At 32.9% G+C, this 72,089-nt stretch overlaps 2 protein-coding genes and 1 long non-coding RNA gene across 3 annotated transcripts in view; all 3 read right to left on the bottom strand.

The window, feature by feature from the left end:
• LOC127739016 (uncharacterized) overlaps positions 1–4,837 on the bottom strand; it is a 6,368-nt gene extending 1,531 nt beyond the window's left edge. Inside the window, exon 1 of the long non-coding RNA XR_008000242.1 lies at positions 4,694–4,837. This is a non-coding gene — a long non-coding RNA (uncharacterized LOC127739016). The remainder of the gene's footprint in view (positions 1–4,693) is intronic.
• Positions 4,838–8,947: 4,110 nt separating this feature from the next.
• On the bottom strand, positions 8,948–17,556 carry LOC127737029 (protein amnionless-like). The gene is made up of 11 exons (XM_052247574.1): positions 17,402–17,556; positions 16,770–16,872; positions 16,146–16,363; positions 15,590–15,745; positions 14,851–14,947; positions 14,175–14,393; positions 12,226–12,321; positions 11,556–11,661; positions 10,695–10,878; positions 9,942–10,052; positions 8,948–9,088 (listed from the first exon to the last, which is right to left on the bottom strand). Exons 1-11 carry the CDS (start codon positions 17,429–17,431, stop codon positions 9,011–9,013), a joined length of 1,398 nt encoding a protein of 465 aa, XP_052103534.1. The 5' UTR covers positions 17,432–17,556; the 3' UTR covers positions 8,948–9,010.
• Positions 17,557–24,023: 6,467 nt separating this feature from the next.
• On the bottom strand, positions 24,024–71,744 carry LOC127737178 (uncharacterized). Its single transcript, XM_052247709.1, has 4 exons — positions 71,520–71,744; positions 25,654–25,722; positions 24,673–24,762; positions 24,024–24,107 (listed from the first exon to the last, which is right to left on the bottom strand). The coding sequence occupies exons 1-4, from the start codon at positions 71,742–71,744 to the stop codon at positions 24,057–24,059; spliced, it is 435 nt and encodes a 144-aa protein (XP_052103669.1). The 3' UTR covers positions 24,024–24,056.
• Positions 71,745–72,089: the final 345 nt, after the last annotated feature.

Below are 72,089 nucleotides of genomic sequence, written 5' to 3'. Positions count from 1 at the left end.
ACTGGTTTCCCGTATAAACAAACTGTTAATTTTCATTACCCTTCGGAAACTTTACAAAAAAATAGAATCAAAGGGTTCATTTACTATTTTTTTTTTCGAATGTTTTTCTTTGTGTGTTTGTAAATCCATCGATCATAATGAAAACTAAAGGCTTTAAAAAACCTGTATCGCTCACCTGTATCTTCAACAATGGCCACTTTTTAGTAAAACAATATAATTAAAATATAGAACTCGGACTCGTATGTAGTATAACGAAATCCGAGTTCTATATTTTAATTAGATTGTTAGTAAAAATCATTATTAAAGAGTTATAAATCTATTAAGAGTAAAATGACAATTTCCGTCATGTTCATGTATTTGAAGATCTTATCCTGCTGATAATTTTTTTTCTTTTTTATTTAACTTCTATAATCAATTATCAGTAAAGGGCAATAAGTCTAAACACGAGTCGACTGAAAATTTCGTCCATTATGGCTTATTTGTGGATCTTGTCTCGCTGATCACTTGTGCTTTTTACAGTTTCTATCTATCTATTACAGTTTTCAAGATAATAGGAACAAATGTGAAAAAAACGTCAATAAAGGGCAATTACTTTAATTAGGAGTCGACTAAAAATTTCGGTCGTGTTGACTAATTAGTTTTATAACCTGTCCTAATAGTTATCAAAGGTACCAGGATTATAATTTAATACGCCAGACGCGCGTTTCGTCTACATAAGACTCATCAGTGACGCTCAGATCAAAATAGTTATAAAGCCAAACAAGTAAAAAGTTGAAGAGCATTGAGGACGCAAAAATTCCAGAAAGTTGTGCCAAATACGGCTAAGGTAATCTATGCCTTGGATAAAAAGTCCTTAGTTTTTCGAAAAAATCAAAGTTTTGTAAACAGGAAATTTAAAAAAAAAATGACAATATAATTGATATTCATGTCAACACCGAAGTGCTGACTACTGGGCTGGTGATACCCTCGGGGACGAAACGTCCACCAGAAGTGGCATCGACCCAGTGGTGTAAATAGTTATCAAAGGTACCAGGATTATAATTTAATACGCCAGACACGCGTTTCGTCTACTTAGACTCATCAGTGACGCTCAGATCAAAATAGTTATAAAGCCAAACAAGTCAAAAGTTGAAGAGCATTGAGGACCCAAAATTCCCAAAAGTTGTGCCAAATACGGCTAAGGTAATATATGCCTTGGATAAGAAAATCCTTAGTTTTTCGAAAAAATCAAAGTTTTGTAAACAGGAAATTTAGAAAAAAAATTACCATATAATTGATATTCATGTCAACCTAAGTCAGGAACCTGTTGTTCAGTGGTTGTCGTTTGTTGATACGGTTCATAAGTGTTTCTCGTTTCTCAATTTTTATATAGATGAGTCCGTTGGTTTTCCTGTTTGAATGGTTTTACACTAGTCATTTTCAGGGCCCTTTATAGCTTGCTGTTCGGTGTGAGCCAAGGCTCCGTGTTGAAGGCCGTACTTTGACCTATAATGGTTTACTTTTTACAAATTGTGACTAGGATGGAGAGTTGTCTCATTGGCACTCATACCACATTTTCTTATATCTAATTAGTAGATCTTATCTTTCTGATCATTTTTGCTATTTGAAAAAAATTGAAAACAACACGTTTAATAATTTCATGCGTCCGAAGCGCTTTTCTGGATTTACCTTCATGAGGAATGCTCAAAGCCAAACATTTGAAATCCGAGGGATGTATAAGTACCGAAACAGTTGAAGAGCTATATGACAAAAATACCTAAAACAAATAGCCAAATTCATCTAAGGTCAACTTTGCCTGAGGGAGTTGAAACCTTAGTTTCTTTATAATTTCAAAATTTAACAACGGACAATTTTAGAAAGGTTTGTTATAAATCATGTCAGTACCGAAGTACTGACTACTGAGCTGATGATACCCTCGGGGACTGATAGTCCACCAGCAGAGGTATCGACCCAGTGATGTAAAAAATTGAAAATAACAAGTTTAATAATTTCATGCGTCCGAAGCGCTTTTCTGGATATACCTTCATCAGGAACGCTCAAAGCCAAACATTTGAAATCCGAGGGATGTATAAGTACCGAAGTTTCTATCTATCTAATATAGTTCTTAAGATATTTAATAGGCAAAAACGCAAAAATAAAATGATAAAAATCGTTATTATAGGACTCCTGCCGGCCCATTATAACAAAAAATATCTCCAAGGTAAATTATAAAAAAGGGAACTCCATAATAATTGACAAAATGAAACGTTAGTTTTATCGACCAACGGAATGAATGGAAAACGTCATATTCCTGACTTCGTACAGACATTTTCTGAAGGAAATGGTGGCTTAAACCTGGTGTTATAGGTAGCTAAACCTCCCACTTGTATGACAGTTGTTCATAGTTCCGTTATATTGATAAAATTGGATAAGCAACCAAAACAGACATATATAATATGTCAACAACTGGTCATTTCCTGACACACTTTCGCAAACTTTAAAGTTGAAAAAGGGTATTTAAATTGTAAATGAATGAAATATAGCCACTGGACACTAACCGAACAATCGATAAATCAGCAATGAATTTGAGATAATTCATCTGAAAATGAACGTGTTCTATATGTATATTTGACTGACTAATGTTAACGTATTGTTTTTTTTTTTTTTTTTTTTTTTTTTTGTGGGGGGGGGGGGGGGGGGGATAAACATTTATTTTCAAAGAAAACTCCAGTTTCACACATTACATTTGTCAAGTTGCATTTCGGATATCATATAAATTAACTTTAGTCAGTCAAATATACATACAGAACACGTTCATTTTCAGATGAATTATCTCAAATTCATTGCTGATTTATCGATTGTTCGGTTAGTGTCCAGTGGCTATATTTCATTCATTTTCAGGCGAGAACAAATTAACAATAAATCCAAAAGATAGGTCCTGCAAAAGTGGGTCGACCTGGATGATATGCGGGAAATTTGGAATGCCACTAAAAATAGAGGGTATATTGGACAGAATATACCAACTAACGTAACGAGCCCTTCCAAGAGTTGTTGCACGTACAGTGAGTGTATGAAAATATTGATAGCAAAATCAACATTTGATTGGTTGACTCGGAGTGTCCCATGTGACTCATATTCCCCCTCCCCCTCTGAACATCGGGATTTCCTCGTGCGACGTTACGGGCTAATGCTGTGAACTTTTTTTTAGACAGCGATAGTATAGTCATTATAGTGTTTATCTAAGGATTGACTGTAATATTTTTTCTCTCTATGAAGAAATAACATAAAAAATGTGGTACACACTGAATATCCCGTGTGCACCACATTTTTTATGTTATTTCGAACAGACAGAAAAAGTGTTACAGTCAATCCTTATACATGTAATCAAATGACAAAATTATGTCAGGCTATGAGCTGATAGACCAAAAACTTTCAGCCAATCAGAAGACATGTTACATCCAAAATTAAATTGTTATTTAAGACGGTAAAATAAAATAGAAAAAAACAACAGCATCAACTTTTGATCGGTACTGTTTATCAATGTTTATTTCGTGTTTACGTTATAATAACAAGTGGCTCTTAGGAAAATTCTGTTGTAGGGTTAACAAAGTGGAAAATACGCCGTTAAAAGGTTTGTAACTTTTAAATTATTAACTTTTTGATATTCAGGCTTCCTCCTTAATTGTTACAATATTTGGGGAATTGATATCTAATGGCAGAGCTTTTATTGTTACTGTTTGATTTATTCACAATCTTTAAAAATTTCGTGACGATTAAGAACTTGACATATTGTGTAGACACCTATTTATTGTTTAAAACTATATGTGGTCTCTAAATTTGCTTATGTTATTTTTGTCGTTTGATTGCTGTCTTATTGACATATAACCAACAAATCCTACAGTTTAAGTTCCGCTTGATGTGCTTTTGAAAGTTTTGTGACAAATCATAACTGAAAGGACTCAATAACCCTGGATATTGAGTATATTAGATTAATTGCTTTTATTTCCCTCAAGAATATGCTTTGATTAAGATGAATCGAGGAGAGATGTACCTAAATTCATAGTACACAGTTTTCAATTTTTAACCCCCCCTATTTTTCAACCAGATCAATTTTGAAGACATGTCGAATCTAAACGAAGTCTGATTGATCTGCAACATATATGTTTTCCTGTTATGGCACATACTTGAATATGAACTTCATTAAATTCGATCCCAAAATAGTCACTAAAAAGGAATAAATACTTTTAAAGAAACATCGAATTAAGATTTACATTTTACCTATGTCAAAAAATGTTCCAAGTAAAGATTTAGCATGTTTTAGCATTAAATCGTCAAATATAAATTTAGACTCGTTTCACTCGGCGGTATTTCTTCTATTTTATTGAATTACGCCCCTTTTGAAAAATCCTGGATCCGCTTCTAAAGGTTCTTTTGAACTCTGCAATATACATGACACATCTGAGGTAGTTATTGCACACCTTATCTGTGCATTATGCAGATTATAGCAAGGTAAAAACACAGAGATTTTTGCCTATCTCATGTGTTAAGGACTGTTTCTAGAGTATTATCTCAGTGGTCAAGGTTGTCATGCCAGAGAATGGTCTGTGCTCAGTCTGGTGGTTAGGCGGTAACACCTGATTATACATTCTAATTTTGGAATAAAAAATTCATTGCCTCGGACAATTGAATTATTTTAACAATGTTACATTCTTACCATGTACATTTCAACAGAAAGGAATTCCCACAGGGAAGTAAAATGTCTTATATCAGGTGTACATACGTAAAGAATTATTGATTCAAATTTAAATACTTGTCTGAACAATGAAGAAGAACATTGACGAAGCGTCACTTTTTGTGTATCTTTTAATTACACAGATTTGATATGCCTTGTGGCTTGATTTAAATGTATATGAACTTGAACTTAAAGACACAAATCTTTGAAGAATCGTATACTTTTGTATTGAAACAAATTAGATGTAACTTTTCTTTAAAATCAACAAATACTTTTTCGTCACGTTTATTGGAAAATACGAACAGATTATCATGACAATTGAACAGATTCAATTGGTTGCTAAATATTTTTTTTGGTTTTTATCTACGTATAAGATTTGGATCAATGATTAATTGTTGGTGTTTAACGCCACGTTCAGCACACTTGACTTTATCATTGAGGCTAGGTTTTTTGTTATTGGTGGAGGAAGCCGAAATACCACCGACCTTCGGCAGGAAAAATGGCAATCCTTGTCAATTAAGATTGGAATTGATGCACCTGTCACGACAGGGTTTGAACTAACAACCCGAACTCGGCCATCGGGGCCAGTGCATGTAGGAAGTCTGATGTGAAATAACTTATGAGTTTTAGATTCAGCTGTCATTGATTTCTGTAGATTTTTGTGACTATCTTTCACCAACTTTTAGTTAGATTTTCCCTGCTTAGTTTATTCAAAGGTGGTGGGAACGGGTGGCAATATAGGAGCTTCAGTAGGGTACTCCTCCTCCTTAGGACACAAGGTCACTTTAAATTATTACCTCAGGTCACCAGGTCACGTTTAAGCAAATTTTACAGATTTATGTTGAAGAATTTACCTGTGTTATAGGTCACAAGTCCTTTAAAATGAAGCGTCAGGTCGCAAGCTCATCTGCCAAACCCCTAAAGGTCGTAAGTCGTAGGTCGGATGTAACTATGTTGGAGCCACATATAGCAAGACCACACTCTCGAAAATTTAGACAGCGAAAAAATATGTCAAAATCTCTAAAGGAATTAAATGAGACCACGTCTAGTGAGTGAGGTGGAAGCGTTTGCTACGTGTTGAACGCAACAATGTGACTTTCAGATGAACAACAACACTAAATCCTTGTTTTCGTATGGATTTGGTCGTGTTAAGTGCGTGTTGGGATTATCTGTCATGAACAATTACACCACGAAAGTCGAAAGTCGTACATGCATGTGTCGTTAGTAAAAGACATTTGAAGTATTTATTCGGAATATAATATCAAAATACCTGTCGGGAATTAAGACTGAAATAAGCTTTACCTCTCTCGGTCTTGTTCTCTTTTTGGTGTTTGGCTCTGAATATTTCACTGAAGGTTCAGACTTTCAATTTTTCGATTTCGTGCGCTCTTAAAAGCGACAAAGAATATGGAAACACGTCATCTTTATCGGCTTGTTTACTTAATTGTTTTGGTCTTACGGAAAACTTGAACTGTAGTCAACCTTTTCAACTAAATTGGTTATAATCCATTTCAAGCCAAGCTTATTTTCAAGTAAGAATAACAATTTGTATACAGTTTGCCAAACTGATGTCCTGCAAAAGCCGCGAATTTCACTTCTACAATGACGTCACGTCATTCCGCGAAATTATTTTCAGACTCAATCAACAAATGGAGTCTGATGTGAAGAATGGACGGATTACTAAGTACCTAACTATATGTCTTTTGTCAGCAGCAGTTGTCGGAGTGACGATTTACATCTATTGCTGGTCTCGAAGACGGGAGTCCGACGAAACAGACGATAAGGTAATTGTCATATGAGTTTTTTTTCGCTGCTTCTACCTTATAAACAATGACAACTTCTTTTTCTTAGGTGTTCAGTTATCCATCAGATTATGATTACTAACTGCTGTAACATGATGAGATTAAACATGTTATATCTTAAAAATATTTTTTTTTTGTTAGTTCAGTTTGGTTCTTCGATTCTTTTAAAAAAAGGCACATGACCAATTCCGAAACACTGCATGGATTAGTCCAATCAAATATAACTTTTTCACAGCGTTATGTAGTTTTGCATCCTGCTTTTGGTTATGGCATCTAATATTCAAAAGAAAGGACTAAAAAGACGTCAATTAAAATGTCGGCTTCAATTGCAATCCACTTCTTCCGATACCTAACCATAACCCTAACCTAGAACCTTTCCTAATCTAACCATAACCATAAATGAACAATAACCCTAAAGTATGTGACCCCCTAAAGTAAAAGAAGGCCCTTTTTGGTTTGTTTTTCTATTTTGCATTCCTTCTATTTTGCATTCCTATGATAAGATTTAGTTATTATCTTCTATCTATCTTTGTATTTCCTCACTCAGTCTCAACTTTGACTAGTACGTGCCGTTGCATGCTACATGTACTAGGCTTATGTACAATTTAAAAGAAATAAATTTTTCAGTAATATTACGTTACATTGGTGAACAGAAAAAAACATAAATTACAGTGATTTATTTAATTTAAAAAAAAAAATTTTGATGGATTGTTTTTTTTCTTGGTAAACTATTTACATGTTGTGCGGTGTTTAAAATATTTGTGAAAAAGCAGATATATAAATCTGCTCTTTGAAGCCGTCAACTTTTGTACAAAGGGTTACTGATGTTGGAAGTAGATTCCATTGTACTATTGTGTGCGGATAAAATAAGAATTTTAAGAATCTTTAGTGGTTTGAATTTGTTTAGTCTAATAACTAGATGAGAACTTTAAGAAATCGTCGCCGTTTCTCTCCCGGTTTTATAACGGGTTCATTTCTATATTATTTGTGTACATGTTCACTGCTGCAATAAATATGGTTAAATAGAGTTTTTAGGTTAAGTGAATTAGACAGCAACACATTACCAAATGACATCTTTGATTCATCTTCAGGACAGCGTACAGTACGTCCACAACAAAAGAAAATGAAGCCCATTGAAATAGTCACGAGTCGAAAACAGTTGTGAATGAATTTAAGAGATCAAATTCATATTTTCATCTTTCTTAATTTTAATGTATAACAACGAAATCCTTAAAGGCGGTTTTCTTATCTCAAAAGAGTGTAAAAAAACGTTTTTAATACGCGCTTATTCACAAACCTTACCAAAAGAGCATGTTTAGATCTACATAAACTGTTCTGAAGTCGCCTATTTTGAAATCATATTTTTTTTCATCATAAATGTGCTATGCAATTACAAAGTCGGACCCCACACTATACATCATGCCACTTGCTTTATATAGGCAGTGATACAGTTTGTCACACGTACCGGTTGGAGTCGTGTCTCTTTTAAAACTATTCTAAAATTGTAAGCAAACTACGTAATTGGAAATGGACGATATGGATAATGAATAATAAACAAGTATGATACAAATTTGAAAAGATTTAGTTTCGATGCACATTTGACTTCTTGTAAGTGATCATTCAAATCTATATATAGTTTTATATATATTAAAAAAAAATCTATTTTTAAATAGGTTGACAGCTGTAGCGTCAGTGATCAAAGTATTTCTGAATCATCGGAATATGACATTTCGTCTATAACAGAGAGTTTATGTGACGATGAAGACATTTGTACTGTCGTCCCTGAATTTCAATGTGCCGGGAAAGAAGAAAAAGAATCAACAGAGTCGGACCCTTACATTTCGGCTTCATCAGTCCTATCGAGTTCAACCAGCTCTACTGAAACTTTCTCGTCAGAGATATCACTGACAGAATCAACATCATCTACAATAGACACAGAATACAGCAATAAAAGAACAATATGTGGGGTAGAACTTGAAGACGATATCAACTCAAATCATGCAACACCACAGACATTCGAAGCTCAACTGAACTCGCCTATTATAGTTCCCCATGCTGGAACTAGATTTTCGTCCTCATTGTTCAACACAGATCATCACAACTTGGAAAGTAAGGTCGTAGCAAAAACCGTCTCTGAATATTCGGACTCCCTAACGACGATTCAGCGGAACATGGATCAGTACAGGATGATAATTAAACCAAATAGCCCATCTACTGTTCAATATATTATGTAAACATAGAACTATATATGAAAACTTTGACAATCATGTAATACAATTGTTACCACATAAAATAAGTATTCAATGAATTATACCTCAAGCGAATTTATGTTTTATTTACAATGGCAACCACGCTAACATGTCGTGGGTAAATAAAGCAAATACACTTTGTGCGTGTAAAACTAAAAATTTCAGATATTCTCTATAAATCATTGTCAAGAATTTCATTTATTGTCTCTTTAAGATATAAAGGACAGTTATGAGTGTTCAATATATTTTTAGTCTTCCGGTAATCCCGATTTTTCTTTGCTTGTTTCTTCGATTTCAACAGTCGCAGCATCGCTGAATAGTGATTCCTGAAATAATTCATACTATTTCAATATCGATTATCGTAAATAAGACAGCAATCCAACAATTAACAGAGCAAAAATAATCCGTGCATCTTGAGGTTAAAATAAGATCCCAAAAATGAACAGAAATAAAATTACTTAATGTGACGAGTCTTGATATCTAAATCTAATAGAGATGACATAATTATTGAAATCGATATTCAATTAACAAAAACGGACAATCTTAAAATCCGCCGACAAGGTTAATCATATCAAATGAGCTAACAGTTTATCGAATGACAATTATCTATCTTTCGATGTGTTGTTGTCCAACACTTGCGTGTAACATAAAGTCGTGTTGGATTATGATTTGTTTCGTTTCGTTTTGTTTTGTACTCAAATTGGTGGCAACTAAGTAGATCCCCTCCTTTTTCAAATCGCTTGTCCTTCTTCTTTTTAAAAATCTGTAAATACACCATATACGGAGCCATTGCATGCAAAGATTGGTACAATAATTTTACCCGAACGTTATGGAATATACAGATGACGACGGATAAGTTCTAATTGTCGTAACCACAATCACGCCCTCTTTTCCTCGAATGTAACCTACCGAATTAGACTTACCATGGGTTTGTACTTACATGAGTAACACGACGGGTGCCACATGTTCAGCCTACTCTTCCGGAGCACCTGAGATCAACCCGGTTGTTTGGTGGTGTTCGTGTTGCTCAGTCTTTGATTTTCTTTATTGTGTTTTGTATACTGTTGTTTGTCTTTTGATGTCTTTTGATCGTTTTTGTTTTTTGTGCCATAAAATTGTCAGTTTATGTTTGACTAACGAGTTTGAATGTCCCTTTGGTATTTTTCGTCTCTCTTTTACCTGAACGTATGTATCGTAAAGAGGATTATCAAACCCGGATGTGTCAAATGTAGGTTGCTCTTCACTTTCCAATGGAGGTGGCATCAGTTCCAAATCCATTGGCTTATCTCCCTGAAATGCATATAAAAACTATTTTGTACATGTTAAGATCACAGTATTTACTTTCTCCCTCGAGTTTCCGGGACGACATTTTATTAAAATAAAGAAAAGAGTCATTCAAAGGTAGGCGGATGTCTATGAATAAGATGAGCAGAAATATCTATGTAGTACTAGTGGTATAATTCGACTTTTCAGAATCAAAAGGACTATGGGTAATCTCATTGTTCGTACACCAAAATGAAAATAACTCAACGTCATTGGTTGAATTCAATTGTTCAGGACATTTCAACCAATCACAACGTTTTGGTGTACGCTTTTGAAAATATTACCCAGAATGCATTAGATTCTGAACCGATGAATTGGAAACCCACAAATTTACTCGGATAAAAAAATCAAAATTACAGATGAACAATTTCATGTCCTGCAGAAAAACCTGTGCAAATTTGGTAGAATTTTGTTAAGCTTTTTATGAGTTGCGGATTAAGTGTGAGATAACGATGATGCATGCGACGACGCATGACGACATAAGTGATTCCTTTGTGTTGCCCGATCTGGATATTAACAAATCAAAACCATATTTCTAAAAATCAACAAAGTCAATATATCACATTAGCATTAGTAAATTTCCTAAGATCAACAAATCGAAATACTTACGCCGAGAGGAGAATTTCCGAATATTGGATTTTCAAAGCCTTGATGAGATGGTCCGACATTTTCCACTTGCTCAGATCTAAACGAAAATCGTAAGAATGGGGGTACCTCAACGTGTGGTCTCTTTACTTTCGGTCGTCGGAAAGAAATTCTGTCAAATACTTTGAATCTAGAAATTTCTGGAATACTACAACATAACATACATGTTATTATATGATAATATATCAAGTGTAATTAATACATCTGTTACATATGTAAGTATGCGTGTGTTTGTGTCTGTGGGTGTTTGTCACAGTGTTGGAGAAGGGATTTGAAAGTATCTAAATTGAAAAACAAAACAAAGATTTACAGGGCTAAAATTAGAAAAAAGAACTTTTTCACAAAATCTCTCAAAAATAAGTTACAAAAATATGTTTGGTCGTTTACAAAAGAAACAGCAGACAAATTTGTTTTCAGTAAGAGTTGGTGCCTACATTCGACCTGTAGCTTAAATTTGGGGATGATGTCGGTAAACTTTTTTGAACGCTAAAGCCACAAAATTTTAAGATACAAGTAAGGATACAAATTTCAAGATTTTTTTACTGACATATATTTTTCCCTGAAGCATATTTATCAGAGCTTCATAATTAAATCAATTTGGCTTATGAATTTTTTTTAAGGGTTGTCAAAAAACACAAAATTACCATAATATCAATTTTGAGCCCTTTGTTTCTCGAAAATAAGCACGGCTACCCTTTGTTTTATTCTACTTTATTTTTTAGAACCGTTCATCATTTCTAGCTCAAAATCGCAAAAAATTACACTACATATAAAAAAAAGTATTGACCCCCCTTTTAAATAGGGGCCTTTGTGGCCACGTAGTACCTTCTCCTTCTGTGCAGAAAGAAAAGCCCGGCAAATACAATACCAATAAAAGCCAATATACCAATCACTATACCAGCAGTTTCTCCTCCATTTCCTCCGCTGCCACCTAAAAATGCACAAAAACGGTATTTATTATTAAACTCAAAAAGAGCTGTGACAACATCGTACAAGAATTTGAAGTAAGTATTTTAAAATACTTATAAGCACCCATCAACGTGCGTACAAACATTGAGCCTCGTGTTTCATTACGCTACTGCTAGAATTTAATGTTACTGCGGAACCGTAATTTTAATGGTACTTGTGATGTTTTCTGATATAGCTATTGTCCGTACATATTGGAATTCCACAAAGAACCAAAGAGATTTGGTTCTGCAGTTAGGTCTGAAGCAGAGTTAGATAAATACCAAAAAGACCTCTAGATTACCACATAAAAACCTTCCAACCCAGTACCCTACACAATTTTTGAAATGAACGTTAAAAGCGTAAAAAAAACATGAAAGAGTTCTGGGTTATACGAGGATGCTATAATCCATGCATTCATTTCAAGACCTCTCTTTTTATGAAACTATAATATTGTGCACTTTAGTAACACGAGGCGCGGCGTCTGGAGCTGTGCATGAAACGCAGCTCATTATTCCGATCTTCAAATGTACAGGTATTATGTGAGTACCTGTTCGTGCACCTGCACTAGGAGTATGAATTGCGGGTCCTGATTGCTCAATTGCTATTTTGCGAAGACTGTACTTAAATCCACCGGACAAAATATCTATAAAAACAAGAACATATCATTGTAAAACATATATTTAGAAGTGAAAATCGCACATAGGAGTTACATATACAATATATGAACATTGGAAAATATAAAATTTATTTATCCAGCTTTGAAAATAGAGAAAAGCGAGGCTCTTTTCTCCTGTTTTCGTTTACTCAATATATGAGTAATAGGAGATCGACTTTATTTGTATAAGCACAAATAAAGCAAAACATTATTTGTGTACCTGATATTTGTACAATAGTTGGCTGATTGCAGGATAAATATTGATTTCAACTTAAAGCTTTTTGTCAAGGGTACACATCTGAGATTTTTACATCAAACGAAACTGCCTCGACGGGCTTGTTGTAGTGTGCTCGGCTCGAGTGAGGTTGTTGGTTAAGATTCCCGACTGCGTCCTATAAAAGAATTTGTTTAATACTAGTGTTGGTATTTACTGCTTCTTCGCCAAGCACACAGGATTTAGGAGTAAGAGGAAGATCCGCTCGGAGCCAGAAGAATATACGTATCCGATTAGGGAAGTATTCTTCCATCGGATTTTATCTTGTGATAGATCACACTACAAATCCGAAATGAGTGTGCCAGTCTAGTACAAAGTAAGGTATATTTATATGTCATTTACATGTTATCGTCCTGAATATGCATATAATTACATTACATTTTGTACATATATGTTTGATCAGAACCCGTCATTTTGATTGGCTGACAACAATCACGAGGTACTCCAATGTCATATTTTATTTCAGTATAAAAGATACAACAGCTATGACTGCACGTGCTATCCGTGGCAATATTAAAAAAAATGCATAGGAAAACAAACGAAAAACTTCATATAATTCTTAATTTTATAGTTGCAGCATAATTTTGTAACTATAAGAATTGAATGCTCCTTTTTATAATTTTACAGGGTTGTGAAAGCGTTGATCATGCGCACGTTTTTAGTATGAAGAGCGCTTTATACAAAATGTGCTTCGGTCAACGTTTTTACAACCCAACAAAATTATGGTTTTGTCAAAGAACGTCTCGTCCTGTTTCTAAAAAAGTTCATTGGAAGATACCAAGACCTTGTCAACTTCACAAATAATACAGGATGGTCTTGAAGTATACATTCTAGGTACTGACGTTGTTTATCATCTTAATTACGTCTTAAAGTTCCTCCTTTTTTTTCGTCAATGTATATTTTTAACCTTTACTGTTTATCCATTTTTGATTATATACTTATGACGTGGACTTATACATCTCGCTATTGTGTTATTGTGCTATGGTCAATTTTGTCTTTCATTTTTGCTTATGTACTTTGTCTATATGCCATTTTGTGTTTCTTTGTTGAAACAGTTATTTGTTTTTATAGTGATTAAGATTATATTACAATGTTGACTGCTGTACCTCAATTTTTGACGTTTTTACCTGTTGTGTCTGTTTGTTTTGCTCACACATTGTTGTCAATATAATGGAATTCTATGCGACTGTTATACAAGTGAGAGGTATATCTAGCTATAAAACCAGGTTTGATACACCATTTTCTACATACGGAAATGCCTGTACCAAGTCAGGAATATGACAGTTGTTTGCCATTCGTTAGTTGTGTTTGAGCTTTTGGTTTCGCCATTTTATAAAGGACTTTCCGTTTTGAATTTCACTTGGAGTTCGGTATTATTGTTATTTTACTTTTTATAAAAAGAAGCATTCAATTCTTAAAAATTTCTAAGCAAAAATGTTCAAGAGGAAAACATGTTTCTTGATATAACCAAATTAAATTAGTTCTGGCGTCTAGTCTTTCAAAGATAAAAGAATTTGTATTTAAAAACAGTCCTGAATAAAAATATACGAAATGTTCAGCATCAAACCTTGATCAATATCTGCCTTCATCAGTGTTGCAACATGTATACTCTGTAGACCACCATGCTTGTCTGTCAGAGATATTTGTATTTTATCATTCGATGTCCGTGAAATGACAAATTTTACATCTTTAAAGTCCTCCTTTCCATCGAGTTGATTCCTCTGTAGACCGTTTCTTAACGTGTCAAACTTGAAACCAGTACCATATTCAGCCGTCAGTTTAGCGCCTGTTGTAAATGTTAAATTTTTATTACAAATGATTACACGATTTAAGCGTTCAGGCTAATTATCCAGTGGTTGTCAGTTTGCTGCCTCATGATCGTATAACCCACATGATCTTTAACTCCAATTTCTTTTCCTTTTTCCTTTAGCAGATAATGCACGTTCTTAACAAATCCCGAAAACCACAGGAACAGTGCTAATCTTTTCAAAGTCACATAAGAATTTAAACCTGAGCAAAAGCTCACAAACCACAGTGGCAGTTAATTCAAGATGGAACCTAGCACTTTCAACATGTGTCTATTCTTTTTATGTGTCTGTGTGTGTGTGTTTTATGGTTGTCTCATTGACTTATTTCATTCCTGTTAGTCTCATAGTTTTCACATTTTTTTATTTTTTAAGAAACGTTAACTTTCTGAGTAATAATCAAAGATTCCCAAATAAAAACAAGATCGACTAACTTACCACATATTTCACAGCATCCACCTGTAAGGATAATTGGATGTTTACAGGCTTGCTTTGCACAATAAGGTTTCTGTATACTGCATATTCTTTGTAAAATCTGTTGAAATAAGTAGACAAATGAAATCGTTTACTTGTGCGTAAACAGGCAAATTGCAGAGAGGTATGAGAAAGGTTTGTTTCCTGCTAACGACGCAAGTGGAGAGTATGATTATATTGTACAGACCACCAATCAGTTCATAAACTTGCTTTAAAAATTGGTACTACATGCCATATGGATAATTCGCCCAAATTTGGTTGAAATTAGTTCAGTAGTTTCAGAGATCTTTGAAAAGGGTTTACGACGAACGATGGACACTGGACGTCGGACACCTGAAGACGGACACAGGACAACTGACAACGGACGACAACGAACATCAAGTTATGGCTTAGTCTCCCATGGGTTTTTGTGCTAGGCGAGCAAGAAATCAGTACGACGACATGTACAATATACAAAATATAAAGCTTCCCTTGATTGAAAGGCAGTGTAGACAATACATTACGACAATAATTTGAAACATTTTTTTCCTTCTAACTGATCAGGGAATCCGATTTCTTTTTTTAGAAAAAAAAACATACCTCCACCCTCGGCCAAGTTAAATGGTCGTTCCTTTATACATTTCTGCAGGCAATATTTTAGACGAAACGTTTTTAGTAGACGTATAGGTTTTAAGTAATTTGTGAAAAAGGTTCATTTTCTTACCTCAGGTATGTCGTTTCCACAAGTACACCCTAGTGGGTTATTACACGGTCGTCTTGAAATTTTGATCTTTGATCTTTCTCCAGTGTGGGGCTTTGGAAACATCCGTGAACCCATATCAGTCTTTATGAACGAAGAGAAAGTGTTTGTACTTAAAGCCTAAAAGAAAGAAAAAATAAGATAGATGATTTATATAATAAGCAAATATTAAGCATGAGTATTTTTTTCCAATTTACCACACTAGCCTGTCTTAATTAATGACACCAAATCTCAACATGTCCTGGGAAAACCTGAAGCAAAGAAGCAGCACTTTTGTTTCTATTTTTCATCTGATTGATTTTATTGATTAGTTGTGTTTAACGCCACTGTCAGCACTCTTTGCTATATTATGGCAGTCATTTTTTTTTTGGCTAGCTAGTAACTCGAATACTGTCAGTCGTTATATTCCGCCGATCTCCGACTTATAATCTCCGATTGCTACATTGACATGTCGATAGGTTATAGACCGTTAGAGGGCGCAGAACTATTCGAATTAGCTAAATAGATACTTAGCTGTTACCTTTCCAGATATTTTCAGAGTGTTAACCACTATCTCCATCTCAGCTTCTACGTTTACAAAAAAAGAACTGTCTTTTGGGAAGATCACATTATCATACGAGCAAGGAACCATTTCCGATTCCAGGACCATATCCGTACAGTTTCCTGTCTCTGTAGTAGATGTACACCAGTTCTTGGGATCAAACCAGTCAGATGGATAAGTCTTGTTAAAATGGACCTCTGTAAAAGGTTTTTGTTTCACATTTTATCTATCAAATTTTAAACTTTGAGTATGAATAGAAAAAATAATTGGATATACGTCAATGACACAGCAACAAAACGACACAGATAACTGAACGACATCCATGATCCAGAGGTTATTCCACCGTTTTCAACAAGAGCCATATGTTAATATTCGTTTACATTTTTCATCGAAAATTTTTCTTATTTAGTCAAATCTACATAACAGTTCATTACCGTTATTCATTGAAATAAACTATTATACCAAGAAAGGTAATAAACTGTGTTTATAATAATGAAACAATGTTCGTATATTTTGCCCAGTATTGATATGTTTTCCATTGTCTAAAGCAAAGTAAAGATATGAATTTACTTATTGGCTGAAACCGATCTGAATGCCGCTTACCTTGTCCGTTACTGAGACAGCTTGGGTTGTTGTCAGGGACATCTGTAAATCCAAGAACGAAGTCGTTGTCCAGTATGAGAGTTATGTCAGTCGATGGTAATCTCTGTGAAAAACAGGCTTGTGACATGTAAAGTAATGTAGAATACACATCTAAATATCTATTTGATTAGGTCAAACTCTATTCCTCACGATTTTGTTCCATAAAGTAACGAGAAAAAAAAAATAATAATATTTAAAGCTGTGAAACCTAAGATGATTTGTTTTATGTATTTGCGTATGTTGTCATCAATTTGAGAAGAGATTGTATACATTTCTGTAGCGTTAAATAAAGACTTATCATATATAGTAGAAAACAGACACTTCATTGTGTTGATATTACTCCATGGCTTTGTTCTTTAATTCACCGTTGTGGCGTGATCGTCAGTCTGCATAGAATTCCGCTCAAACCGGTGCCTGTGGCTGTCTTAAACTTGCAGTGAGATGAGAGTTTTTACTCTGTGTTGAAGGTCTCATTGTGACTTTGAGATGAAGAACAGTGCGCTGTTCCTTTGCTTTTTATGTTTTTGTTGTGCATGTACTGATTTTGTGTCATGGATGGATACCCCATATCTTTCTTTTCTATAAAGTCTTACCAGTTCTTTTAGAGTTGTGTTCATCTGCATGTACACAGATGGACTGTCATCACTAAACACAGCTATGGTGTCGCCACAAGGGGGTTTCCCGGAATCCCAATTGTACGCATAATCAAAATTAGTATTTGGAATCCAGCGTTTGTAATTCCCTTCTGCTTGTACTATTGAAATAAACATATTACTATAGTCTGTTTCATACCTAAATTTGTTGATTTGCCATTATAAATACATTCTGGCCATCGATGTACACGATCTTTTGACACCTAAAAATATCTTGCCATACCGGAGTACCTGAGTTCACCCGTTTTTATTGGTTTCTTGTTGCTCACTCTTTTAATTTTTTATTAAGTGTTTTGTGACCTTTTATTTGTTTTTTCATCGTGTTTCATTTGGCCATGGTGTTGTCTGTTATGATTTGCATCCTTGGTATCTGTCATCCTCTTGATTCTAATTCCTCTGTTTAGTGTTATTTGAGATAATCGTTCAAGTTGTTTGTTTTTATTTTTCGTCTTTTTGGAAATAGACTAGTTTATAGCTTGCTGTTCGGTGTGAGCCAAGGCTCTGTGTTGAAGGCCGTACTTTGACCTATAATGGTTTACTTTTACAAATTGTGACTTGGATGGAGAGTTTTCTCATTGGCACTCATACCACATCTTCTTATATCTAGTTTAGTTTTTTTTTGTATGTTGCTGTCTCCTTGCATGCAGAACTAGGAGTAATTAAAACAAACATGACAAGTGGTGATACGTTGTGTGAAGAACATTATTGAACAAAGGGGCAAAAGATACGAAATGCACAAAACAAAATCAATCGGCTTGAAATAAAGATCTGTGCCAGCGCTTCACTTACAAGGATCTAACAACGCTCCGTTCTGTTTTAGTTTTTATAGACCTTTCGGGATCCTCTGTTTTTTCGTAATGATACACACATTCAAAAATTTGGAGGCTGAAATTTGATTGGCTGATACAAAAAATTACCAAAAAAAAAAAAAGAAATTAGAACAGAGTGGTTTCAGATCCTTGAAAACGAAGCGTATGTACAGGTTCTGTATTTCAGTCAGATTGAATAAAAATAAATCATACGTCGAAAAAAATCATGACCAAAAACAAAAATTACTAAAAGACAACAACAGACTATAAAACTCTTGAAAGAAAACTAGACTAAACAACAGGAAATCCAGAAACAGGGTGATCTCAGGTGTTTCGCGAAAGGGTAAGCAATCCTGTTCCATTAGTGGCATCCATCGTGTTGCTCATGGCAAGGAAATATTCGGTGATAATTCGCATTGGGTAGTTTCGCAATCAATGAAAAGAGGACGAGATTGTGACTAGGACAATTGGAACATATCAATGGTCGTCTGTGAAACAGATATTCCATAATGGTCATCCGAAAGATGATGGCGTCCGTAAAACCTTTCAAGGGATGGCTAACTTTATTGTTTTGAACCCTTGGTTCAATAGCTTTTTTGTAAGCAACTAAAGAGAGGCGAAAAATACCCCCAATCAAGAAAATCATGATTATCATAGGGAATGCAAGTTCTCGAATATGGTATCAACTGGAAGATATAAACTCCATATACAAGCTTAAATTTCTAAAGTCCCCCTCATAGATTAAGAAATTATTAAGAAATAAGGTTCCAACTACCTCCGGGAAAGTTTACCTTAGATAAATTTGGCTAGTCTTTTAATTTTTGTGTCCTTGTAGGACATACAGCGCTAACTTTTCTACGTTTCTACGTATTTATACATCCTTTGCTATCAAATGTTTGGGTTTGAGATTCGGTGAGCATAGAGTATTTGTCATTTACTACTTAAAAGATTATCATATATAAACTGTTCACCTGGTCAATCTCTCGCTCTCTTTTATTAGTAATTGGCTGGCCGTTGTTACGGCATGCTCCACCGAATCTCTTAAAATCCTATCTAATTAGAATTCAAATCTATCGTATTTCAAATTTGCGTCGAAGATCTAAGACGGATGCATACTTGCATCACTTTTGTGACTTTTTGTGACGTAACATATGGGGATAACGAAATCAGAGATCCATATTTTAATTCAAAATCGAGCTGATATGTCAATCGTTTAAGGACAATCGCCGTTTAAGGACAATTCGCCGTTTCAGAATTCAAAAGTGTTTGGACATTTTGTATTGTGCATTATCCAAAATCAAAATAATAACATTGAGAATGGAAATGGGAAATGTGTCAAAGAGACAACAACCCGACCATAGAGCAGACTTTACACTTAAGAGATAACTGTATTGTATTTGAAGTTTGCGGACGTCTATCGGTAGTTTTACTGTCGCTAATTTAGTTTACCTGGCGACGCGTATTCAAATACAATACAGTTATCTCTATTCTAATGCAAAACAAGTACATAATTCAACTTTAATCATTATTTCAGTGTAAAATTTTCATTAAAGAAAATTCCGCGAAAAGAGTTATCTTCTTTGACCCCTAAACTAGGTGACGTCATAGGTATACTTCCGGCGTCAAACGTTTCTGGCTTATTTACCGCTTCAAAATGTAATAAAATTTGATAAAAAGAAGATTTCTAGGTGCAACATGTGAGTTTTTGGCTTATTATTGTAGAAATTACATGTCATATACATTCCGCAATTCAAAATGTCGGCTTCCTTAGTTACATACAAGGAGATAGAGAATTTTACGCTTACTGTCATCCCATCAGAACCATTGATACAAAATAATTGCATTTGAATAATTGTTTATGGTGTTGTAACCAATACAAACGTTGTTGGTGTACACTTTGGAATATAAATATATATACATAAAATGCTTTGGAGTATGAAATGGCGAAAACTGGCCCAAAATCATTGTTGGAAAAATGGCACGAAAATCCGTTATTAATTTGTAATTGTATTATTAGATGCAATGTAATCGCCCTTACTCCAATATAAAAGTAAGAAGATATGGAATGATCGAAACTTTTTTTGACTTGTACAGCACGGTGTATTTTGTTTCTATATTCGTGTTACTATACATAAATGACTGGCTAGTACTTGTATGTTAACTTTTAATATTCGTCTCTAATAGCTCTTGCATTGACAGTGTTGTTTTATGTAACATTTTTGGCTATTTCAAGTTTCGGAAAATTCAAATCAAAACCACAGCCTCTTGTTGAATGGTCCGACCCGCCTTTTTTCTATATATTTTATTTTGGTAAATATTCTTTTATATTTTAATCTATTTTCACTTATTTAATGTGTTCGTGTTCTTATCCATACGATAGTATATGATACCCCCTCTCCTGGAAAATAAGAATATTTCTAAAGCAAAATAAAAAAAATAAATATATTCAGAAAAAAGGGAGTACATTCCTCAATCGGGTGGAAAATAAGAATAGGTTGGTATCATATATAGACTGCTGTTATCTTAATACCGTATGAACACATTGAATAGGTGCAAATAGGTTAAATTACTAAAGTATATTTCTAAGAAATTTAAAATTAAAATCTAGAAAAAAGGGGGAGAGGTTTATTCCCAAAGCGCCTGTATTAATAAAACGAAGAAAATATCATTCCTGATAACTATAAATCATAAAAAAATTTATTATAAATGAAAAGGAATTTTATTATATAAGGAAATAAACACTAGAGTAGTAACAGTACCGGTATTATTATTTGTTAATTTAGATCTATTAAGAAATTGATAAATACACTATACAAAAAATTAAACCTCTGCCCTGAAAAATCAGTTTTCTGTAAAAGGCATGATTCTATATAAAGAAATCTGCAGTAAGCATTTAAAATTCGAATGAAGAGAAAAACAATGAGTCTTTTTCAATGATTAGACACATTTTAGCAAGTACTTACTCAAAATGACGAGAAATATCAACAAACTGAGAACATCCATATTGGAGGGCGTATTTATCTCTATGTATTGAATTCTATAATGAGATGCATTTATGATCAAGCATGGATAAGATAAGTATAGTATATCATAATTCAAAATGGTACGTGTTGGGAGAAGGTCAATAGCCTATTAATTAATTTGTATAAATAAATTTATTATATCATTACTGTAGCGAAGAAAAAAGAATTCATATAAATAAGATTAAGATTAAAGGAAATTTATTGTTATGATAACTTGATATGCTAGTAAATGCAATATAAAAATAACATTATATAAACCATATAGATAAATTTTAACTAATTATTAATGCTGAAACAAAACAGATTACCAACAAATTAGGCTCCTTTTTAAAAAAGTCACTAAAACTGGGGGCAAGGAGTCCTTGAAAATATTGAATCTCTCTCTCTATGTATATACGTATAAAAAACAAATGATTATTGATTGTAAGATGTATTTCACTATATGTATAAAATGTTGTTTATTTTCATTGTTTGTTATATATCTACATGACATTTTATGTTTGTAAGTCAGTGGCCTTTATGGGTATAAAGTGCTTTTTCAATAAAGAATTACAATTTGATTGATCGAAATTGCAGTTAGTTTGTGGGTGTGATTATCGCTTTTGAAACAGCTAGACTTCAAGTCAACAACCAAACCGTCTCCATGTTCGACATGTAGTCTAGAATCATGTGAGCAAGGCAAAATACATCAGACTCTGTAAATTCATAAGTATATGTGGTGTTGCGGAAAATAGAAGTTTTGTGCGCGCGTTTACCAAATCACATTTTATGCCTGCGTATCTGGAACCTGTGTTGTCCGTTGTTCTTTTTATTTATCTGATTGCTGTGATTGGTGGGGCCTGTTTGTTATGCCTTATATTTATGCGGATTAATGTATTATTGAGTATGAAATCCTGTTATAAACAATATAATGAAATAGACCTTGATTTAGAGCCAAATTTAATCTGATCAAAATCCGGTGTCGTTCTGTAACTGGCATCTTTGTTAAAAATATGCTGTACATGTATTTTGTTCTACATAACATCGTAAGAAGTAGTTTCGCTTACAGGGATCTGACAACTCTCCGTTCTCTTTCTGTTCTGGTAAGTTTTCAATCAGCAAATGGAATTCCAGCGTCCAAAATTTTGAATGTGTGTATCAAAACGACAAAACCAGAGGGTCCCGAAAGGTCTTCAAAACAGTAAGGAAAACGGAGCGTTGTCATGCAGATCCTTGTGATCGAAGCGTGGACAATGGTCTTGTATCTTAATCAGATTGAGGCCGAAATTCAATATCAACCTGCAACAGCTGTTCTTGACTTTAAGTTAGTTTTGAATCATATGTGATGTAAGAACTTCTTTGTCATTAACTTTTAAAAACGCTTTCGATTATTTCATTTCATGTTCCTTTTGAGTGGCTATATTTGTTAAACGATGGAAATGACTGACCGTAATGTTGCTATAACAGTGCCTAGTTTTTCCTACTAGCTACAATTAAATTTTGAACAACATACCGCAGATTTTGAATTTAGATGCATGTTGAAGGATTGATTTATTTCAAAGTTGATTGATTATCGTCCAATGGCAAATATTTCATGCATATTCAGGATGAAAACAATTAATATTTAATACAATAAGCATGTTCTTCACATGTAGGACGACCGGATGATTTGAGTAGACGTGTAGAGAGCATGGTTCTCTTCTTACAGGGGTCATCGAAATAAGCGTCCACAATCCAATCGAACGTGGCTTCGTATTTATACATAATGTACAGCTAAACAGACATCCCTCTTAACTTAAGCCATATTTTTTTCTGCCGGACGGGAGACGTTTAATGATGACCATGTTTATTTATTCTAGTCAACCCTAAGCTTAGGATCAGTTTAAGGAAAAAATGATTTCTGCTAAAGAAACACCCCTAATATATATAAGAAGATGTATTTATAATATGGTTACAGATATGTACTATGTACAAGGCAATATCCATATATAAAAGATGCATGTTGACTGTCTAAAGATCAAGATTTGGACCGGTGATTTGACATGGCTCAAGCAACAGACTCATAAGGCTAGTCCACATTCGATAGTTTGATACGACCCTGCACAGAAGTACCTATTATGTTTATTTCATTGAAATGACACATTATTTGATACAAAATTTATTGTATATGTTTTACGTGGCCGGATCTTTATTCGTTATTCTGGGGTAACTAATTAGCGGAACTGGAATTGTGTAACCTTCCCAAGCGTCTGATGAGTTAACTCGGTTTTTGTTGGGTTTCTTATTCATCGACTCATGATTTTTATTGCCCACGTGATATTTTCGTATTTTTTAACACACATAACCAACTGTGTTACATAGCTTCTAAATCCAGAGGTTTGACAATACATGAGCGAAAAAAAAAAATCACAAAATATAAAGTAACGAGACAACGAAAGACGAATACAAAAAAGCGGAAACAAAAGTCTGAAACATTGGGCAATGCGAACTCTGTCAAAATTCGAATGTACCGAAAAGTTACGCATAGTACTGTTGTTTCCGAAATTACAGCTGTGCTTATGTTTTATGTTAATTTTTTTGTTTTTGTCACGAATTGCCTGTTTAGTGGTGTTTTTTTTTTGGGCGGGGTGGGGTTGGGGGAGGGGGGGTTGTTAGTGTCATTATTGAAACTTTATTCAGAAGAGCAATCATACATATTAAAATATAATGTAAAAGGAAAACATTTTGATATTTACAAACAAGAGATATAGACGATTTTGATGTCGGAGTTATTATCTCAAACAGCTATCTGAACTGCAACAACAGGAAGAAGTAGGTCAAATACAAGCCAGCTAACTGAAAGAGAAAAATAAAACATAATGTATTATGGGTAATAACAATTATTTACTCGGTTTCGTGACAACCGTCAAAATATCAGGGAAGCCTGGGAGGGGAACATTCCTACCGCTATCCTGATATCACTGGAATATCTAACATAAAGAATGGTGAATTTGCAAAGTTCGAGATATAAAGTCCGTACTAGAAAAAAATATATGTATGAAAACGTTCAAGCCAATGAAAAGATAAATGGTACACGTTCCTTGCGATTGTTTTACTTTTAACGTTAGTTCTAAAAATAAAATGACACCAGTCAAAGATACTTGTTTCAAAATGTTTTATGTCTATAAAATACAGTTGCAGCGACAGTTGCGACAATTGTACCCCGAATCCTCCTTTTAACACGTTTTCTCTTACTAAACCATAAGACTAGACATGACATTTAGGCCATACCAATTTAGTTTCATATGTATTATGTTTGTCTAAAATTTCAGAAGGAACCCAAAGCCAAATATGCGACAAGAGTTTGTAATCAAAATTTGAATTTAGATAAATTTGTGGGACGGAACTAAATGTTACTTACAGTTAGAAGGAGTTCTTTTGTGATGGTGACCAAACCAAACGCTGTTAAACCTACGGATGAACTCGTTAATTTGGACAGGAATAAATACAGCTAAAAAATAACAATAGATAACATAGAATGAAAATGTGTGCGATATAATTAGTTGATCTGTTAATGGTTACTTCACATGCTGCGGCAAATAAGACATACATATTTAGAATAAGAACATATTAATGAAATAATAATGTATACTGCTCTGAACAAGACTGACACGCTGAGTTAGATCTGCATCGTGCTTGCTTACATTGTATAACAGCCCACTGGCATACATGTCACCCTTTGACTCAAACCAGAAAAGTTATTCTGATTCCGATCCGATCCGATCCGTCATTACTCTTACTCTTAAATGGTGCATGCTTGACGGAGACGTAGCAAATACTATAGCTTTAATTTTAAAGTTTTGGGTTTGACCTGTTTGATTGTAGAGGGGAGAGCACTATACCACGAGGCGACATGGGCAGTTCAGCTGATACACCCTCGGGGACGAATAAAAAAAAAACATCCACCATCAGTGTTATTGACCCATTTGTTATAAAAAAATAAGCAAATATACCAGGCTTCTAATTTTGAACGCCATACGCGCGTTTCGTCTGCATACGACTCATTACATAGTGCCGCTCGAATTAAAACATGTGGAGGTCCAAATGAAATACGACGTTGTAGAGCTTTCAAAAACGATAATTCCGAAAAAAAAATCCCAAATAAGGCAATCTGTTCCTGGGGGTAAACATACCTTGTTGTTTCGAATAATTCAGCATCAAAGTTTATACACAGTAAATTAATTTTATAGAAAATCAATATATAAATGATATTTCTGGTCAGCACAAAAGATCTATCTTCTTGGCTGGTGTGTAATACTGTTATTCCCCCTCCCCAACTGTATTTTTCATGTCATAATCATTTAATATATCACGGTATTTCATTACAACCAACGTATCATACCTGAGGCTGATCTTCCGGTTTAACGTCATTAATGTCTATGTCGTAAAGGTACTCTAATGGTGCATGAGCCTGCAAGAAAAACAAAGGAAAAGATTGTTGATCAATACTACAAAACAGTATCCTCACTTTATCGTAAAAAACGGAATCAAGCATGCCAATATAAAATTAAAGAGATACGATATGATTACTAAGGAGAGAACTATTCATCAAGATCAAAAGATCAAAGATGTGAACAATTTGAGTCTAGGTACGACCTTCAACAATGAGCAAAACTGTTACCGTACAGTAAATTATAAAAAGCAACGGTAAAAACTATGACAAAATGAGAAACAATTCAAAAGAGAAAAAACTAACAGCCCGACTCATACAACAATGAATGAAAAACAAATATGTCAGACGGCGATCAACAAATTTACTGCAACCACTGAATTACAGTTTCCTGGTTTGGGACAGGCACATACAGAATGTGATGGGGTTAATCATATTTATGTGAGCACCTAATCCCTCCCCTAACCCGAGACTGGTGTATCAACAAAAGAACGAACTGTAAAAATCAATTGAAAAGGTTTGACTCATCCGATCAGTACAAAGCACAAAAACGAATGACAAAATGAAAAAAAAAAAACACACAAAAATACCGATCTATGAGTACTCGCAGTTACTGAAAGGTATAATACCTGGATATACACATGTATTGCAATGCATGTTTAGTTTTCTAGTATAATTTTAGAAATAAAATCAATGTTAGTATTGATAAATAAAATATTCGTATTACAGTGCTAAACTGATAACCTTAATGAATGAGTTTATGCAAAGGAATAATGAGGTGGTTAGATCGTTTCTTTATTAACTAGCTCTTTTAACAACACCACCGTAAAAATTATCATGTAATATCCCATTTCTTTTCAGATTTCTACAGGTGCAACCAAACTTCCAAACTAATCGAGTTCACCACAGATGAAACAATGAAATATGTTCGTGGCTTTACTGATATTTTCGATAGAATTTGATAATATTTAAGCTTAATGTTCTTCATTGAACATGTTTACGATCATACCAACACAATTTAAAAAGTCAAGGAGTTCACACTTTCAAAAACATGGTAAGGGAGCTTTGACAGGATGACAATTTATGTAAAAAAAAGTCAGGATAAACTAATAAAAAAAAAGGCAGGACCGAATAGAGTGAAAAATAAAAAGGCAGGACAGAAATTACAACTAAAAAAAAAATGCAGGACACAATTTTTCATCCTAGCCCATCCCCCTCCCCCCTATGATTCTATGAATTGGTAATTTGAGATTTGATGATTTTAAGACAAATTTCAGAACGTTTTTATAGTCGATTTAATGACACTTCTATACAAATTTTCACCTATTTCAAAGGAATTCATTCAGTGACATTTTAGAAAGTAAAAGAAATAAATGTAAATGCTTTTTTTTCCCGATTATCAGTGAAAGTTCTATATGCCAAATTTGTATGCCAAATTTTACAAAAATCTCAGACAAAGCCCATTTATTATACCTCGACCTTATAGCATATTTTTTTGTTGTTAATTTTGATTCGTCTATAATCACACTATTTTGATAAAAGAGTTTATGTCCCTTTTCATCATATATTTCTTTGTGTAATTTTAAATTCGTTGTTTCAGACTCGGCTCCAGTCTTTGTTGGAAAGAAGGATTGCGTTTTAAAACAAGTTACTTACAACATGTTTAATTAATTGTTGAAAATTTCCAGTTTGTGTATTGGCTTGAATTCAGAATTTTTTTTACCTGTATCACGGTTTCTGAACACGCACCGTGAACTTTCAAACGTATTGCATCACCAGACTTCTATCAACTACAAGGCGACCGGAGAACCTTTTTCAGCCTATATATAAACTTTATCTCCGTTATGGATTAAATGAAAAAAGCTGATTGTTGCAAAGAAATTATGTCTTATTGTTGATTATTTCCCAACCGTTTCTTTCTCGTTTTAGGAGGCAAAGCATGCAGGTTGATAAAAGACAAAATTTCACAAAATAGTGATTATGGTAGGTGCAAATACATTTAGATCTTTTTTATGCATAGCATAAATTCCAAAGAAAAATTCATTAGAAAAATAGATAAAAGATAAACAAAAGATTGATCTTTTCAAACAATTAATTTGCATCTCTGCTCCCAGCAACCGTTTTTAGGGGAAAATCCTAACAAATAGGAATATTCTTATCGAAAATAGAAAGTAGGTACATCTTTTTATATTCAGGCGTATTTGGGTTGACTGTTTTGTCCTTAAAACACAAACATATTTGATACATCATCTCGCTTCAGATTCCATTATTTGTATATGCTTAGGCTTCATGCTGATATTCATACGAATAAAAATTTACAGTACCAAAAATATAAAATATATTGGTCAAGTGAAATACCTTTCTAAACAGTCATTACAACAGAGTAGGTCTGTTCGAATAAAAAGAAATAAAGCTTCGTGCGACTACAAAAGATAAAACCTGAGGTGTAATTTCTTATTTATATTTTTTTTCTTTTTTCGTTCACTCATTTGTTTCAATCGAAATTCAAGCATATCTATTAGTCTATTCATGAAATGTTAAAAATAAAAGAAAAAAAACAGACACAGCGTTAACTAATATCCCCCTTAAATGTTTACAAAAGCCGTTGACAGAAGGCTTTACTTGTGGATCTTACAAATGCATATCTTCATTTTGAGTTATCTATGGTAATTAGTCTTCAACCCCTGAATTTTTTTTTTAGTCTGCCCATACTTTTTTTGAGGTTTTTAACCCCTACCCCCCACAAAAAAAAAAAAAAAAAAAAAAAAAAATCCACCTGACAACCAATCAGACAATATTTTCGAGTTGACAAACGACATAAAAGTAAATCAAATATACATTATATCAAGAAGATATATTATTCTTTTAAAATACAACTGTCATGTAAGGATCGTACTGATGCCGTGTGGATAAATGTATTGGTTTTCAAGAGCTAAATTGACATGGTGTCATCCCTACAATAGCTTCCATTTTCACGATTGAAAAAACTAGGTGGCGTAATGGGGAGATATTTTTTGACGAAGTAGAATCCTGACTGCATGGTTCACAAGTACATTGTCATTGATTTAGGTGATTCAGTTTTTGAGTACAGATACAGAATACAGATATTCAAGCTTTGGTTGTCTAACTAGTGAACGGCTACCACTGAAAATTAGACATGGGTATTTTAGTAATAATTAATTTTGCAATGCTATCATTCACGTTGGATCCACTGATAATTTGGCTATAACAATTAAATAATTTAAGATTAATATTAATTTGAATTTAAAAGAAATAAGGGGCGTTAACTTTTCTTTTAGATTATTTCCATCATTAAAATAACCTGGACGAGTAAATTTTAATCATCATGACAGCTAAGTGCGTAAATTCAATTCACAACTTATTGACTTTCCTAGAACATGATTGATAAAGCTACGTTCTTGAATGCTTGTAAGTCTCATTATAATAGATTTAATACACACATTTCACCTTTATTTAAGGTGGTACCAAACACCTTCACTAAAATTAATTTGGCTCGTTTAATTTTCTCAAATTTTGACAAAATATTTACTTTGACCCTTTGACAAAAATATATAAAATTCAAAAAACTTGAACCACACACTTAATCGGAAAAATTTCATTGGATATATATCAGTTTGACAAACACTAATTTTTATCATTGAGAAGCTTAATATTTCCCTAACAAGAGAACGTGATTAAAACGTTCAGCTGATTTTTACAGAGTTGTCTCCCTGTCGTGTTATGTACCACATTGATATTACAAACTGATTTGAACCATGCTGCTGTTAAACATTTTTTCTCCTTTTATGGCTAATATGTTGATTCGTTTAAATTCAAAGGCCAGTCTTAACATGAAGGCTACGTTAAATTTTAACATCTGATCTCGTTTTATATCATGATAAGGGTTTCATAGCAGATTTTTCTTTTAGTTTTTCAAAGGACTGACATTACCAGATCCATAATTATATCCTTTATGGACACTAAAGAGGCTTATTTGTGAGTTGACATACGGTTTAGCATTTTGATTTATTATATTTTTTAGAATTTCTATCTAGGTAATTCTTAGAATTGTTTATTTATTCATTACGTGAACTATTATGTAGTGTGATTCCATATTATTAGTCTAATGAAATGTTGTTTTAATTATATCTGCTTAAAAAAATATATATATTCACTCGTCCACCTCGGATGGAAGTGTTCAATTTGAAAAATTATTTTGTTACGACACGAAAGACATAATCATATATATAAATAGTGCCTTTATGGCTGAATTGATGTCTTTGTTAGTACATTCTTAACTTTATACCTTTACAGCTGTCCAGATATTCAGCACCGTCATTTTATGGAGTTTGGTTTCAAGATTTATTCTATAGTCTGATAAGTAAAATAACTCATCGTAGATACCAGGATTTTTTTGTTCGCCAGACGCGCGTTCCGTTTACAAAAGACTCATCATTGACGTTCGAATCAAATAAGTTGAATAGGCCAAATGAAATACAAAACTGAAGAGCATTTAAGACCCGCCGAAATTCCAAAAGGTTTTGCCAAATACAGCTAAAGTAATCTATTCCTGGGATAGAAAATCCTTAATGTTTCGGACTCATCATATATATCAGGATTAGATTTTTTTTTCGCCAGATGCGAGTTTCGTCTACAAAAGACTAATCAGTGACGCTAAAACAAACAATTTAAAAGCCAAATAAAGTTGAAGAGCATTGAGGAAATCTCCACCAGCAGTGGCATATGTCATCGTTATTTCAGCTGGACATTTTATCATTTCTTTTGGGTATTTTAGGCAGAAAAAAAAGAAATTTGTAATGTACGTAATGTAAAGCTTTAAATTTTTTTTTATATTTCTGTTATCTACTTAGTCTACATTATCATTAATTGTACAACTCCTTTTCTCCAAAGAATGACTTATCGCTTGTGAAATCTTAGATTACCTGGCCCAAGAACACAGTTATTTTGTAGTGCATTTTAACAAGTCTTTAAACTTTAACTCAAAATTGTATTTTAAGGGGTCTATAATCCAGTTCGACAGCTTCAAACATACTATTTGTTTTAACCTTTTTTACCTGGACCAAATCACTACTTTACCTAAAATATCATGGCCTAATTTGTTTTACGAGTAATTTCAACCCCTTGCTTACTTTTTTATGTAAGGTAAATGAAATTTTTTGACAAGTTCTACACTGTTCACACAAGGAACTATATTTGTAGACAACGAAGATCAAAGGACGATAACTGTGTCCCGCACCACCTTGTTTAGTCAATAGATTGCAACAATAACCCTTTGTTAGCGAAGGACTTATTCTTTGTGTTGTGCATAAACAGTTAGTCAAACTAACTACCTTTTTATGACAGCTTCCGTCCCCAACATCCTGATATGACAAATATAATTCCGATCCCATTCTCTTCCTAAGGAAGTATTGACGAATAGTATTATCAATCAGTTGAAGGAACGTTTTATTGCATAATACACAATAAAAATATAGCTTTCAATCAGATAATAGAATATTAGCATTTGAAATTTGTCAAATACTCATTCGATGCAATTGCTTTTGATTGTATGAAATGATCGAAAAAGTTTAACACACATCTTAATATTGAAATAGAATCCATGAGCAATCAGTCAATTTTTATCTGTTATAATTCAAATAGAATAAAACTCTTCCTTTATTAGAAACTTTATAACTATTATGTAACTCTGAAATTAACATTAGAAATGACTTGCATATATCATAGTTTCTTATAACTATGCCAAGAAGATTGATCTCAAAAACACAAAGAACGTTTTGACGTCACGCAAAATGGCGTAGACAATTCAGTGGGAAAACCTTATACATACTTTTCAAGGGTAGTACACAAGATTCATGTTATTTGCAAGAATATATTATGATTTTTTTTTAAATCGGCTTGATTGATTTTTATTTAAGTGTCAAAACATTTCTTTAAAAAAAGTTCACCTCAAACAAAAACCGGTTAACAAAAAAAATAGTTTGACATCATCCTTTTGTCTGTTTAGATGCTACAAACGAAAAAGGCGATTATTTGTCACACTATCATTGATTTTACATCAAACGTCAACAATATATGATAACATCATGAGCACCCGTCGTCTGTGAGACAAAAAAAAGCTCCATGATGTGTTTTCATATGTCTCGTCAACGTGTCTGGTTTTTGTGTAAAACAAATTTCTCCGTTCATTATCATCGATATTAAATTACCTTCTCATGGAGTATGGCGGCTGTGACAGAGCTGACGCCTATATAAACACAACTGGAAATGAGCCAAAACACCAGCATTGTTGTACCAAACATGTCATATGAACTTTTGAGGAGTACAAATGCTATAAAACAGCCATTTGTAATGTTCAGCACAAACCAAGTAAACAAAAGCCAACTGAAAGAGCTATCTAGTCTGTTGATAGTTTTACATAGTTCTAAGTGTGCTAATCGTAGCTGAGTAAGGTCTTTTCCTATTTTTCCACTGCTATCCTTAGTTTGCTTGTAGAGAAAGCTGTTGTATGTCTCTAAGTCATCTTTTAGAGTAGAACAGAGAAGAACAAAAAATATTACTGGAAATATCCAAGCTATTGTGTCAATAATATTTATTGCATAAACAAACACTTTAACGGTCATTCTCATTTCAAACGGCGTTACAAAAACGAGCGAGAACGAATCATATGCTGTTCCAAGCCCTGCAAACATTATTGTGCCGACCGAAACAACGTTAAAGAATAGTAATATGAATGCTGTTATCAGATATGCTGTTACTTTTAACTGGATTGTTGTTTTCTTTGTAATTATTCTAAAATTTGAAAATGCTAATTCTCGGCTTTTATTCCACTGATAGAAGAAAGCACGTAATCCTTCTGATTTGTAAGAAATGTATAAAAGGGACGCCATGTTAACAAAACATAGAATTACCCATGTAACATTTACCAGTTTAAAGTTTCGAGTTTCATCTAAAACGTCTCCTACGAAAATACCAACTGTAGCTCTGACACAATTTATTCCTAGTAAAAGAGCAAGGATACAACAAAATCCGAAATGTATATTTCTACATGGTGGTAATTTACGTTTCGTCAATGATTTTTCATTTCGACCGTCTTTTGAAATGTTGATGGAATAAAACATGCCAAACCATGACATTGCTGTGATGTACAAATACATAGTTAACAAAATATCATCTTTGTTCTGAGTGTTTTCGATGGTCCAGGCAATTTTTGAAGACGACTTTTCGGACATTGTTCTCCTTTTTGTCAATGAAGACATGTTGTCTTCAAATCACTTGTAGAAAAGAAATTAAACTGTTAGAACACTGACTTCCTGAATATCTTATGTGACTCAAATGCGTATGAGGAAAACTTGAAATGCTTTTAATTAAAAACTTCAAAATGACAGTTAATGAAATTAGAGAAATGGAAGCATTGTTTAAATTGTATGCAAATAGTCTAACGCAATCGTTAATCGTTGTAACTTCAATTATTGAATCATCGTGTCATTAGTAACCAGAATTGGTATTGATCTTCTTTACATGTTAATTACTTAAATACATATATTTTTTATTTATTTTTTACTCTGGCATTGATGAATATTTACTTGCACTATGATATTATTTTTATTATCGAAACTTTATTTTTAGCCAGTTTTCTGCTGGAATGCAAAATGAATACTCGCCTCGTCTACTAGACCTAAACACTGCTAGAACCAAGAAACTGTTCTTGTTTTTTTTAAGGTTTTCTCCCTATTTATATAAAGTTAAATAAAGAAAAAGATTAGACTATGTTTCTTTTTGAAAATTAATGGACAGGGAGTTTTGTCTTGTGGTATTTTATATTTATGTTCATAACGATCAGTTTTTCGTGTCAGGATCCCCTTTTTCCAAATTTTGCGTGTCAACCTTGAAAGGGTTCACATTGGCCCTCAGGAACCCCTATCTTTAATTGGTTTTAGGAAACGGCCGAAATGTTTAAGTATTGGTTCGCTCAGATAATGGGTTTACATCAATTCTAGCTAAGATGGTTCACAAAACACGAAGCTTTTTTTCAAGATTTACCGTTCCTGTCATATTTAACTGTTTCTTTACACATCAACACTATTGAAGTTACTGGATAACAAACAGTTTAATTAATATGAGTTTAATACTCTTAAGGAAAAAAGGGTGTGGTAAAAATAGAAGATGGCAAATGATTTTTACTTCTTACTTCCTCTTTCCGATCAAACAAACAATTTGCACATAAAATCATTTTTCAATGGATTCAGGTTTTTCGTTGATATACAATGAGTTTAAAAATATCAATGAAAGGTCTTTTTTGGTTAGAAATTGTGGGCTTGACCATTTGTGTTCACGGTAGGATTAAAGGTATATCTTTTGTCTATTATTTGCTGACATGAAATCTCTAACTGTAAATAATTTACTCAAACTCCTTAAATCTCATTATGAAATGACGAACTTGTTATTTGATAATGAACTTTGGTTGATATGTTTCTACAATTACTTTTCCTTTAAGTAAATCACCAAGGAGCAGTCTTTAGGTTGCAATTCTGTAAATATAGACAATGCAATTTCCCATAGGAACTCCCTTTGCGGCTAAAACTGTGACACTTTTACTATGAAGTTTCGTGAAAAATAATATCCCAGAACGGAAAGTTTATATGCACTACTATTTTATTCAAAGGTCAAAATATAGGGCTGTGCGGCATATTTTCAACATTTATATGCCCTGAACTTCTAAGAGTTTAAACTTATACTAAAATTCTATACTACCCTTACCTTGATATTTGGACTTCCTAAGAATTAAAATTTAGGCGCTACCATGTTTTTCTATACTGGTTACATTTCCAAGTGATATCTCTATGAGATGAAACACCGAGATCAGAAATGGGAACCAGTACATTAACAAATTAACATATCTATGAATATTATATATCTCCCCAAAAGAGGCGTGGTTTGAGAAACAGCTGTATTTACAAAGTGCAACCTATAAGGCTTTTTTTCTACTATGTTTAATACATGTTGATCTGCATCTATACTGAAGCTTAAACGTCTGATATCGGCTGTTTCGTGTTAAGTTTACATTGTTTATTCATTGTTAAAAAAAACTTTTCGAGATTCTGAAATTGACAGGATTTTCCAATAAGGCGATTACAGTTTAGACAGGGGTTCAATCACGAAAACAATAATTGCACGCATGCTTTTGAAAAAAAGTTCTTGCGAAAGAAATTATTTTAAAACTAAAACCTATAATCATTTTAAGTTTTTGAGCTAAACATTTTCGATTGAACCGTTTTACTTCTATACAAAGCATGCAATCAAAGTTAAATTCCTATGAATTATTACAATTAAAGATATCGTCTTGTATTACCCGACACTGTATATATATAGATTATCGTTGATCATCTCAACGAGATTGATTTTCTCGATTTAGCCGGTACGGCGAAAGTGAATAAGCAATCGATTTGAGATGACCAATGATAATCTGTTTATCGCTATTTTACCTATGACGACGTTGTATAATTTCATTGACAACGGGCACGTGCGCCCTTCGTTTCTAGCGATAATTTTTCATATCACTTTACTGTGCTGAGAAAGGAAATTATCAGTCAGTAATTAAGATCAAAGGAAAATTTCGTAAAATAGCGGTAAAACAGATTATCACATAAATATAAAATCACAAAAATACTGAACTCCGAGGAAAATTCAAAACGGAAAGTCCATAATCAAATGGCAAAATCAAAAGCTCAAACACATCAAACGAATGGACAACAACTGTCATATTCCTAAACATTAAAATACAACATGGAAAAAAAACACAATATGTCTATATGTCACAACCTGGAATAGAAAAGAATTGGTAAATAAGATAAAACGAGACTTTGGTACCGATGGATCCGTGACTATGATAACATGTCGCGCTTGTGAGTTCAGGCATACCCGTATAGTATCGGTCAATCATTTCGAGATGATCGTAAATTTCGATTTCACTCAATCTTCCTCATTACTATGTTGAAACATTTTTGTGTGAGCATATGCTTATGTAGTCCATATGATTTCAACACGCATGAGCGTAACGTATGAATTGAGATAATAACCGCCGTATGGTTGGATAGAAGATTTATGAGTAAGCTTTAATTGGTCATGGGAAGACAAAATGTGAAATTCAAAAGAGAAAAAAACATAAAAGAAAAAAAAAAAAACTCTTTCCTTATTTGATACTATAAATTTATAACGCTTTTTTATATTGAAATTAACACTTAAAATTGTATTGTATTCAAAAGAAAAATAAAACAAGACTATCTCAAGAAACACGAAAAACTTTGCACTGTCACGGTAAAAGACGAGTGACATTCCCAATAAAATTTCATTTTTAATGCACCCACCTAACATAGGCTAAACCATATACCATTCGAAAGCACATCATCTGTACTATCTTTTTTGCCCGGTCGTCAAATATTCGTATGGTTCAGTTTCCGTCAAATCACGATGAAAGGTCAAGAACAGAAAATTTCTAATTTTACAATATGTCAGCATTTTTGCATTTTTTGTCTTCTGAATAATAATATTTTGTATGGACATATGAAAATCTGTTAGAACAAATGTTAATAGTTACTTATCCAGTGGCGGATCCAGAACTTTTCATAAGGGGGGGGGGGCTCTGACTGACCTAAGGGGGGGCCGCTCCAGTCATGCTTCAGTGATTCCCTATATAATCAACCAAATTTTTCCCACGAAAGGGGGGGCCGAGGCCCCCCAGGCCCCCCCCCCCCCTGGATCCGCCTATGTTATCAATAGCACTTTGAAATATTAATGTAGGATTTTTGATAAATAGCGCTATTTTCCAGAAATTCCAGTGAAAAGGATAAAAATGCGTGAAAACCAAAATTTTGGTCTGTGATTCAATTGTTATTCGCCATAAAACAAAATAACATATTTTATTTAGTAATAAGGATGTTTTTGACATCATCAAATTACTGCAATTACGCTTCATGTTGATTAAACAGCCAATTATAACAACCCATGCAGTTGCCCAAAACACCGCCATCGGCAAAAAGATAGCCTTTTTAGCTGTGTTATGTTAAAACAAATTATATGTAATCAATATAAGGTTAAAAAAACATGAACCTTTACAGTGCAGAAAGGTTAAAGGATATAATACACAGGAAATTCATGCTTTTAGGGAAAAGTTTGTGAGCGAAACTTTGATATTTCAATATTTATATGTTTTCTTGGTTGCTTAAAATGCATCGTCCATTGACTAAGGAAGTGAAAGCTATTATAAGCTAGCCACTGAAAATGTTATTCATGCCTGGTCGAAGTATTTAATCCTAATAAACTACCAATTTCTTTTTAATAAATTGAGACATGTTTCAATTATATTTATTTATAATAATTTTTTATTTGGAAATTCTAGCAATTCGCAATAACAATACTTACACTTCCTGAATAGTTAGCATATTAGTCCATTGTAATATAAAGATGATTGATTGATTGTTGGTGTTTAACGGAATTTTCAGCACTATTGGCTACTAAAGTATTTTGCGGTGATCAATTTTTATTTGTGGTGGACCAAGGGGTGCCCAAGGAACCTCCGACATTCGGCAGGAAAACTGGCAATCCCCGTCAAAAATACATTAGTTATATGTATAAGTATCAAGAACGAAATTACTGTGTAGTAATCACAACAAAAAATCTACCAATCAGTACCAATAGTGTTTTGTAAAAGTAAACAGCCTCTTACCAAACAAAGCAGTTTTGATATTAATGTTTACTTCAGCTACATGCTAAATATAAATTTGCTTAATAGAAACTGAAATATTAATGCATTTTAACCACTTTTATTTCAAATTTAATTGGCCATGGTTTTGCATCAAAATTTCAATGTATTTTCATTTCAGACTTTCAGAAAACCAGAGCGCTATTTTAGTAGATCATCTGTCAAGCATTGATTGAACATTGGCATATTAGAGATAATACATGTACATTCAGAATAGATATGGTTAAAATGAAGTTATTTTATACTAAAATATTTATACACTTATGAGAAATGAAAATTGTGGTTGAATTTATCCAGTTTTTTAATTGGTTTTTATGTCATCTAAATTCAAATTATTTTGTGGATATTTAGTTTACACTAAGCCCTCTTTGTTGATCTGACTTTTGGCGATTTCCCCACCTTATTTTCATATTTTTGTTTGGTTGGGGTTTCTAATGGTGCGAAGATCTCACAACAATAATAAGTGATATTAGTTGACATGACATAAAAAAACGTACAAAATGGTATGTATAAGTGTAAACAACATGGGTTAAAACAATCTGACTAAAATTCCGATCTATCACGACTCACCTGCTCATATATCGTATCAGGATAACGAAATCAGAGAGCTAAAATTTAATTTGATTGGGGTTAACTTCATGAGATAGCTTAAAAGCAGGTATGTTTGAAGTGCTTACTATTTCTATATGAATATGTGTATTACGACAAAAATCCCTTCAAGCACAACCTCCATCCATATGTGCACTTTCAAACTTTGAACTTCACTAAAATCTACCCAGCAATGTAGGTGGAATATTGCTCACTACAAAGTTTTTTTTATGACTAACAGATGAATATATGAATTTGAAAGAACAAAGAAAAAAACATAGGGGCAAGATGATTCCTACATTTCCGCTGTACTATACAAAGAGAGAGAGAGAGAGAGAGAGAGAGAGAGAGAGAGAGAGAGAGAGAGAGAAGAACGAGATTTATGACAATTGTTTTCCATTCGTTTGATGTGTTTTAGCTTTTGGATTTGTTATTTGATAAGGGACTTTCTGTTTTGAATTTGCATGGGAGTTGGGTATCTTTGTTGTTTTACTTTTTTTATATCATGCATCGATCTCTGAGTTTTAAGTTATGTTGTCTTTTATTCGCTCATCTTTGAACCATCTGGTTTTCTTTTCTTTGGTTGAAAGAAGGAAGAAAATAACAATGAGGCAGTCTCAAACCATAGTCGAAGAAAAATAGGTTACAGCATGACCAAAGCGAAAAAGTATGACGACAAACAACACTCCTTAAAACACTACACCGAAATGTACGAACACTACCTAAACCCTTCGTTACCTGTCTTTCGACATCGGAAAACTATTTTTTACTTAATATATGTTGTTTGTTCTTTAAAGTACTTCCATTATCCTTTTTCAAACATGGTTAATCATTTTCTGTAGATATTGACAATATTATCTAGCCAAAAAAAGTAAAATGATCCCTATTTGCAGATGGTGTTTTTAGGGCAACTGCAAAAGCTTCATTAGAAGGCTGCATCCTGACCTATATCATTAGAATTGCAGTTTAAAATGATGAAAAAATTCCCTTGGCCTATAAACGATAAATCTATTCTATTTTTGACATAAAATTATTAAAAAATATCAGGAAACATTTAGCTTTTATTGCAATTTTATCATTTTTGGAAGTTTTTTTTTCAAAAAATGCTATTTTCTGTAATTATTGCGCAATCAACATTTTAGTTTGCAGATGATTTGGAATTATGGTATTTATAAGGTTCAGATAATTTTTAGAAACAAAAGTATCATATAAGTACCAGAAAAGGGCATTTTGTTTAATTCTAGCAAAATTCAAGAATGTTCAGTTTTGACCTTTGACCTTGATTGAAAGAAAATTTCACCGTACGAATTATTGACGACCGGGCAAAACAGAAAGTACAGTTAATAAGCTTTCGAATGATATAATATAGCCGTATGTTAGGTGGGTGCATTAAAGTCGTTAACTAAGCGTCTTTTGGAAAACTGTCACTCGCCTATAAGCGAATTCAACATTTCAATGATAGAATTTAATTAAATTAAAATTTATTTCTTTTATCGAATTAGCAAATACTTGTACTGACAGGCTTGGCAAATTGAGTCGTCCTTTACTGCTATTTTTGTGCTAACTCGAGCATGTGAGAGTTTGAAATAAAAATTCGTGCACTTTAATAGTTCACATTTACTTTTAAAACCAAACTAAGAAGACCTTGGAAAATTTAGAATAAAGAATATATAGAGATAAGTATAGCATGAAGTAACTTTAAGGAAATAAATATTTTAGATTGAATTCGGATTGAATTATTTGTTCGTTTTGTTTTTGATAAATATTTAGATTTACTTAATTTAATTGAATTCAACTTGCAGCCACGTGGTATTGCAAAAGTAAAGAAAACTTAAAATGAATAAATTTTACATTTTTATACACGAGTTACTTAATATGTTTAAAAGCATGTTTCATTTTTCTTTGATGTAGAATAACAAGATACATAATAACACGTGAGTACAGGTATATACGCCAGACTTGTTAAGTAAAAGATGTGTGTGCGTTTATAGGCTTACTTATTTAATATCATATTCATATATGCAACATAAAAGAATATGGGGTGAAAATTTATCCATACAAAATTCAATTTTGAGGAGTTTTAACACTAGTATCGATAAATTGGTACACTTTTAAATTACTAATTCGATGGATATACATTAAGGTTTATGAACCTTCTGCTCGTCTGTGTATAATGGAATTCTCATACTGTTATATAATTTCAAAACAACAAATATACTTAGTGACGTGCCATTTTGTACATATACCAGAAGGAGGGAGGTGTTTTTTACATTAATAATATTTATTATTTCGTTACAATTTGTGGAAAAAGAAGATTTATTTTAGAAAATCAAATCAAACCTTCTGCGAAGGGTCTTAATTACACAAATTTTTTTCATTATTACATGTTACACATTGATTTACGCTTGATTGTCTATGTTGTACTAGCATTTATGGTTTAAAAGTTACGAGGAACTTTTATTTTCCAAAAGCATCATGTTGGTCACTGTAGTCGAGAGCACCCAAAAAGGTGTACTTGAATAGGTTCATACTTATTTTTAACTAATATCATTATCAAAAAGCCTGTTGGAATTCATTACTACATGTGACAATGCACGCAGTAATCCCAAATATATTAAGTACATAATTATTAAATATAAGACAACGAGGAGAAAAGTGTGGATTTTTTTTAATAAAATTTCCATATGTTTACATATCAGAAGGAACATAATCCTAGTTTCGATTAGTGAAATTTATGATATATTGAACCATTGATTAAAAACAACGCAAATTGTATGAACTTGATATCTCAACATGTTTTGTTCATACAAATGCCTAGAATTTTAGGTCGTCGAGAGGGGATGGAAATGAGGACACATGAGTGCCAGCAGTTGAAGCTCAACTACCAGAGAGACGACGTGAAAAGAGGAACCGTGATGTCGCTAGATCGGCAAATTCAAGATATTGAAATGTTAGCTGTAGATGCCATTTCAACGGCATTATCACATGTAAGAAAGCGCCATTTGCCTTAGTAGAGATACCAGCGCATGTATCTATGCAAATAAAAATTGTGAGATAAATAGTGATAATATGCTGATACCTTATCAGTCAGAATGTGATGTTTATGAAAAAATAAAAACTAACAAAAAAACAAACAAAAATTGATAGAAAAAATATGGAAAAGGGAATCCATTGACTTATCGCTTATCAAAATTTTGTCAGTCAAATTGACAGGCCTACAAATGTGATAAATTATACATCCTACTTTGTGAAAAATCACTCTGATTCAAACAAAAAACACAAAAATTCACTGAAACTGACATTATCAAGATGCTTGATTTCTTGATTGCCATCATATTTGTTACGTTTGGAGGACGTGTTTTTCAACAAACAATGGACATTTCCATGGGAATTTACTGTTCCCCTCTTCTTGCCGACTTGTGCCTTTATTCATACGAAACTGACTTCATACAGGAACTTCTTAGGAAGAAAGAAAAGTTAGCAGTATTCTTTAACTTAACTTTCCGCTATAAAGATGATGTTCTCTGAATAATTCAAAATATTGCGACTATGTTGAACGCCTCTGTCACATCGAACTTGAGATAAAGGATACAACCGATACGGTTAAGTCTGCCTCATATCTTGACTTACATCTAGGAATTGACAATGACGGTCGGTTGAAAACAAAAATTTACAACAAAAGAGATGATTTTAGCTTTCCAATTGTGAACGTTCCATTTCTATGCAGCAACAATCGCCAGCAGCGCCTGCATACGCAATATATACCTCCTAGTTGATACGATATTCCAGGGTTTTTATTTCCTATCATGTTTTCCTTTATAGAGGGTTGCTGCACACAAGGAAGCTATTAAACCAAAAGTTTCAAGTGGTGAAGTTGAAATCATCCATTCGTAAATTTTACGGACGCCATTACGAGTTGGTGGACCATGGAAGCTTATCGGAGGAGGGGTGAGGTCTTACAATTACATACTAAAACACGGAGGATATGTGATTATGTACCCATATTTTAACGACTGTCTTCCAGTCTTATATTTTAACGACAGAATACATTTATCAATTATTGGAAATGATATTTATTTTTAATCAAACACAGTCATCAATAAAAACATTTATAAAGCATCCAAATTGTTTTGTATTTAAGAAACACAACTTAAATGTATGTTGACACTAAAACAAATCGTCAATACACAGCCGGTAGTGAAATTTAGTTTCTGTAAAAATGATTAATACAATATGTTTAATTATTATGATTGGTTGTAATTTTGTTAATATTGGTTATAGCTTTGATATAGCTTGAATCGCAATTGGTAATTTTTGTGGCGGATTTACATTCTTGACTTACAGTTCGAATGATAATTTTGGCGTAATTTACTTGATTTTATACAGACTATGGATATCCCAGTTGCTACTTGTAAAATATTTAGTACATCAGCTTTGGATCGCCCAGCTGTGATACAATGATAAGTTCAATCGTTGTCAAGGTTTTATTTTGAATGACAAATAATTTGGTTGTGTAATGTATGCTGTTGTTGTTTGTATTTTGATTAAATCTTGCAATAAAAATCATAGCCAAACAAAATCAGTGTTTGTTATTTGTTGTAGTGATATACAAATCCGTATCAATGATAGCGGTTCGTATAAATTTTGATATTTGGGTAATGTAAATCATGTATACTATTTTTGATAAAAAGATATATTCAATAAAAAAACTTTATATATTACACTTGTAAGATTAAATAACCAACTGCAGTTTAAATAATATGTTTGACTTTAAATTAAAAAAAAACTTCTTTATTGATTGCTGTTTTTCATTAAAATGTCAATTGATTTTCCTGAAAAATGTCAACCATTAACCAAAGCATTTTATCAAAAGTAAATTAGTTTGGGCTCACAACTTTCCTTGTGTAGGGTTTCAAAACCAGAGGTCATTATTTGGTTAGCTGTCATCAGTTTTACACCAAGCGTCAAATATTTCATAACCTTTTAAAAATAGAATAACAAAAATACCAAACTCCACAAAGGAGACTCCATAAAAACTGAAAAACATCTAAATTGGACTATACCAATCAACAGATATAAGCAACCATCTCATTTTAGACAAACCAATTAGCATTATGGTCCGTATGTCAGATATAGAAAACGTATTAGGTTTTATGCATGAGTTTCTTTCTGCGTCTTCAAGTACCTATTTTAAATTACCTTTTCGTGTAGAATAGCTCCTGAGATACATGTGGCACATATATAAACCCAACTTGTAATAAGCCAGGACAAGAGCACTGTTGTACCAAACGTGTCATATGAACTGTTAAGGAGTAAAAAGGCTATAAAACAGCCATTTGCGATGTTAAGTACAAACCAAGTAAACAAAAGCCAACTGAATGACCTATCAAGGCTCCTGATAGTTTTACATAGTTCTAAGTGCACTAACCGAAGCTGGGTAAGATCTTTTCCTATTTTGCCATTGTTATCCTTAGTTTGCTCATTAAAGAAAATGTTGTATGTTTCCAAGTCATCTTTTAATATAGAACATATAAGAACAAAAAATATTACTGGAAATATCCATGGTATTCCGCTAATACCATTTGATATGTAAATAAACACTTTAACGGTTATTGTTGGTTTAAATGGAGCTGAAAAAACGAAGATGAAGGAATCGGATGCAGATCCAAGCCCAGCAAACATGAGTAAACCCGTCGCCGCGACGTTAACAGCTAGGAATATCAATGCTATTATGAGATATACTTTTACTTTTAACTTGATTGTTCTGGTCTTTGTTACTATTCCAAAATGTGTAAATGCAAATTCTCGACTTTTATTCCACTGATCAAAGAAAACACATAATCCTTCAGGTTTGTAAGAAATGTATAAAGTTGATGCACTTGTGACGAAGCAAAGAGTTACCCATGTACTGTAAACTAGTTTGAAGTTTCGAGTTTCATCAAGCAAGTCTCCAACAAATATACCAACAATTGTTCGAAAAGAATGTATTCCTAGTAGAAAAACAAGGCTTAAGCAAAATCCGAAATGCATCACTGTTTTTCTACATTGTGGTGATTTTGTTTTCGTCAATGGTATTTCATTATTACCATCTTTTAAGATTTTAAAGGGATAAAAAAAGCCAAACCATGACATTGTTATGATGTACCAGTACATTGTAGAGGAAATATCATCTGTGCTCTGATTGTTCTCGTTGGCCCAGGCAATTTTAGCAGACGAATGTTCAGGTAGAGTTTTCCTTTTTGTCAATGAAGACATAGTTGTCACAGACTCACTCTTTTAGTTGTAAAAAATAAACTGTTGTAAATAAATCAGGCTGTTTGTCGCCTAGTTGATATAGATGGATTTTGGGGGATAGCGTGTGGTATCAACGATAATTCCAGGTAAATCGCTGGAACATTTACATATTTATTCAAATCCCTTTGTTTTAACGATCAATGGCATTACTGAGTATTAGATATAAGACAACAAACACAGAAAACAAATTCAATGTCTAAATGACATGCAGAATTGAACCAATGAAAATGTGTTGTTACGAAATTATAAACTAAAATATATACAAAATCAACAATAAGGAACTTTCGACGAAAAATATTTGAATCATATTACACTGACTTCTGAATATTTTATGTGACTTAAAGACTATTAAAGGTTGATGAGAAAAAAAAATGCTTACAAATAAATACTTAAAAAAATAAAAGAAACGGGAGCCATGATTGAATTTTATGTCAACAGTTTAATGTTGTAAATTCAATGGATAAATCCTAAAGGCCTTAGTAGATGGAATCGGTTTTGACTTATTTTCATATTAATTACTGAAATACTAATTTTGTCAGTTTGTGTACATCTGATTGATTGATTGATTGGTGTTTAACACCACTTTCAACACTGTTATGCTATTTTGTGGCGGACAATTTATATTGGCGGTGGAAAAACTGACATTCCTAGTCGAGTAATGTGATAAACACACCAAATAATGACAGGAACATATCAAATACTGAAACGAACACATCATCAAATGTGAAATTGTCAAATTTGGAAAATAAATTTATGCAATGTAACAAAACCACATCATGTAATGAAACAACTACATTAGGCATTAGCCACATAGACATCAAGAATGTTAAAACCATATTGAGTATTGACAGAATCATATCAAATAATGACAAAACTGTGTCAAGTTTATACGAAACCATTTCATATAATATCGAATAATCATTGATTATTCAATGTATAGTTATATCACAACATCATTACGTAGTGTCACATTCATATGAATTAAAGACGAAATATCATCACGTTATAATAAAACAGCACAACTTAATGTCAGAGTACCACACAAGACAGCTGTGGCGTTCCATAAACATGGATCTTGCCTGTCATATGATAAGGTACTGTTACATTTTATCACGGTACTGCATCTTCTATAATGATACACTTCCTAGTATATCGTAGTATGTTGATACTATTATAGTAGAGATTTCATCTTATCATTTTTGGGGTCGAATATTTATCTAAAGTTGCAGACTTTAACAATTGCTGACCGAACCGAATCCCTGAGCCATCTATTTTAAACTAAAAGCCATTTACTGTTACGAAAACTAAATTTGATATACTTTTTTAAGACTGGATCAGTTGATTCAGAAATCATGAAAAAGTGGGCCAAAACATAAGCAACAATCTTTCAATCAGAAAAAAAGTAAAACTTGATCTGTAGCTTTTTTGATATAACTGCATGAGTATAAAAGTGCAGAAAATACGATTTTCATCCAATTTTACATTTCCAAAGAACCACGACTTTATTCAGCAATAATGTGTATTTTCCATAAGGAGGAAATTTGTTCTTAGAATCCAAATGTTTCTTCTTTGATGAATACATGTACAACGAAATTTCCATTAGGGCGGTATAATATGTTCGAACGAAGATTAATACTAAGCTTCCGCAATATTGTTTCAGGTGTCGATTATAAAACAATACATAATTGATGTTATTTTACAAGAAGTGAGATTATTCTGCTGTAATCTTACATCATGTCAAAATAAAACCTTATAAAATCTATTATGACGGATGAATCTCTCTGACCTGATAAACCGATAAAAATAGCGGTTAATCGACAAATGAATAGACATTAACAGAATTATAATTAGCGGTCCACAGACAAAAATAACCTTTTAACCAAATGGGACACCATAATAGTCTACAAATTTATATTAAACAAAAACAATAATGACAGACAGCAAACAACGATCCTCATAGTATTACAAACAAATTCTCTCCCAAACATAAAACAGTTGTGTTACATGAGAACATCAGAATAAACGGTAAAACTCAGTTTCAAAGAATATTCGAAATCAAATCGATACTAAGCACAGAAAAGACACGAAGTACCGATCTGAAACAGATCGTTTTTGTAGTTGAAAGTATATAGACAAAGTTGCCGATAAAAGCTTTTGTAGTTGATAATACATACCATATATAGTATGTACCTTCTCAATAAAAAACAAACTAGGTAAATACAGTGTATGCAATGTGTGAATCCTGAAATGTCATTTTCACTGTATCCGTGAAGAATTTCTGATGTAGAATGATAAATAAACAGACGACAATAAAATAACAGATGATAAAAATGTGTACTGTTTTTATATATTCATGTAAATATAAATACAGCGGTGAACAAAATTGAAAGAATGCTGTAAAACCATCATGCGTAGGGATTGAAAACATGTTACATAAAATTACACTAGAATAATCGTTTGTTTCCGACGAGAATCTTTCTTTTTACCGTCGCAAATATCCGTTTAAAAACAATTGTTTGTCCCGAGTTGAGCACCAACCAGTATTCCATGTGGAAACAACAGTTAAATTGTCTTCATTGAACTGCGTAGGTTTGCAACGAATGAGACAAATATTGACTAATGATGTTATGTTAAGGTAGAATGCCTTGGAACAGGGTCAACACAAATATACTTATTAGTCTAAGAGGAAAAATATGTTTAAGGATGAATATAAATTTTCTTAGATATACAATTATTTGTTAATTACAGAAACATCAATCTCTTTTATACATTTATAAACATTAAAGGAACTTGAAATTGTGTTTAAAACAAGAACGTTTCATCCATCTTTATTGTAGATTGGGTAAACTTTTTATTGGAAATCAAATTCCGTGAATAATCCAGCTGGTAGTAATTGTCTAAGCTAAAACCTAGTAATACCAAGTTGAAGGCAGCGGTAAGACTCAGCGATGATTATATAAGCACGTTAATTATCTAAAAACATATTGACTTTGAAAGAAGAGACAAAATTTTAATAAATGGAGTTAGTTTCGTAATTGTGATAAACATAATTAATCCATCAAAGATTAATTATCAAAACACATGTGGTAGTCAAATTTTCCACCCTTCATGCTGAGCGACCAACAACCTTGTAGAATTATTTATCATATCTTCCTGGTAATGAATTTCTGCTGGTTATTTGTTTGTCGTTGGTTTGCTGAATTATTGACGTATATCATACATCTCTGAGAACTTTTAGTCCATTAAATACTTGACACTAGACATTAAGCAAACAAACACTCAACCAACCAAATCAATCAGAAATACAAAAAGCTGTATAACATCCATTTCTAAAGCGCAATCAATCAATCATTCACTCAACAGAGGCATCGAGTCCGTGACAGACGATATTCTTGCCAACTAACAGTCCCAATAGCATCGGAATGAGCTATAAGTGTTAGTAAATTCAAGTTTATTCTTGGGAAGATATGTTTATTTTTTAACATTCACAGGAGCTTTTTGAGATGGTTAACATATTCACTTCAATGGAGTACTAGTATATAATTTTGAATTTCTAAAAATCTTAATGACGTATTATCAATTTAGTGTCAAAATAATAAGAAATGTTTTTTCCTTACCTGTTTGTTTCATCTTGTGGTGCAGTAATCAACGGTCACAATTTGTTGCATTTGCCCAAATTTTACTTCAAACATCAACAACAAGAATAACCGTTTTCTAACAAACCACAAACTTTGATTTATTGTTCGTTTTTCTAAGGACATGCAAACGAATCTGGTTTTGGGAAGAAGTTTGTTTTCCTGCATTTATTTGTTATCGAAATAGAATTACCATTTATCGATGTTCAACATATTGAATAATAATTAAAGGGGCACTAGCTGTCAAATTCATGTTCACCAATTTGACTAAAATTCTCATATTTGATTTATAACAATGTAACATTTATCCAAGAGGGACGAAAGATACCAGAGGGACAGTCAAACTCATAGATCGAAAACAAACTGACAACGCCATGGCCAAAAATAAAAAGACAAACAGACAAATAATAGTACAGATGACACAACATAGAAAACTAAAGACTAAGCAACATGAACCCCACCAAAGATTGGGGGTGATCTCAGGTGCTCCGGAAGGGTAAGCAGATCCTGCTCCACATGTGGCATCCGTCGTGTTGCTTATGTTATTACAAATCCGGCAAATAGTCTTACTCGTTAGGTCACATTCGTGAAAAGGTTAGGGTATTGTAGTTACGACATAAGGAACATATCCGATATCATCTGGGAACGGTTATTCCATAACGGTCAACCAACTCGTGATGGCGTCCGTAAAATTTACGAAGGGATGATTTCAACTTCACCATTTAGAACTCTTGGTTTAATAGCTTGCTTGTGAGCAGCAATCCTCTATCAAGGAAATCATGATAGGAAATACAAGCCCGGGAACATCGTATAATATTTTAAATCTGTTATGTGATCAATGTAGTAGTATACAATGTACATGTAATATAAACAACATTAATAATATTAATTGGGGGAAATCTCAAAAGAGAAATAGAAAGAGTCAAAATAAAACACATAGTTCTGTAAATAGAAGTAGAAATAATGAAGCAAGTTGGTTACTTCAAAAAGGGTTTAAACTAGGTTGTTTAAATATTCAACATTTACAACCCAAAATTGAAGAAATAAAATTCCTTTTAAAATATGAACAATTATTTGATATATTTGGTATGGTAGAAACATTTTTAAATGATGAAATTGGTACCGAAACATTACAAATTGAAGGTTACAAAATAGAAAGAAAAGATAGAAACGCTATTAATGATGGCGGAGGAGTGATTGCGTACATACGAAATAGTGTATGTCACCAGAGAAGAATCGATTTAGAAATAGGTAGTATTGAATCTTTATGGATTGAAATTATTTTTCCAAACACAAACTCTATTTTAATAGGCATTTTTTATCGTCTACCGAGTTCATTGCAATCTTGGATTGATTCAGTTGAAAAAGAAATAGAAAAAGCGTCAGCAGAAAATAAAGAAATTATACTTTTAGGAGATTTCAATATAAACTATTCACATATAGATCATACAGTTGTCGGAAATCAAAAATGGAAGGACTGTATTAATTTGTATGGTTTACAACAAATTGTACATAAACCCACAAGAGTAACAGATAAATGTGTAACTACTATAGACCATATTTATACTACCGATGTAGACCATATTACAGAAGTAAATGTGCCTAGTTATGCTGTCAGTGATCATTATCCTGTTTGCGTAACAAGAAAACTTAACCCAAAAATATCAAAAATGGAGCATTTGTCCATAGAATATAGATCATTCAAACAATTTGATAAAAATAAATTTATTGAAAATTTAACAAATACTCCTTTTCATCTCATTGAATCGATTGGAGATGTTGATGAAGCAGCTAATTATTGGTATAATCTATTTCTGAGCACCCTAGACAAGCATGCTCCTAAGAAAATTAAAAGGGTGAAAAATACTCAACAACCAGAGTGGTGGACTTCTGATATAAATAGCGCTAGACATCAAAGAGATTATTTTCATAGAATTGGGGATATATATAATTATAAAATTTGGCGTAATAAGGTCACATTTTTAATAGAACAGGCAAAGAAAAATTATTTCCAAAATGCTATCTCAAATTGTAAAGATAGTAAAACTATCTGGAAGTATGTCAAAAGTCTAAATCCCAAAAAATTACATAATAATATCACGCATTTGGAATATAAAAATAGTGTAATTCAAAATGATGTTGATATAGCAAATACATTTAATGTGCATTTCACAAATATTGCTGAAGGTATAGTTGATAACAAATCATGTAATAATAATGAAGGTCCAAGTTTCGATGTACTCAACAAATTTGTGAAATCAAAGTTACAAAAGGGTAGTGAAAAATTCATTATACCAGAAATGAGTATTTTAGATGTAAAAATGTATTTAAAAAAACTTGACAAGTCTAAAGCAACTGGTTTAGATGATGTTGGACCAAATATTTTGAGTATGTGCAGCGATGTCATTGCACCAGCTTTAACATATTTATTTAATCTAAGCATCAAATGTGGTAAATTTCCAAGTATTTTTAAAACTGCAAGAGTTTGCTCAATTTTTAAAAGTGGCGATGCTTGTAATCCTGATAATTATAGACCAATAGCAGTTTTGCCTTGTCTCTCCAAAATCATAGAACGACATATAGCTGATAGTTTGTATATATATTTAAATAGTAATGACCTTCTTAATACTACACAGTCAGGTTTCAGACCTAAACATTCGTGCACAACTGCACTCACTAAATTAGTAGATGAATGGTTAGCAAATATAGATAATGGAGAAATAAACGGAGTTATATTTTTAGATTTAAAGAAAGCTTTTGATCTGGTTAATCATATTATTTTATTAAAAAGCTTGAATATTATAATATTTCAAACTGTACACTAGACTGGTTTAAGTCATACTTGTTTGAACGAAGTCAACACGTTAAGGTCAATAACGTCATGTCTAATACTAAATGCATAAAAACTGGTGTACCACAAGGCTCTATCCTTGGCCCTCTGTTATTTATTTTATATATCAATGATTTACCACTGAATATAAAAAATTCATTAATAGATTTATATGCAGATGATTCTACATTACATAGTAAAGGTAATAATGTACTTCAGTTAACTGCTAACCTTCAAAATGATATTCATGTAATTGAAAACTGGTGTTCGCAAAATTGTATGAAACTAAATGCCAAAAAGTGTAAATCAATGATTATTGGTTCAAAACAGAGGCTTTATTCAACTGGGAACAGTTTAGATATCAAAATTTCAGATGAACAAATAGAGAATGTAGATTGTGAAAAACTTCTCGGTTTATATATCGACAAAAACCTAAATTGGAATGAGCAAATAGATAAAATGTCATGTACAATATCAAATAGAATCAATTTATTACAAAAGATAAGAAAATATTTACCTATGCATATACGTATTATTTATTTTAATGCTTATATTCTGCCATTGTTTGATTATTGTTGCAATATATGGGGAAGTTGCTATGAAAGTGGAATAAATAAACTTAATAAGTTATTAAAGAAATCTGCTAGGGTTATAGTAGAAGCTGACATAATGACATCATCCAGTTTGTTGTTTAATAGTTTAAACTGGTTAAATGTGGAAAAACGCATTCAATATCAAAAGGCAATACTTGTATTTAAATCATTAAATGATATGGTTCCTAACTATTTACAAGAAAACTTTCATTTTATTGGTAATCAGAATTATAATTTACGTTCGGCTGATGAAAAACTTTTAGATCTTCCGAAACCAAAAACAAACTGTTTAAAGAAAACATTTACATATTCAGGTTCTCAAATATGGAACAGTTTACCAAATGAAATAAAAATGAGTAATACACTTGTATCTTTTAAAACAAAATGTTACAAATTTTTCATCAATTGTGCAAATTAATATGCTTTTTCATTATTATCTAGATACAATTGTATATTGTGTATAATATATCATTATAATATTGTATGTACTTATAAATATGTTATTATTATTTTGAGGACTCTCAGGAAGATTAGTTTTAACTAATGGGATTATCCTCTTGAAATAAAGATTATTTATTTATTTATTTATCAATTGGGAGATATATACTCCGTATGCAGGCGCTGCTGGAATGTTGCTACATAGAAATGGAAAGTTCACAATTGGGAAGCTGAAATCATCCCTTTTGTCGTAAAGTTTTGTTTTCAACCGACCCTCATTGTCAATCCAACATGTCCTCCAAACGTAACAAATATGTTGTCAATCAAGAAATCAAGCATCTTGATAATGTCAGTTTCAGAGCTTTTTTTGTTTGAATCAGAGTGATTCTTTACAAAGTAGGATTTATCCCTCCCCAAGACAAGATACTTGTATCTACGTTCGCCATTCTTTTTAATGAAACAAAGTAATACCAACTCTTTCAATTTGTCTTTTAGTTTGGAATGGGGAATACTTGTGTATCCAAATAATAAAAAGTCTAAAAGAAACAATATACCGGGCATGGGCTCAATAATATGTAGCTTCGTTTCTTATGTATTTTAGTGTAGACGCCATCGAATTAGCTGTCGAGTTGACCGAACACCTCTGGTTGCCATATAAGCGATATAAACATAGATATAGATATAAATAGATATGAGACTCGTGCATTTGGACTTTTCTTGGTCTGTTTAATTTCATATAATAGATTAAAAATATATGTTAATCATCGTTTTTACCTGTATAAGAATGATTTTTTGTGGATCGAATCAGTCAATCAAATGATTTACCTTTGTTTCACTTTCAATGTTGACATTCTTTTCATTTAAATAATTGAACAAGCACAATGCTTGCGGTATCTATCTCTAGCTAAGGGGTTACATTGAAGTTCACATGAATAGGGATTCAATAATGATTATTTTGACCAAATTGAACCATATTGGCTGCTAAAAGCGGAACATTATTTCGAGATTTCATTTTCATTATTTATTGAACAAAACAAATCATATTTTATATTTTTTAAATATCTCGTAGCTAGTGCCCCTTTAACTGTCAATTTATCGGTATGGAATTACTATTCATCGATATTGAATTGCTATACATTGTATATTGATATTGAACTACTATTTTTCGATATTGAATTATTATTTATCGATATTGAATTACCTTTTCATGGAGGGTTGTTGCTGCGATTGAGGTTCCACCTATTTAAACTACAGTTCTAAGTGCACTAACCGAAGCTGAGTAATATCTTTTCCTATCTTACCACTACTATCAATAATTTGCGTGGTGAGGAAGCTGTTCTATGTCTCTAAGTCATCGTTTAGAGTAGAACAGAGAAGAACAAAGAATATTACTGGAAATATCCAAGCTATTATGTCAATGATACATAATAAGAAAGCACACACTTTCACAGCCATTGTTAGTTTTAGTGGAGTGGAGAAGACTAACAATATTGTTTCGGATGCAGATCCAAGATCTACAAACAATATCACACCGACCGTTACGACGTTCGAGGTAAATGCAATAAGTGTTATTATAAGATATACTTTTACTTTTAACTTGGTCGTTCTTTCGTTTGTTTTTATTCTGAAATAAGTAAAAGCCAATTCTCGGCTCTTATTCCACTGATCAAATAAAACTCTTATTCCGTCTGGTTTGTACGAAATATATAAAAGGGATGCCATAACAAAACAGAGAATTTTCCATGTAACATTTACCAGTTTGAAGTTTCGAGTTTCGTCTAGAAAGTCTCCTACAAAAATACCAACTGTAGCTCTGACACAATTCATTCCTAGCAGAAGAGCAAGGCTAAAGGAAAATCCGAGATGTATCAACGTCTTTCTCTTTCGTGGTAATTTTGTTTTCGTCAATGGATGTTCATGTTGACCATCTTTTAGAATATCAAGGGGATACAACATGCCAAACCATGACATTACCCTGATGTACCAGTACATAGTAAACAGAATATGATCTGTGTTCCAAGAGTCCTCGATAGTCCAGGCAATTTTAGCTGACGACTTTTCGTGTATCTCCTTTTTGTCAATGAAGACATGTCTTCAGAATAACTTAGAGTTGTAGAAAAGAAACTGTAAAAACACTGACTTCCGAAGATCTTTTGTGACTCAAATGGGAGCTTTGTTTAAATTGTATGTCATTAGGCTTACGTTTATCGTCGAAGCTTCAATTTTTTAATCCTCGTGTCATTTGTCAACGGAATTGGTATTGATCTTCTTTTCATGTTAATTACTGAAATACATATTTTCAAAAAATTTTAGTAACTTAAAAATGATGAATATTTACTCGCACTACTTTTAATATATCTTAAGTATTACTTAATACTTAAGAAAAGACAATTAGAGAAATGAAAAATGGAAGCATTGTTTAAAATGTATGTAAACAATGTAACATGAATCGCTGTAGCTTCAATTATAATGGGGCACCGAACGGGACTCTTGTGGTTTTGTACTCGAAATTCATTTTTGTACGGACAAAAGTGAACTTTGGTCAAAGAAAATGAGTTCAGTTTGTCAAAATTTGTAGCATACTACAAATTTGAATTTTGTCATACAAAATTATCTTTCAGCGGACAAAAGTTACTTTTGTCATGACAAAATTCATTTTTGTATCACAGACTTCAATTTTGTTACCTAACTTAAATATTAAGCCACAAAAGTCAATTTTGTATGCAAATTAGTTTAGTTTGGATTCTGTGAACTAATTTGCATACAAAACTGAGATTTTGTCACAAAGTTCAATTTTGTGTTTAATTTAGTCAAACAGAATTGAAAATTTGACAAAAGTCAATTTTGTGTCACAAATGTCTTTTTTGTGTCACAAAAGCCAATTTTGTGTCACAAAAGTCATTTTTGTGTCACAAAAGTCAATTTTGTGTCACAACAGTCAATTTTTATATGCAAATTAGTTAATATTTGCATACCTTTTGGGACAAAATTAAATTTGAATTTTGTCATGACAAAAATGAATTTTGTCTACAAAAATGAATTTTCTCTACAAAAAAGAATTTTGTCATTACAAAATTAAAGTTCTCATAAAACAAGTCTGCATCACATAGTTTTATAAGACAAAAATGATTTTGTTATGACAGAACTGAATTTTGTGTACTAAAAATTGATTTTGATAACAAAAAGTTCAAGTCCCATTCGGCACCCCATAATTATTAAATCCTTGTGCCATTAGTAAACGGAATTTGTATTGATTTATTTTTCAATTTAACTACTGAATTACATATGTATTTTTATCCACTTTTACTAATCTAAAATTGATGAATATTTACTGGTGCTATATTATATGATTTTTATGAGCGAAAATTTGTTTTAAACCAATACTCGTGTCTGAAACGACTGAAATGTTTCAATTAAGAATAGCTCAATAAATACGAATACATTTTACTTCAATTCTAGCCAAGCTGGTTAATCATACACTATGGTGTTTAAAAGATTTACCGCTCTGGTCATATCTAACTGTTTCTTTAAACATCAACACAAGGCAGCCGGTCCAGACAAAATTCAACCGGAAGCCCTTAAGGCCTGCCCAGACCTAACAATTAACCTCTTACATAAGCTTTTCGGTGATATATGGCAGCAAAAAGAAATGCCACAAAAATGGAACGAGGGCTATCTAATCAAACTACCAAAAATAAAAAGGCAACCTTAAGGAATGCAAAGATTACTGAGGAATCGCATTAATATCGGTGGCAGCAAAGGTACAGAATAGAATCTTCCTTACACAAGTTCTCAAGGCTGTAGATGGAAACTGCGAGAACAAGATTTTGGAAAGACCGATCATGCATAAACAAGTTAGCCACACTACGCATAATAATATAACAGTTCTTAGAATGGAAAACCTACCTACTGAAACCAGGTTCAATCCACCATTTTCTGCATTTGAAAATGCCTGTACCAAGTCAGGAATATGACAGTTGTTGTCCATTCGTTTGATGTATTTTATCATTTGATTTTGCCATTTGATTAGGGACTTTCTGTTTTGAATTTTCCTCGGAGTTCAGTATTTTTGTGATTTTACTTTTTTGTAGACTTTGAGAAGGAATTTGACAGCTTGGACAAAGAAATCCTTTGGAACATCATGGCTCATTATGGAATACCACAAACATTCGCAAACATCATCAGGAACTCCCATAACAACATGAAATACAGAGTTATACATGAAGGCAAGCTCAGCGAGAGATTTGATGTCAACACTGGAGTAAAACAAGGCTGTTTGCTATCATCGTTTCTTTTCCTCTTGCCTTTAGACTACATATTAATAAAAGAAGAAACTGAAGGAAAAAGAAATATAATACAATTGGCGATCTGGCAACAACTAGAAGACTTTTATTTTTGCTGATGATATAAACCTTATATCCAGTACACAACAGCAAATGCAAGAAAAATCATCCCTTCAGGCCTTCTCTCTTCAACATCTATATTAAAAGCTCGGACTCAAATCGAACGCAGAAAAGATAAAAGTAATGAAGACCAATACCAAATGTAAACAACCAATAAAGACGTACGACACAAACATAGAAAACTAAAGGAGTTTTCTCATCTAGGAAGCATTGTCAATAAAGAAGGGGATACAGACGTTGATGTTAAATCAAGAATCAACAAAGACAGAGTCACCTTTAACATTCTAGGGAAAGTATGGAGTGCCAAGAACATATCAAGAAGCACAAAAATGAAAACGTGCAACCCAAACGTTCAATTGGTGCTCTTGTATGGAGCAAAACCATCGATCACAAATAAAACGATACTGTCTAGACCCCAACGATTCATCAACTACTGCCTAGGAAGAATCAAGAACATCAGATTGTTTGACAAAGAGCTGACCAAGAACCTATTGATATCCAGGCACTTCAGTGGACGACTAAGAAACACCTGGCGCAGAGATACATTATTTGAAATAAGGCAGCAAGGATACAACTGGAACACTTTAGAAGAACAACTGACGCTAAATCGAGTTAGATGGAGAAAATACGCCAATGGCATATGCTCTCCAGAGGAGTCAAAGGCCTTAGTAAATAAGTATCTATTAAAGGAACTTAATAACAAACAGGTTAATATAAATAGAATAAATGGTATAACTTAAATTATCTCTCACCACACTGAGTCATACAAAATCTCTCAATATTTGAACCATTAAAAAGCATGTAATATTCGAGAGGATGTCTACAATTTGAATATATGCAAATAATTACTATATACGTTTACAATTTATGCTTTTCTATTGAATAATAATTATGAAAGATGTATATCGTCTAGCAACTATCTGTCTTTGGGGGTAGGAACCCGAAACGCAGAATTCCTAACAAAATAACAAAAAGCTCAAAATTTGTCAATCCAATCTTCCAGAATTACTCGGCATGTGACGGCAGCTTGTTACAATATCAAGAAATGCCGAAGAGAACACCCACAGTGCTGATATGTATTATCAGTTTGGTTTAAAGAAAGTATTGTTCGTCATTTGTATTAAAGTACATATAGTCGCAGTCTTTAAGTACTTTCCTGTCCTCCAAATATACTAATGTGTATATGTAATTAATCTTTTAAGGAAAAAAATGAAGGGTTAAAAAATTCACGTTTGATTACTTGTATCTAAATCGTATATATTCTTACAGTGAAACATACAATAAAAACTACACAATGCAGCTTCTAAAATATCAGAACAAGAAAACAAAAATGCAAATGATTTGCATTTTCTTAATTGCCATTTTCTTTCAAACATATATATGCACCTAGAAGCATAACTAAATGGATTCATGTTTTCTTCTGATTTACAATGAGTTTGAAACTATCATTGAAAGTTTTTATTTGTTTCAAATTGTGGGCTTGACAATTCGTTTTCTCGGTAGGATAAAATGTATTTCTGTTGTCTATTATTGGCTGACATGAACCCTCTAGCTGTCAGTCATTTACTCAAACTCCTTAAATCTCATCATGAAATGTAGAAAAGAATGATCACAGTGCTGAACTTGTTATCTGATAATAAAACTTGGTTGATATCTTTCAACGAGGAATTATTTTTCCTTTAAGTATAATTAACAAGGATCAGCCTTAAAGGGCTTTTCTACTATGATTAATACATGTTGATATGCATCTATACTGAACCTGAAACGTCCGATACCGGCTGTTCTTTTCGTGTTCAGTATACACTTGAAAAAATTACTTTTTGAGATTTTGAAGTTGACAGGATTTTCTAATAAGGCGATAACTGATTAGACAGGGGTCCAACCACGGAAACAATAGTTGCACACATGGGGTCTAACCACGGAAACAATAGTTGCACACATGGGGTCTAACAACGGGAACAATAGTTGCACACATGCTTTTGAAAAAAAGTCTTGCGAAAGAGATTTTTTTCAAACTAAAATTGATAATCATTAAATTTTTGAGCTATACATTATTTATTCAAAAGAAAAAATCAAGATCATCGCATGTAACACAAAGAATTTTACACTATCCCGGTAAGTGTGTTGAAATTTGAATAAAAAACTGTATATGTAATACTTTTGGATAAGGTAATCACTATTTCATAATATTATAAAAAAAAAGTTAAACAAAAATGCAAAAATACAAGGTAAATTCCAAAAATGAGAAGTCTATACAAACTGATAAAATCGAAATTGAACTTTACCAACTAACAGATATAAGCAACCGTTTTCTGTCAGACAAAAACATTTGCTTAATAGTCTGGGTTTTTTTCCAGATGTCTCGAGAACGTATCGGGTTTTGTGCAGAATTGTGTTTCTTCGTCAACAACTATCTATATTTAATTACCTTTGTGGAGTATAGCGGCTGATATAGAGGTAGCACCTATATAAACACAGCCAAAACACTAGCATTGTTGTACCAAATATGTCATATAAACTGTTAAGGAGTACAAAGGCTATAAAACAGCCATTCGCAATGTTCAGTACAAACCAAGTAAATAAAAGCCATCTGAAAGAGCTATCTAGTCTGCTGATAGTTTTACACAGTTCTAAGTGCAATAACCGTAGCTGGGTAATGTCTTTTCCTATTTTGCCATTGCTATCCTTAGTTTGCTTACTAAAGAATTCATTATACGTCTCTGTCATCTTTTAGAATAGAACAGATAAGAACAAAGAATATGACTGGAAATATCCATGCTATGTTGTCAATAATATTTGATAAATACTAGTAAATAAACCCTTTGACGGTGGTCGTTGGTATAAATGGAGATGAAAAGACGAGCGAGGACGAGTCAGATGCAGATCCTAGCCCAGCAAACATGATTGTGCCGACCGATACGATGTTAAAAGTTAGTAATACAAATGGTTGTTCTAGTCTTTGTTCTTATACGAAAATGTTTAAATGCAAATGCTTGGCTTTTATTATACTGATGATAGAAAGCAAGTAATCTCTCTGGTTTGTAAGAAACGTAGAAAAGGGATGCACTATTGAAAAAACAAAGAGTCACCCATGTAAAATGAACAAGTTTAAAGTTTCGAGTTTCATCTAGAAAGTCTCCGACAAATATACCAACAATTGCTCGAACAGAATTGATTCCTAGTAGGAGTGCAAGGCTTAAGCAAAATCCAAAATGCATCGCGGTCTTTCTACATTGTGGTAATTTTGTTTTCGTCAATTGTTTTTCATTTAGACTATCTTTGAATATTTTGAAGGGATAAAACAAGCCAAACCATGACATTATTATGATGTACCAGTACATTGTAGTGGAAATATCATTTGTGCTCCAAATGCCTTCGTTGGTCCAGGCGATTTTAGCCGACGAACGTTCGGATAAAACTTTCCGTTTTGTCAATGAAGACATCGTTTCCTCAGATTCACTTTTAGTTTTAGAGAAAAAACTGTTGTAACTATTGCCAGGTTTTTTGTCGCCTCTGTGATATAAATTCCTTTCAGGGGAGAACTAGTGGAATCGACGATCATGTCCACTTTGCTGGGCGTTTAGATATTTATTCATATTTATTTGTTTCATTGAATAAAGCAATACTAAATAATAATATAATAACAACAATTATTTAAGACAAATTCAAGGTCTGGATGACATCCGGAATATAACCAATGAAATTATGTTGATAAACAATAAAAATATACAAAACCAACAATAATGAACTTTGGACGAACAATATTCATTTCATTTAACACTGACTTCTGAGTTTTTTATGTGACTCAAAGGCTTAAGTTGGATGAGGATAATTAAAAATGAGTTTTAGTTAATACTTTTAAAAATGACAATTAAAGATATTGAAGCATTGACTCATCAATTTTACGTTGTAATTTTAGTTACTTTATCCTCTGGGCATCAGCAGATGTAGTTGGTATTGACCTTCTTTTCAATTAGATTACTGAAATATCAATTTCATCAGTTTTTAATCATCAGAAATTGTTAACTATTTGCTTTGAACAATTTGCACTATTGTGTTTTTCACGATCGGTCAATTAAGAAATGACTGCCACCATTAACGCGCATTGTTATAAGCAAACAATGTTTCGAGTAAACGTCATTATCTTTTGAGAAAGCTTGTATGATATATAAGGACTCCACATCCAATTTAAAGCAGAGTGAAAAGCTTCATCAACAGTTCGGTTAATTTTGTTTATTTACTTATTTCGAAAACAGGACTCATATGGGTCAATATCCCTAATGCGCCTCGAAATGAGGAACTCAAAAGTTGTGTGTAAACAAAAAATATCTGTGTAGTGATATTGGACATGTTTCTATATTTTACAAATGACTGATAAATAAAGGCAACAGTAGTATACCGCTGTTCGAAACTCATAAATCGATAGAGATAAAAACAAATCCGGATTACAAACTAAAACTAAGGAATACGCATCAAATATAAGAGGAGAACAACGACACAACAAAAACACAACATTAAAATGTAACACACACAGAAACGAACTATAATATAACAATGGCCATTTTCCTGACTTGGTACAGGACATTTTAAGAAAAAAATGGTGGGTTGAACCTGGTTTTGTGGCATGCCAAACCTCCCGCTTTTATGGCAACGTCAAACACAACACCAAAACGACAACATCACATGACAGGACCACAATACAAATAAATGGGAGAACATATAGGACAAAGAAACACACGAATAATAGCTAACAAAAGGTACTAGGCTTAAAATTCAATACGCCAGACGTGTGTCTCGTCCACACAAGACCAACGAGTGACGCTCAGATGGAAAAAGTTTGAAAGCCAAAACAAGTACAAAGCTGAAAAGCACCGAGGACCAAAACATCAAAAAATTTGCGCCTAACACGGCCAGGGTTTTCTGCCTGGGACAAGAACATCCTTATAATTTAGAATAATTTATAATTTTGCAAACAGTAAATTTTATAAAATGACTATATAATAGATATACATGATATAACCGAAGTGGGGACTAACTACAGAATAAAAACGGATACATTACATAAAACAACTTAATCCAACACATAAAAATACACAGCCGAGTTAGCCAAAGCCTCAACGCACAAAGTGACGTCACATTTGAAATTCTAAAAAAACACACAAAGTGACGTCACATTTGAATTTGTAAAAATATTTCCCAAAAATAAGATAGGATTAGGATTGATTCAAGATTAGATTTGTAATACTGACATTACATTTATTAATAACAATGAAAATTACAATACTTATTAATATCAAATTGTAGTAGTAATTAGATAATTGATTGTATTATCTAGCTATGTCGGTGTTTCTTCTGAATCAAACTGTAAACCAAATATATCGTATAAATTTCGTTGAACCAAACTAAAATCTAATAAATGAAGGGGGTGATTAATTATCTTTACCATAACACACGAATATAACAGAAAAGACGTTAAGACATTTGACAAAATCCGACGAGAATAACAAATATAACATCAAAATTAAATACATGAATTTGGGATAGAAAAGTACCGTGACACGTCTTATAGCAATGCGGTTTCACACTCAGCAAAACAGTCACAATCGGGAATAAGTCACGTTCGGTAATTAAAAGATCAGACGACGTAATGACAAACCACCATCTAACACGTGGTAAAAATGACCTTAGTTAGTTTGGACAAAGACACATCGTATGGACTAACCAATTCGTGATGGTGTCCGTAAAATTTACGGAGTGTCATTTTAATCTGTCACCCTCATAACTTTGTTGGAGCAGTTTCTGCGTAAGGAGCACACTCCTGTATATGAAGTCTGTATAGTGTGAACAAGCACGAGAATAACGTATCAATTGAGATATGTAAACACCATACGAAGGGGCAGAGGGTATGTTACTGCTGAGAAATGGGAAATTGATAATTGGGAAGTTGAAATCGTCCCGTTTATCATAGATTTTCGTGTGCAGTCGTCCATCTGTGTCAATATTGAGGAAAAGATCAAGGTATGAAGCAGTCCTTCTAGTATCACTAGTATCCTTAATTTCAAGTTCACTGGGATATATGAGATGTAAGTATTGGCTGAAATATGGGTTATTCAATGATAGAACACCATCAATATATCGGAAAGTAAAATTAAAGAATTTCGCAAGGTGCTTTTTCTTTTTGTCTTTTAGAAGGTTCTGAATGAATTCTGCTTCATACGAGTACAAAAACAAATCGGCCAGTAGGGGTGCACAATTAGTTCCCATTGGAATACCGACTGTCTGTTGAAATATAAATCCTCCAAACTCAACAAATATATTGTCGATCAAAAAGTCCAGCATTTTGATAATATCATCTTCAGTATATTTTCTGGTAGATTCAGTGTGGTTTTTCACAAAATATGAATTATTGTAACCCAAAACAAGAAATTTGTATCTACGATTCCCATTTCTATAGATTAAGCTCTGTTTAATGAGATGGTGAAGTCGATCTTTCAACTGAGCATGGGGAATAGTAGTGTAAAGCGTAGAAAAATCAAAAGTCTTTATGTTGCTGCAAAATTGCAAAGATTGTGATCCAAGATTAAGCAGTAGATCTTTCGAATTTTTGAGAATCCACATCTGGTTAACACCACTGGTAGAATATATCTCATCACAATATTTTTGAAGCCCATCTTTAACTGTAGAAAGAATAGTAGTCAGTACTTTAGAAAGATGTTTAGTCGAACATTTTGATGACCCAGCTATGTATCGTTCTTTATATGGAGTTTTGTGTAGTTTTGGTATCCAGTATAATGATGGTAAATTTTCTTTGTTTTCTTTGATGTTGATACCAAAAGAAAGGACAGATTTGTGATTTTGTAAAATTTCGTCCTTGGTAAATGATGTTAAAGAATATGTAGGGTTACCAGTAGTTCTATTTATTCCAAGCTCTGTTGTGAGACATTGCAAATAATGGTTTTTACATATGAAGACAATGTTATTGGAGGCTTTATTTGCTGGAACAACGTCATATTTGTCATGCAAAGAGGATAAAGCATCCACAACATCCTGATTTTTGAAAGGGTTAGTAACTTTTGTGCTCATATTGCATCGTAGTTTTTGAATGGTCTTCTGAATGCATGATCGAATAGCTTTGTTCCATTCAGACAAAGTGTCAAGTTATGGTTCGTCTGGTTCGCGCTTTACCCATTTTCTTGTGTACTCCTCAACTGCATCCATCAGTATCTTGAAATTCTTTTTCCAGTTGATGGGCTGGGGAATTCTATATTTTGGTCCCTTGGCTAACAACTCTCTTAGTTGTTCATTGGTATCGATGCCAAGGTCACCAGTAATAACATGACCAGCTGGACTATACTTGTATTGTGACGATGCACATGAGCAATCCGGAGGCTTGGATTTCACATCTTTGAGGTTAAAGGCCTCCAAAACTCTCTTGTGGTTGAAAATCTTGGATGCAATAGACTTGGTGTAAGTATAAGAAATAACAGGTGTAGCTTTATTTTTGAAGTAATCAGGTATAGTTTTTTGTACACATTTCTGATGGAAAATATTGCTAATATTTACAGCATCTAAACCTTTATTGGCGAATTCTACCTTAAAAAAATTACGTTTTTCCTCATTTTTGGATGTAGTCGATACGGGTTTGAATAGTCTATGGTTAGCAATGTCCATGATTATTGCAACTAATCTATACAAAACAGAACGAGAATCAGTAACGGAAGTATTTTGGGCCTCTTGAAATAGTAAAAAAAGTTTTGACAATGGAATGGAGTATAATTTAGTTCTGATATGATGAATTCCTAAAGGTTTTTGAACAGACGTTAACAGACTATCAATTGTCACGGTGTGCACAGCAGGTGGTATATATTTTCTGTGACCATGACTTCTATTTCGTCGAGCAGAAGTATTAAATAATTGTAATGTATTGACAGTACTACACCTGGGACTAGACAAAATACCTACACCATCAATTTTGTCATTGCATCCATAGGAAATGGCTGTTCCCAACTCTCTTATCCAAAAGTCTTCTCTTTGTAAACGATATGGTGTACTCATTATGGGGTCAATTGTTGAATGATATATTTTCTCTATAATCCGGACTTTCATTGAAACAATAGAATGGTCAGGCTGATTGAAATGTTTATAGAGAAATTTGTTGTGATTAGGAAAGTAGAGGAACATAGAGTAAATGTGTAAAAACTATGGAGCTATTAAATGTGTTCAAATTATTGAATTTTCAAAGAACTTATTGTGTTAAAAAAGGGATTTTTTACCACGAGGAGCCGAATCACGAAAAGATGTTCGGGGTATGCTAATTTACGGAAAAAGTAATCTCACTTCGTACCCCGAAAATTTACCCACATATGTGAAAATGTCACAGCTTCGAAACGAGCTATCATACATATCCAAGTTTACGATATGGACTAAGCTACAGGAAAAAACGATACCATTACCGCCTATGGAAAAACAATTAAAGATATTGACCCAAATGAGATTATCTTGTATTGGCAACAAATCTTCAAAGTGACCCATTCCCGACGTATGACTCATTATTTGTGTCATGCTTCCATTATGAGTCAACACCACCACCTTTGTTATGATTATTTTCGTTTCGGTCAAACTACCATTATACATAGATGTCTGGTGCAATTCTCTTCCTTTGGCAGTCCTTGTTTGATAAGCAGTTTTTGGATAAAAGGAAGTATTACTGAATATTGACATCAACCATTCGAAGAACACGTATTATTGCTTAGTATACAACAATAAAATGGCTTTCAGTTAAACAATCGAATTTGCAATTTGCCGAAGACTCGTTTGTTAAGATTGTTTTGATTCTGAAATTTGATCACAAATATTTTACATACATTTCAACCGACAAAACTAAATTATGCACAATCAGTCAGAGATCACCTGTGATAAATGTGCCTTGAAATAATCTATCAGAATAAGAATAGTATAAAAATGTACAGAAATCCAAGGCAATTCAAGAAGGGGGAAGTCTACAAAATCTGACAAAATCAAACGTTTGATTTTAACGCGTTCTTTAACATGTGCCACATGTGGAGCAGGATCTGCTTACCCTTCCGGTGCACCTGATATCATCCCCAGTTTTTGGTGGAGTTCGTGTTGCTTATTCTGTTAGTTTTCTATGTTGTGTCGTGTGTACTAATATTTGTCTGTTTGTCTTTTTCTTTTTTAGCCATGGCGTAGTCGGTTTATTTTTTTATCTATGAGTTTACATATCCTTCTATAAAAAGTAAAATCACAAAAATACTGAACTATACCACTTTAAATCACAGGCTCAAAACATAAAAGCTGGAAGTTATATCCATGGTATATGCATATCATATATACCAAGTACTTCAAAATCAACGGTATTTCCAATAGCTTGTTGTTTCAAGAGTAAACAATTTCTTAGTTTTGAAATTGCTTTAGATAAAAATGACTCTTCTGTCACTACAACACACACACGCCATATTTCATTTAGACGTGCATAAATGTCAAACAATGATATTTTTAACCTTAAAATTACATGAATTAGTAATGCTGTCTATTTTGAGTAAATTTCGAAGTCAGACAACAAAATTAGTTTCGTTGCATCAGATTCTTTTTCATCAGCAAAATCGGAAAACAATTATTTCTTTGTGTGGCTTAAGCCAAAATCATTATATAACTAAAAATTAAAACATTTGCCCACCCCTTTGTCTATGTTGATGTTCAGAACCAAAGGCCATTATGAGTTTCACTCTACTCGTTTTCACGACAAGTGTGAACAATATTTCATAATGTAAGATCAAATTACCTTTTCCTGGAGGATGGCCGCTGAAATAGATGTTGCACCTATATAAACACAGCTGACAATGAGCCAAAACACGAGCACACTTGTACCAAATATGTCATATGAACTGTTAAGAAGAAAAAAAGCTATAAAACAGCCATTTCCAATGTTAAGCACAAACCAGATTAATAAAAACCAACTGAATGAGCTATCCAGACTGTTGATAGTTTTACACAGTTCTAAGTGCATTATCCGAAGCTGAGTGAGATTTTTCCCTATTTTGCCATTGCTATCCTTTGTTTGCTTACTAAGAAACGTGTTGTAAGTCTCTAGGTCATCTTTGAGAGTAGAACAGAGAAGAACAAAGAATATGACTGGAAATATCCATGCTATATTGTTAGTAACAAGCAATAAATAAATAAACACTTTAACGGTCGTCGTTGGTTTAAATGGAGCTGAAAAGACGAGGGAGAACGAGTCGGATGCAGATCCAAAACCAGCAAACATGATTGTGCCGACCGATACAATGTTAAAAAGAACTAATATAAATGCTATTGTGAGATATACAATTACTTTTATCTTGATTTTCCTTCCGTTTGTTTTAAATCCAAAATTTGAAAATGCAAATTCTCGACTTTTATTCCACTGATCAAAGAAAGCACGTAATCTTTCTGGTTTGTAAGAAACGTATAAAAGGGATGCACTATTGACAAAACAAAGAGTCACCCATGTAACATGAACAAGTTTAAAGTTACGAGTTTCATTTAGAAATTCTCCAACAAAAATACCAACTGTAGCTCTGACACAATTCATTCCTAGTAAAAGAGCAAGGCTAAAGCAAAATCCGAAATGCATCACTGTCTTCGTACATCGTAGTAATTTTGTTTTCGTCAATTGTTTTCCATGTTGACCATCTTTGAATATTTTGAAGGGATATAACAAGCCAAACCATGACATTATTATGATGTACCAGTACATTGTAAGGGAAATATCATCTGTGCTCTGGGTGTTCTCGTTGGTCCAGGTGATTTTAGCAGACGAAGGTTCGGATAAAGTTTTCCTTTTTGTCAATGAAGACATCGTTACTTCAGGTTCACTTTTAATTTGTACAGAAAAGAAGCACTGGCGTCAGAGTATTTGGTTTGACTAAATGATTTCAATTTGTTCAATGCTAATATGCCTATACTGTTAATTGGAAGTATTAATTGATTTTTATATCAATAGCCTAACGTCAACGTTAATCGTTGTAACTTCCATTACTGAAGCATTGTGTTATTAGTTAATGGAACTGATATTTACCGTTGTAGTGCCTAACAAGATTTTGTGAGGTATACGAAATTGACCTTAAAACGGTCGTATCGACTTTTGATGTCCAAAAATATGCAGATCGGACATAATTTGACTTTATTTACTGACTATATCATTTTGAGATTAATTGTGATTAATATATTCCAATGAGACTGAAAAATGCCTTTTTTTGTTATGATAAATAGTAATTTAACCTGGCGTAGCCGTGCGTGAAATGTATTTCGGCTTTTCCCTTCGAAAATTACTTGTTTAATGGAATAAAACGTCTTATTTGTAAACTTTCTCTTTTTTCTCCGCAATAGGCTTTTAAAAAATTATCTTTCTACTGTGTATTCTGAAAATTTTGTTAAAATAGAGAAGTTGCAATTCTTACCTATCATATTTTAATTTTCTTGATAAAACATAATATTGACTCGTCCAGTGTCCAGTTCAAAGGTCATTTTAGTTACCGTACACAGTCATGCACGTTCTTAATAATCAATAGTCATGTATGAAAAGCATAAACAGTTTGAAGGTAAACTAATAACAACTTAATCCAATCAATTTGCCTAAGATTCAATAGCAATGACCAGTCCACGCCATACAAAGTAATAGGGGTAAACTGGTTAGGGAGAAAATGTCAGATATTTGAAGTCATTATTTTGCAATAACGAATAAAAATTTGTCAACCAAAATGTTTGCTATAATTTCATAAACATGTCGTTCTGTATTGGTATAGTTTTTGGATCTTTCATTTGCGTATTTAAGTGTTTAGAAAGTTTGGGCTTCAAAAGTCTACATAATTGTTGACTTTGTACAGAAAATTCGCCTTTTTAAAACATTGAATGTTTCACAAATAATACGCGACTACAAAGTAAAATCATTTCTCAAAACACTGCAAAACATTTCATTCTGATTGATATAACGGTATTGTTATTATTGCGTTGGAATGGACAGTGGTATAGCAAACATCAAATTCCCCACAAAATGTTATCACACTCTATAGTTACTTTAATTTACTGAAATAAATAACCTTATTTTTCTACTCATCTGAAATTGATGAATATTTAGTTAAAACAATTTACAATTTTATATTATTTGCATATGGTCAATTCAAAGTTGACAGTGGCAAATAACGATCATTGTTATAAAGAATCAAACCTCAATGACTTTTAAAAAGCTTTCATAGATATACGAAGATGTGGTATGAGCAACAATAGAACAACTCTTCATCTAAGTCACTTGTAAAAGTAAACCATTATAGGTCAAAGTACGGTCTTCAACACGAAGCCTTGGCTCACACCAAACTATATCCATAGTCTTGATATGAAACATCTAACATCTCATATAAATTTAGATGCAAAACTTCATTATCAGGTATGACTATTTTTCCCATACAAAATGAACAGATATGAGCTTTGAGAGTTGTCCACGACAAACACAGTAGCTGATATGAACGGTATATTATCTACTTGTCACTATACATCATGTACTGTGTTACAACCCTAGATAAAACCGACGAGGAAATGCATTACTCGACCAGCGAAAGCTGTGTTGTTAAATGCTCTAGGGCGCTGGATACGGTTTAGGCGGTGTTTCCTCTTAACAGAGTTTGGCTAAATTTGAAAAGAAAGTTAATCAACAGAAAACTAATTGTCTATAGATTTATTCTAAAACAATAAACGAAAGCAAGTATGACAGAAAGAAAACAACGACAGTCATAGGATTACAGGCTCTCTCCAAAACTTAGGTCAGTTGTGTAATCAACAGAACATCGGAGCAAACGGAAAACATCGGTTTTTAGGAATCAAACTAATCAGACCAGTGCTAAGCATCAAAACCAAAGTACCTAGTATCTGAAACAAATATATAAGATGTAAAAAAAAAACCATTATAAATGAATGCGTCCAAAACGCATTCTGAATTTACCTTTGTCAGGAACGCTCAAAGCCAAATATTTGAAAGCCAAGGCTGAATAAATACCGAAACCCGTGAAGGACATTATGACCGAAAATATATAAGCAAACTATCGAACTCAGAGGTAAACTGAAAAAAGCAGTCCTAAGAAAATAACTAAATCAAAAGATACAACCCGACGCATCGAGCGGAAAACGAAAGTCGTATTCATGAATCGGTATAGACATAATAGGTTAATGTGACAATTATTGGGATCAAGCCAGCCAATACTTGGTAAACGTCAATCACAGACATACAACACGACCAGTTAAAAAAATCAAACAAACATACAAATATTTACTTGTGGTGCGATTTGAGGTAAAATACCATGGCACTGATTAAAAAAAAAGATTACCAAAAAACTTATTACTTCTCAGTTTAACAGTTATTTTTTTAATTGCAGTGATATGCAATCAATCCCATATGTTAATTAATAAACATTAAAGAAACTGTTCTGCGTTTGCGTTTTGTTTCCTTCTTTTATTTACTATTATAGGAAATAAAAACCATGAATAATCAAGCCGGCAGGAATCAAAGAAACTACAAGTTAAAAATTCTAATTCAAAGGCAGTGGTAAGACTGAGTGATGTATATATGAGAACATGATCATGAGTTACCTATAAACAAATTGACATTCAAAAGAAGAGACACAATTTTAATAAAAGGAGTCAGTTCATAGCAGTTGTAAAAATTATTAAACCCATCAAAGATAAAGAAAATTAAATACATATGGCAGTAAATTTTTTCGCCTTTGATTTCCGTCGATCCATCATTTGTTCTGATATTTATTTGTGTGTCGTTGCTGTGTCTTTGGTGTCACTCCAAGTATCAACAACAAGAATAATCGTCTTTTAACAGACCAGAAAACTTTGTTTTATGGTTCGTTTTTCAGAGGTTATTCAAGCGATTCTGGTTTTGCGAAGAATTTTTTTTCTGCAGTTACTTTTTAACAAAATCTAATTACTATTTATCGATGTTAAATAAAATTTATCGGATCATAGGAAGCAATACTGAATATGGCCATCAACCAGTCCAAGAACACGTGTTAAAGGAAAATAGACAACAAAAATAGTTTTCAGTTAAACAATAGAATTTGAAATTTGCCAAAGACTCATTTGATAAATTTGTTTTTGATAGTGAAATTTGATCGCAAATGTTTTACATACATTTCGACCTTCAAACGAATTATGCACAATCAGTCAGAGATCACCTGTTATAAATGTGCCTTGAAATAATGTACCAGAATAGTATAAAAAAAATATCGAAATACAAGTCAATTAAAGAAGGGGGAAGTCTACAAAACCTTACAAAATCAAACGTTTGACTTAAACACGTTCTTTATTCGAAAGAATTATCTGTTTGCATTATTGAAATTATAAACACCTTGAATGACATTGTTGAAAGTTATTGTACAATTAGTATTTGAGTCAAGGGGAAGTGGGGAAACTGATGCGTTGTTGGCATGTGGAATAATTGTCTGATTCAATACGATATAATGTCATATTCTGAACGTAGTCAACGGATGTATGTCCTTCATACAATTTACGGGACCCTGTACTTAAGAGGTAGCCTCGTGTGGTTTTTTTGTAAGGGTTAGGAATAAGTATGGGCTTGTTTTTTGGGATAGCGATAATTCACTAATGGGCTGAAGGTAATGTGTCCCTCAAAGTAAATGAATGTCGGATTATATTAACTAATTTGATTTCTACCACTTTAAATCATAGGCTCAAAATATAAAAGCTGTCAGTGGTATTCGTAATATATGAATATCATATATACTGACTATATCAAAATCAAAGGTGTCGCCCATTGCTTATTTGAAGAGTCGACAATTTCTAAGCAGCTCTGAATAATTTTTAAGTTGCTTTAAATAGAGATGACTCTTACTGTCACTACAACACACAAACGCCAAATTTCATTATTCCCTCAGTGCATCAATGTCAAAAAAATGATATTTTTAATCTTAAAATTAGTAATGCTGTGTATTTTGAGTAAAATATCGATGTCGGACTACAAAATTATTTTCTTTGCATCAGATTTTATTTTCATCGGCAAAATCGGAAAACAGTTATTTCTTTGTGTGGCTTAAGCCAATATTATTATATAACTAAACATTAAAACATTTGCCCACCTCTTTGTCTATGTTGATGTTCAGAACCAAAGGGCCATTATGAGTTTCACTCTACTCGTTTTCACGTCAAGCGTGGACAATATTTCATAATTTAAGATCAAATTACCTTTTCCTGGAGGATGGCCGCTGAAATAGATGTTGCACCTATATAAACACAGCTGGCAATGAGCCAAAACACAAGCACACTTGTACCAAATATGTCATATGAACTGTTAAGAAGAAAAAAAGCTATAAAACAGCCATTTCCAATATTAAGCACAAACCAAGTAAACAAAAGCCAACTGAATGAGTTATCCAGACTCTTGATAGTTTTACACAGTTCTAAGTGCATTATCCGAAGCTGAGTGATATTTTTCCCTATTTTCCCGTTGTTATCCTTAGTTTGCTTACTAAGAAATGAGTTATATGTCTCAAAGTCATCTTTAAGCGTAGAACAGAGAAGAACAAAGAATATGACTGGAAATATCCATGCTATTCCGTTAATAACATTTAATAAATGAATAAACACTTTAACGGTTGTCGTTGGTTTAAATGGAGCTGAAAAGACGATAGAGAATGAGTCGGATGCGGATCCGAAACCAGCAAACATGATTGTGCCGACCGATACGATGTTAAAAATAACTAAAACAAATGCTATTATGAGATATACAATTAATTTTATCTTGATTTTCCTTCC

This window comes from Mytilus californianus, unplaced genomic scaffold (genome assembly GCF_021869535.1).
Source record: "Mytilus californianus isolate M0D057914Y unplaced genomic scaffold, xbMytCali1.0.p SCAF_4, whole genome shotgun sequence".
NCBI classification, from domain to species: domain Eukaryota; kingdom Metazoa; phylum Mollusca; class Bivalvia; order Mytilida; family Mytilidae; genus Mytilus; species Mytilus californianus.
The sequence above is the reverse complement of the archived record's forward strand: the minus strand, read 5'-3'. Positions and strand labels throughout refer to the sequence as shown.

What these genes read in the sequence shown, in the direction of transcription:
- LOC127737178 (XM_052247709.1), bottom strand. Translation starts at nt 71,744, where the DNA reads ATGCACTTAGAACTGTGTAAAACTATCAAGAGTCTGGATAACTCATTC. An exon ending in CGGCCATCCTCCAGGAAAAG is followed by an intron (nt 25,723 to 71,519) that starts GTAATTTGATCT and finishes TTTTTCTTGCAG; the next exon opens with GCTCATGCACCATTAGAGTA. An exon ending in CAAAAGAACTCCTTCTAACT is followed by an intron (nt 24,108 to 24,672) that starts GTAAGTAACATT and finishes TTTCTCTTTCAG; the next exon opens with TTAGCTGGCTTGTATTTGAC.
- LOC127737029 (XM_052247574.1), bottom strand. Translation starts at nt 17,431, where the DNA reads ATGCAGATGAACACAACTCTAAAAGAACTG. An exon ending in TAGTGCAGGTGCACGAACAG is followed by an intron (nt 11,662 to 12,225) that starts GTACTCACATAA and finishes GTGCATTTTTAG; the next exon opens with GTGGCAGCGGAGGAAATGGA. An exon ending in TCGGAAATTCTCCTCTCGGC is followed by an intron (nt 10,053 to 10,694) that starts GTAAGTATTTCG and finishes TATGCATTTCAG; the next exon opens with GGAGATAAGCCAATGGATTT.